Source organism: Poromitra crassiceps (assembly GCF_964638095.1).
Source record: "Poromitra crassiceps genome assembly, chromosome: 7".
Classification (NCBI taxonomy): domain Eukaryota; kingdom Metazoa; phylum Chordata; class Actinopteri; order Beryciformes; family Melamphaidae; genus Poromitra; species Poromitra crassiceps.
The window spans coordinates 23,811,642-23,883,730 of NC_139628.1; the positions used below are offsets into that span (position 1 = coordinate 23,811,642).

General features: G+C 45.4%; 2 protein-coding genes across 3 annotated transcripts; both read right to left on the reverse strand.

Annotated features, from left to right (window-relative positions):
• Nucleotides 1-19,491: 19,491 nt before the first annotated feature.
• On the reverse strand, nt 19,492-24,014 carry LOC310779334 (uncharacterized protein). Its single transcript, XM_083639872.1, has 3 exons — nt 23,912-24,014; nt 21,936-22,278; nt 19,492-19,615 (listed from the first exon to the last, which is right to left on the reverse strand). Exons 1-2 carry the CDS (start codon nt 23,943-23,945, stop codon nt 21,953-21,955), a joined length of 360 nt encoding a protein of 119 aa, XP_083495998.1. The 5' UTR covers nt 23,946-24,014; the 3' UTR covers nt 19,492-19,615; nt 21,936-21,952.
• A 1,858-nt stretch (nt 24,015-25,872) lies between these two features.
• Nucleotides 25,873-51,997, reverse strand: renbp (renin binding protein). Of its 2 annotated transcripts, none has more exons than XM_083639632.1 (12): nt 51,936-51,997; nt 49,359-49,461; nt 49,172-49,247; nt 47,318-47,393; nt 40,416-40,600; nt 35,975-36,150; nt 34,912-34,963; nt 33,096-33,177; nt 31,805-31,980; nt 30,612-30,743; nt 28,433-28,520; nt 25,873-28,319 (listed from the first exon to the last, which is right to left on the reverse strand). In XM_083639632.1, exons 2-12 carry the CDS (start codon nt 49,457-49,459, stop codon nt 28,243-28,245), a joined length of 1,221 nt encoding a protein of 406 aa, XP_083495758.1. In that variant the 5' UTR covers nt 49,460-49,461; nt 51,936-51,997; the 3' UTR covers nt 25,873-28,242. The 2 variants fall into 2 exon arrangements, with proteins under 2 accessions (XP_083495758.1, XP_083495759.1); XM_083639633.1 differs by having other exon boundaries at nt 49,359-49,464; nt 51,936-51,994.
• Nucleotides 51,998-72,089: the final 20,092 nt, after the last annotated feature.

A 72,089-nucleotide genomic window follows, 5' to 3' on the forward strand; every position in this document is an offset into this window, starting at 1 on the left:
ACATTCCTCCAAAGTGGGGAGCATTTGGGGGGTTAAACCTGAACTTGATCCTCCTCCTTCCCAGCTGCTCCTTCAGTTCTGGGTTCAAAGCCGTGAAAGCATTACTGAGCTCCTTTGCCCCCCCCCTTAAAGTTCATCCCACAATCCGATAGGAGCTTGAAGGGTTGACCTCGGCGTGCTGTGAAACGTCGTAAGGCCATCAGGAAGCTATCTGTGTCCAGGCTGGTAAGGATTTCTATATGCACACAGTGCGTGGTGAGGCATTTGAACAGGAGGCCCCATCTCTTATCAGTCTTGCGGCCCAACCTTATGAGTAAGGGGCCAAAACAGTCCATTCCTGTTGACCAGAATGGGGGCTGAGTTAAGCGAACTCGGGAAGGGGGCAAATCCGCCATTTTGGGAACAATGGGTTTAGCTCTCCATTTCCTGCATTCGATACAAGTCCATTGGTGCCGCTTAATGGCCTGGCGGCCACGAAGAATCCAGTATAAACGTCTGATCTCTGCAAAGACCCTCCCTGGGCCTGGGTGAAGGAGCCGTGCATCATAGACCAGAACTGCGTCGCGTCTTCAAGCGCCCAGCTCCAAGGCCGCGCCCCTTTTTAGGGGAAACCCACCATAGTAAACGACGGTACAAGAAGCCGAAACCACTTCAAACAAACTATTTAAAACGGTTTAATTTGATAGAGATATGCCGAAGAGTTGCTGTGTTGTTATAGTTTCACTAACAATAAAAAAAAAAAAAAAAAAAAAGTCTGCGATAGGGTAGGCGCATAGGCGTGACACCGTCAATGTGGACGATGCATGTAACCTGGTGGAAACTGGATACAGTGTTCATATAAGGCAAGTACCTCGTGTCGATGTATCTTGCGCATTCGATGGCCAGCCGAGTTGAAATATATTGTCATGTCATGGTGTCTTTGGGTCATTTATAAAGGAAATGAATTCTGTTATTTTTCTATAGATGTTTTGGGTACTGCTATTTTACATTGAAGTCAACGCGAGTGGCTTGTGTTATCCCCCAAAAAGGGGCGCGGCCTTCAAGTTTTGCAAATTACCCGGATGTGCTGTTCTGGTCTATAGTCCTTTATTATCAGAAGTGTTACTGGGTGCTTGGGGTCAAGAATGATGGGGTGCATGGCTCCTGGTTCAAGTTCCTCAGCCAATCTAAGTCTGCCTCCCACTCTAATAAGATTTAGTTTGGCCTCAAACTGTGGGGAAAGGGATAAGAGACGACTATGGGCGGGAAGTTCCCTACCAGATTTAAGTGACTGGAAATCCTCAGGGAAACTTTCCGTTTGGGCTTGTGAGATCAGAATTATTTCAGCTGTAGCCCGGTCAGGTGAAGGGGTCCCAGCAGGGGAGTGTTTGATAGCATCCTGAAGCTGTTGGTATGTTGCCTCAACCAGATCTTGCCAGGTACCAAACCGGCTCGGGTCAGGTAGATCTGGGTGCTCATTTGTTTGGGTGAGGCCACAGAACAGGGGTTTCCTCAAATCTGGAAGTGGGTTGTTAGTAGGTGGTGGCTGAATGGGCCATTGCTTGGGGGCCAGACCCAGAAATGCCGGGCCTCTGTTCCATCTGTGAGGTTCTGCCAGTTCCATTACTCTCTTACCCCTTGTAATGTCATCAGCAGGGTTGTTACATGTATCAACATAACGCCACTGGTCAGGAGAGGTTAGGTCCAGGATCGCTGTGATGCAGTTGGCAACAAAAACTTGGTATCTACATGACTCTGACTGTAACCATGTCAGAACAACAGTAGAATCTGACCAGAGCACGGTTTTGTCGATAGGGGTTGTTAACTCATTCTTAAGCAACTGGGCCAGCTGGGCTCCTGTCAGGGCTGCGGACAACTCAAGGCGGGGAATGGTGAGCTGTTTTTTGGGAGCTACCCGGGATCGAGCCATAACAAATGAAACATAAGTGCCTCCTTCTTCATCCTCCATCCTCAAATAAGCTACAGAGCCATAAGCTCTTTCTGAAGCATCACAAAATATATGCAATTGTCTCTGTTTTATGGGCCCAGGGGCATTGGACTCATACCATCTCGGGTATTGGACTTTGGCCAGGTCAGGCAGTTCACTCTCCCACTCCATCCATGCCTGCTGAAGTTTGCCCGGGGGTATGGGATCATCCCATTCTCTTTTCTCCATCCATAGCTGCTGGAGAAGGACTTTAGCTCTGGTGGTAAAAGGTGTCACATATCCCAGGGGGTCATATTGAGTGGCAAGTACTTTGTATACGTTCCTCATGGTTAAAGCATTATACACCACTGGCCTATGTTTGTAGCCTAGCGTGTCTGATGCAAAATTCCAGCTCAGTCCGAGTGCCCTCTGTAGGCTCTGTTCGGTCCTGACCCAGCCATCTCTCTGTACTGTCGGCTTGGGCCTCTGGTGGTAGATGGTCTACAACAGACTGAATGTTACTGGCCCACTGCCTGATGTCAAAGCCTCCAGAGGACAGTGTATCTCTCAGCTTGATAATCAATTCCTTGGCCTCTAGAGGACAAGGTAGAGAATGCAAACAATTATCTACATAAAAGGACTGGAGGACTATATTTGCAACATTACCAGGCTCTTGGTGGGCTTGTGCATGTCTTTGTACAGCATAGATGGCACAGCAAGGGCTGCAGGTTGTGCCAAATGGGAGGACTTGCCACTCATATACATCCGGAGGGTCTTCTCGCTTCATCTCTCGCCACAAGAATCTCAGCAGCGGTCTGTCTTCTGGTAGTAGTCTTATTTGATGGAACATGGACTTAATGTCTCCACTGATTGCCACTTAGTGCTGTCGGAAGCGGAGCAGCAATCCTAGCATCGACGGACCTAGTATTGGTCCTGGGAGGAGTTGGTCATTCAAAATTTGGCCTTGGTAGGGGAATGAACAATTAAAGACTATACAGAATTTTCCATTGTGTTCCACAATGTGGTGGGGGATGTACCAGGACTCTAGTGACTCGGATATCTGCTCACTAGTTAGTTTAGCAACATAACCCGCCTGCACCAACTTTTCGATCTCCTTTACATAGGTCTGAGCCAACTCCGGTTTCTTTCCTAGGTGGCGTTCAGTCTGGCGTAGGAGAGGCATCACTGACTCCTTAGGTGCATGTAGGGTTGGGACATCACGCCGGCGAAGGAGAGGTGTAGCATAGCGTCCAATTCCATCCATTTGTACTCTTGTTGTTTTGGCCTCCAGGAGTTTCATGGCCTCCACGTCCAGCTTGGACCTTGTTATCATTTTGAAATGGGAGAACATCTACTTGCCAGAGCCTCTCCACATGGCGACTGAGTTCGGCACTGGGAGACCCAGTGGAGATAAAGAGAGCTTGGGCTACCTCTGAATGTCCCTGGAGGGAGGTGGGCCCTTGAAGTGTCCAACCCAACTGGGTGTGGAGGGCTGCTGGTGCCCCTGGAGGACCTAAGCAGACTGGTTTTGTGGGAGTTATTAAGTGAGAATTGTCTGCTCCTATGAGAAGAAGGGGCTGCACCTTCTGGAAGGAGGGGAGGGGAAGGCCCTGTAGGTGGCGATATCGCTTTTTCAGTTTATCTACCGGATAGCTCTGTTCTACAAGGGACAGTTTCTCAGAGGTGAATGCATCTTTGATAAGGAAGGTTACCTGTGGATTGAGGGCAGGTGATATTTCAAAAGTGACTGAAGTTCCGTTCAGTGCTTCGGTTTTCTGCCTGATTGTGCGTACAGCTAGATGTTCCGCAGGCCCTTTAAGCCCTAGCTGTTTACGGGCTGCTGGCAGGAGCATTGTACGCTGCGAGCCATCATCCAGAATGGCATAGGTCTCCAGTGACCGGTGTTGGTTCCATATAATTACTTTGACCACCTTTAGCAGGACTTTGGGAGAATTGGACTGGGGGTTCAAGTACAGGACCTTGCTGTCGGTCTCTCTCTGATTGACACGGTGGAGAATACCAAGGTGCTTCCCATTGCAGTGGGGGCATGGCTTCCTGAGATTACAGTCAATAGCCATGTGTGGCCCTGCACACCTCCAGCACAACCTCTACCTCTTAATCCACGCCATCACCTTCTCCGTGGGCTGATCCTTCAGCTCTTTGCACTTGATTATTGGATGCCCAGGTGAATTGCAGAATGAGCAGGGCTTAGGTTTCCTCTCCTCTCTTACCAGGCGAGTTGAGGGAGGGAGGTTGAAGTCGGTACCATGCAGTATCGTGGCGGTTGTAGGGGTAGGCCTCGAAGTTGACCTCCTGCTCTGCATAGAGCTGTCCGTATTCAAGTACCTAACCTGTGCTGCCACAGATTGGCACTCTGCCTCACCCTGCAGCCACGCTGCAAAGTGCACCAGGGTGTAGTGGACCCCTGGCAGGGTTGATCGGGCATACCGTACAAAGTTGGCTACGGAATCCGCTGGCAACTTGCTCAAAAGGTGGTGCACGTGGGAGGGACAGTTCAGCTCTGCTGCCCCTGCACTCTGCCCCATGGCCTGCAACATCCCCACTAGGGATTGGACTCTCACTGCAAAAGTATGAAATGCTCTTGAGTCACCAGGTTGAACTTTTGGGAGGTTGATTATATTGGTGATCTCCCTGGTGGCCAGATGGTGGGGCTGTCCATACTGTTGGTCTAAGGCAGCCAAGGACCTAGTGTAAGGCTGTGGATCATGGGCATATGCTAATGCAATATGTCGAGCAGAGGGCAGCTTAAGGTGGTCTAATAGGATGTGGTACTTATAAATTTCTGTTTCCCAGGGAGGTAGCAGATTAATAAGGGCCATCTTCAGCATGGTATAGTCATGTGGGTCTTCCCTATAAAGACTAGGAAGGTGGGTCCCTCTACCCGTGACCTATACCCGGGCGGGGGGCCTGCATATGGTTGGGAGTTATGCACTGGAGGTAAGGGGGCCAACTGAGGGAGGTAATTACCATATTGGTAAGCCTGGTGGTCATAATATTGTTGGGGTTGCCTTACTTGGGCTGGCCAACCTAGGGGTGCTGGGCCTACCTGCATAGGATCAGTTGCCGGGGCCCACTGGAATTGAATAGGTACAGGGCCCGCCTGGAGCGGAGGAGGCACAGGGAGCACCTGGAATAAGGGGGGCACCTGGAGTGGAGGAGGTGCGGGGGCCGCCTGGAACTGGGGAGGCGCAGGGAGCACCTGAGGCGGAGGAGGTGCAGGGAACACCTGAGGTGGAGGAGGTGCAGGGAGCACCTGGAGAGGAGGTGCAGGGAGCACCTGAGGTGGAGGAGGTGCAGGGAACACCTGAGGTGGAGGAGGTGCAGGGAGCACCTGAGGTGGAGGAGGTGCAGGGAACACCTGAGGTGGAGGAGGTGCAGGGAGCACCTGTAGAGGAGGAGGTGCAGGGAGCACCTGGAGAGGAGGAGGTGCAGGGAGCACCTGTAGAGGAGGAGGTGCAGGGAGCACCTGGAGAGGAGGAGGTGCAGGGAGCACCTGTAGAGGAGGAGGTGCAGGGAGCACCTGGAGAGGAGGAGGTGCAGGGAGCACCTGTAGAGGAGGAGGTGCAGGGAGCACCTGTAGAGGAGGAGGTGCAGGGAGCACCTGTAGAGGAGGAGGTGCAGGGAGCACCTGGAGAGGAGGAGGTGCAGGGAGCACCTGGAGAGGAGGAGGTGCAGGGAGCACCTGAGGCGGAGGAGGTGCAGGGAACACCTGAGGCGGAGGAGGTGCAGGGAGCACCTGAGGTGGAGGAGATGCCAGCCTGGGGGTGGGCGCTTGGGCCACCTGCTGAGACAACGGCTGGTAGAGGTGAGTGGGACTTAGGCCCGCCCGAATAGCAGGGTCCGAATATGCTTTCATAGGAAGCCTTAGTGTCTCTTTGTCGGGCGGGTGCAGTGGGCATGCACTCTGGGGCCGGGTTTGGGTGTACTTGCTCCCAGGTAGAGTGAACATGCCCAAATCCCTGTCTGATTCATACTCACTTCCCCCATAGCTTGAGGCATTAGATCTGCTTGAGGCCAGGTATCCCTCCACAGCTTCAAGCCTCCTGTCAAGCCTCCTGACCACCTGCAATATAATGTCTCTGGTGTCATTGTCACTTGGTGCAGGTTGGCCAGGATGCCGTTCAGGAGTGGGGCCCACTACTTGTTCATGGTAGTGCAGTGGGGGAGGGGGTTGAAAGGCCTCGTCCAGGGGGGCTGATTGGATGGCTTGACATGGATAGTCAAAATCCTGGAGGTATAACGGTGGTCCTCTGATCCGTGTCCCCCTCCTGAGTTCCTCCTCTTGCTGGTTCCTCTGAGTCATTCCCACCCGCTGAGGCCAATCCGGGTTCGAAGGACCATGTATTAAACTGTATAGGTGGAAGTTACAGGTATGGCCTCAGCAAGTGGGACATCATGGTGGAATGAGGAGGACTCAGAGGAACCAATTGTAAGGGTTTTTATTCAAGCAAATCCCTTTGTAGATGGATAATCATCAGACAGATGTAGACAAGTTTGAACAGATGATTGAACCTAAAAGACAAACAAGATATTAACAAATTATTCGAACAAACAAGAGAAAACAAATTCATCTGTAAACTAATATAATAAAACTAATTCAAATCAAATACTTAATCAATATACAAAGGAAATAACACTAACTATAACAAACTTAACACTTACTTTAAATTATGCATCTGTACATTTGCAGACAAAGGGATTTGGCAGGAAAGGCCAAACCAACAGCCTTCCCCCAGCAGCGTAGATGGCAAACTGAGCCTGGTCTAATCAGTGTCCTCTTATGGTGTACAGGTGTGGCTGGTTAGAGTGCATCTAAGGCCTGCCCCCCCCCCCCCCTCCTCTTGAGAAGAGGGATAGGCTTTTGCACAATACGTATGCAGTGAGGTTTCAGAGGTGAGTGGAGTTCAGAAACCTGATGGCAGTGCGGAAAAAACTGTTTTTGAATCGTGTTGTTTTGGTGGAAATTGATCTGTAGCGCCGTCCAGAGGGCAAAAGTTGGAACAGGTGATTGGCTGGGTGAGATGGGTCAGAAACTATTTTTTGTGCTTGTGTGATTGTCCGTTTATGGTGGAGAGTGTCTAGTGATGGGAGTGGGGTACCTATAATTTTTGAAGCTTTTTTTATTATTCGTTGGAGTTTGTTGCGTGAGTTACTGTCCAGGTTGCCGTACCAGATGGTTATGGATGAGGTGAGGATGCTTTCTAGTATGGCTGTATAGAACTGGAGGAGCAGATTGGATTTTACTTTGAATTTTTTGAGCTGCCGGAGGTGAAAAAGTCTTTGATTGGCCTTTTTGATTATGTGACCGGTGTTATTGTCCCATTTCAGTGTGTTGCTGATGTGGGTGCCCAGGAATTTGTATGTGTCTGTGGTGGTTATGGGTTGTCCGGAGATGTGGAGGGGTGTCTTGGGGGGTGGATTCCGTCGGAAGTCTGTGATGAGTTCTTTGGTTTTGGAGGTGTTGAGTTGTAGGTTGTTGTCCTGGCACCAAGTGACCGCTTGGGCCACTTGGTTCCGGTAGTGATCTTCATTATTGTTGGTGATGAGTCCAGTTATGGTGGTGTCATCTGCATATTTGAAAAATTAAACTGAGCTGTGGCTGAGCTCAATAATATAATCATGTTGATATGAGAGAGCAGAGTTAAAGAATTTGGTTTGAAAAGGATAAATAATGAGAAGGGAGAGATGCATGAAATAATGCAGTGTGTACTCTGCTTGCTTTGTTCACTTTGTGGTCACGTTGCTGGCTGTTGAGTGAAGCGTGAAAACGGAAATAGATCAATGCTCATCACAGAGTTGTGTGAAAGGCACTATGTGACACCTAGATGATCCAAACACCATTAGTATTAAGTTCAACCATACACACAGCACACACTGATGTTAGTACATCATGGTGAACTGGTAGTTTTACCATACACACAGCACACACTGATGTTACTACATCATGGTGAACTGGTAGTTTAAACATACACACAGCACACACTGATGTTAGTACATCATGGTGAACTGGTAGTTTAAACATACACACAGCACACACTGATGTTAGTACATCATGGTGAACTGGTAGTTTAAACATACACACAGCACACACACTGATGTTAGAACATCATGGTGAACTGGTAGTTTAAACATACACACAGCACACACTGATGTTAGTACATCATGTACACGACCGTAATTTATGTTACGTCCCTTAAATGTGTGTCTAGGGTCAAAAGATGCAAGATAAGAAGTCCAGGAAAAAGGGAAATAGGCTGAATTAAAGTGTACCAAAACAATGATTTATTTTAACAAAGGTTGATTCAAATAAGGAAGCATGACATCAGGGTGGCCAAAGCCCAATCAGTTTACCTATAAATAAAATAAACTAGACTATAAACAAAAAGACAAACTACTCCTTCTTAAACCTATAAAAACAGGAGAAAAGGGGGAGTAAAGAAAAGGGCGACACACCCCTACAGGGCTTCCTTAATATTAACAATAAACAGGAATCAAACAAAAAGGCAAGTGAGATACAAAGCAGCTAAGTAGACTGAGTGTGTGCATGAAAAATAGTTAGGCTACATCTAACAAAAGGCCAAGAAGCATAGGCTAAGGCAAGGCCAATGAGTAACTTAAGACAAAGTTACAGAGGGCAAATAGGCTGACAGCTAATAGAAATAGCTACAGCTTCAAAGCACACAAACAAGTGTTGGCTGTCAAGTGACCAAGGGCCACAAAAAGAGCTACCCAAAAACAATTAAAGTTTGCTGAAAGTAGAAAAAAGCTAATACAAAAGAGCTAATGCAAAAAGGGCTTGAGGAGAGAGCAAGGAGGGTGGCGGGCCAGTGTTAAGCACGCAGAACGCTCCGCTAACACTGACCCACAGTGCTATCTTGGAACACTGGAGATTATGTAGGACATGCAGGTCTGAAGTAGCCAATCAGCAGCGACGACTCAGCCAATCGGCGTTGATTGCCAACCAGCTCCAGGTGAGGGCTCCTCACCTCAATCACTGCAGCAGAGGGGCATGTCTGGGACAGAGATAGTGAGGCAGGAAAAGAAACAGAGCCACACAGTGGGGCCACCACCACTTCTGACTTGCTTAAGGTAAGCAGGCATGTTTGCCTTAGTGCCACAAATTTTGAAGTGTGTGTGAAACTTTGTCCATTTTCATATTTTGATGTTTCACCGTCTTGTGTTTTTTAGCATAGACTTTAGCATCTTTTTGGAGGAGATGTTTCTTTTTAAGGGGTAAGGGGCTTTTCTGTGGTAGTGGCCCCTCTAACCCAACTGAGCAGCCCAAAGCCACCGTTTGTGTGGGACAGTGAATGTCAATATGCTTTCCGCTATGCCAAATTTCTCTTCTGCAGTGCTCCAGTGTTGGCAGCCCCGGACTTCTCCCGGCCTTTTCAGTTGGAGGTGGATGCGAGTGCCTCTGGAGCGGTGTTGCTACAGGATGGTACCGATGAGCTCAGCCATCCTGTCTGCTACTACTCCGCCAAGTTCAAGCGTCACCAGCTCGGGTACTCCACCATTGAGAAAGAGACCCTCGCCATGCTCCTGGCTCTGCAGTACTTTGATGTTTACGTTGGTTCCAGCCCAATTCCAGTGGTGGTGTACACCGATCACAACCCATTGGTGTTCCTGGCCAGGATGTACAACCACAACCACCGACTGATGCGCTGGGCCCTGATGGCACAAGACTACAACCTGGACATCCGACACAAGATGGGGTCCGAGAACATAGTAGCGGATGCTCTGTCCCGACAGGGGGCGTGACAGTTAAGTTACGTAACCTTTGTAAATTAAACGTGCAATATTAATTATGCTTTTTATTTTTGATCTATTTACTATATGTAAATTCTTATGGGAGGGGGTGTTACGGCCTTGGTCAGAGCCTGGCTTTGGGTTTGGTCTGTGTGTTGCATTCTCTCACCTCTGTCTCTATTCCAGACACGCCCGCCCCCCCCTGATTGACTGATTACTTTGAGGAGCCCTCACCTGGAGCTGGTTCCAATCAAGCCAGCATAAGGCTACGTTCACACAGACAATCTATGCCTTGCCTTGCCTCAACCCACGCCTACGCCGAGCTGGGCGTGAACCTGTAACACGCTTTTGCGATCACACCGCACGCCTTTTGCACGCCGAACCTGGAGCCGAGTCACAAGCGCCTCTCCTCTCTCCCGACTGTATTTTTTCACGTGTTGTCCAGAATTGTCATGGGTAGCCTCTAGGTAAAATAAATCTGATATATTTAATGTTCTATTGATGCTGGATATGTATAACCAGGTCTGACTATAGTCTGACATTTTAGAGAGGTAATCTTGCAAGAATATGTGCTGGCACAACAACATTGTCCATCTTGCTTCTTCGGTCGCTATTCTCTCTCATGAAGATTTGTTTGCCGACGGGGAGAAAGCCCCACGTGATAGCCACCCGTCAATCTCTCTCTCTCTTTCTCTCTCTCTGCTCAACACTGTTGTAACTCAATTTTATTTTGAAATTCAGTTGAATTTGCCATTTCCCACGGATATTGTCGCGTTTTTCTTTCATGGCTTGACAGAAAAGCCTGCCTGCACGCGCCTTGTCGGCTTCAAAATAGAACTCACGCCTATTCGATAAAATCGGCAAGGCACAGGCAAGGCGTGGGTACACGCAGGGTTCACGCTCAGGCGGCCGGTGTACACAGCCTCGTTGACTAAAACGGACGCCTATTAAAAAGCCTGGGTAAAGGCAAGGCATAGGCAAGGCTTGGGTCGTCGGTGTGAACCCAGCCTAAGAAGCCAGGGAGACTCTAGTGCTGGGCCTTCTGCCACTTCGACAGCCAGCACTTGCTCCGTGTGCACTCTTTGAGACTGCAGCTCTTTGTTAGCTGTTAGCTCATCTGCTGTCTCTCTTCTTTTTGCTCTCTCTACTTGATGATTATCATTACCTTTATTGGCCTTTCTTGTTGATGCCTGGGTTCTTAGTGGCCTGTTGATAGACCTGGTATTGACACTGTAGCTGGTTTTCTGGCCTATTCCCACTAGCTACTGTTTCTGTATTTCATGACCCTGGGTTCGATTTCAGTTTTGTTTTCTTATTTGTTGTGTTGAATGCTAACTCAGGAAGCCCTGTAGGGGTGTGCTGCCCTTTTATTTTTATCCCCCCTTTTCTCCTGTTTTTTGTAGGCTAGGGAGGATATAATTGTGTTTTTGTTTCAGTGTAGGTTGCTTTATTTTCTATGTAAATTTGTTGGGCTTTTGGCCACCCTGAAGCTACTGGCTTCCTGTGATTCAAATCTCTTGTTTAAAATAAATCCTTGTTTGATCATTTTCAACTCAGTTCATCTCTTTTTGTTCCTAGACCTTTTATGTTACACCTGTTGCCCTAGACTTTTTCATGGTCGTAACATAAGAAGGGGTCCGCTTGAGCTTCCGCTTCAGCTTGAACATGCTGAAGAAGGCCGTTAGGCTGAAACGTCCGTGTGTTGTACCTGGTGAAAACTGGACGAAAGGACATTTTTGTGTGCTGGCTCTCCTTCTACTAAGTACATCATGGTGAACTGGTAGTTACTAACTGGTAGACTAAAAACTCACCTTTTCAGGCTTCACCTGGGCCCTTCTTGAACTAAGATTTTTTAATAAAAAAATAAATAATAATAATAATACTAATGTTACATGTTAGTTATTCCTTCTCTAACTCATTCCTACATGGTGCTAGTCTATCAAAAATATCATAGCTGTCATGGATGGTGTTGCATAGTTGTTTTCTGTACTGTTGACAAATTGTGATATTGTAAGTCGCTTTGGACAAAAGCGTCTGCTAAATGACGTAATGTAATGTAATGGTGAACTGGTACTTTGGTACAGATGTTTGATGAGAAAATAATAATGTTGACAGAGTAAAATTTGGCAAAATGAAAAGTCTGTCATGATAAATTAAGAGATTCTTACATAACAAAACACATGGAACTTTTAAAAAGAAAGTATGCCTACTTGTGAATATCAAAGTAATAACAGTGGCTGCCTGCTGGATTCTCTCTATTTTAGAGCTTATTGATTGATGGATTTATTTATTTCTCCTCAACATGGACAGGAAGCCATTTGGAAATTAACTTGGGCTCAGTGGTTAGTAGGTTATCTGTCTGCCTCACAGCAAATACAAAAAAAGTTGTGGGTGGGAAATGTACTGTATATGATGCTATGTTAAACCCTGTGGGACATGGTTGTGATAAAGGGCTATAATAAATGTAAATTTGCAATAGCTGCGACCACAAACACAACTAGGGTGAAAACTGTGGTCACCAAAGGGTGGGGAATTTTTTGTGGACCAACCGATAGTGTGAGAGCTGCTGTTCACAGCTAACACATTTAGATTAGACCAGACTTCAGATGCAGAAGCGTCCTTATACGGGCAAATAATAAGGTGAATAGGGTAACGTCACTTGAAGTGCACTCCTTCCTCAATTTGACAAGCAAAAGATTGAAATATACTATGCCAATAAAGAGCAGACATTTACATTAATACAGGCTTAACCGGGCCCGGCGCCACGAGGGGGCGCCAGGGGGCTTTGCACCCTCAGTTCAATTTTCTGCCCCCTCACTTAAAAAAAATAAAAAATAAAATAGAATAGAATAGTTCATCTATAAAGGCCAGTTAGGCAATGTTTGTACCTGACATGTTTCGGCTGCTGTTTCTGCAGTCTTCATCAAATTTGATCAGTTTAAGTTGATGTAGGCTACCCCCTATAAACAAACACATATACAGCCATACTAGAAAGCATCCTCACCTCATCCATAACCATCTGGTACGGCAACCTGGACAGTAACTCACGCAACAAACTCCAACGAATAATAAAAAAAGCTTAAAAAATTATAGGTACCCCACTCCCATCACTAGACACTCTCCACCATAAACGGACAATCACACGAGCACAAAAAATAGTTTCTGACCCATCTCACCCAGCCAATCACCTGTTCCAACTGTTGCCCTCTGGACGGCGCTACAGATCAATTTCCACCAAAACAACATGATTCAAAAACAGTTTTTTCCCCACTGCCATCAGGTTTCTGAACTCCACTCACCTCTGAAACCTCACTGCATACCTCTTTAGCAAACACAATAGAAGCTACAAATTTGATGTCTTGACTCGAGCTGAGAGGTGTAAGATCAGAAAAATAATTATTTTTGGGGAAAGTACCTGGGAGTCAAAAATGTTTTTTTTTTTTTTGCAAAATTAACATTGAAACCAATGGGAAAACTATGCAATGGATTTTGAAGGCTTGTAACTCCACCAAATGTTCAACCAACTCCAAGGTTAGATATTAACTCATTGAGTGCCAGCCACTTTTGGAGAACGGACGCTCCCAGTGCCAGAGTTTCAGAGCTTTTTTCAGTGATTTCTCGAGGCCCACAGAATATTGTGTGATATTACTATGTAAACAATGAACACGCAAAAAGAACAATGAGACTCTTTTCTATCATCAGCAAAAACAGGTTTATTGATATCATTTTCCGTTCTTTAGTTATCAGCCGGAGAAGATAGCTTGATTTAACAAAAAAGAGCAGTTTTTTTCTAGAAGCTGAGATAATGGCCCTTTTGTGAAATTAAACATTTCAAACACATCACTGACTCTGAAGCTAATTTTCTGATGTAGTCACACCTCAAAAATAATTTCCTTCAATAAAACAGTGAAGGCCAGGGAATTTTGTTTGGCAGAATAATATTTTTAGCTGCAACCAGCAGCGCTGGCCCCTGCGTGCGCTGCTGGTTGCAGCTTCTTGCTGATCTTGATTTGCTGCTGGTGGGCATCGGATATTCTGGCTTGCGTTTGCCAACCCTGTCCTGCTGCCTGGGTCTGTCTGGGTCAGTGTTGTGTGCTGCTCTGCGTGCCCCCCCCCCCCCCCCCCCCTGCCCCGCCTCAACTGCACACTCCTCCTGTATGGGAGGTGGCTCTCTGCTGAGTTTGCTCTGTCTGCACTGTGAAGGGTGCGCGTCGGCGACATCCAGCTTTTTCCGCGTGTGTTTGTCACCGGCTACTACTGTATGCTTCCAGTTGAGAATAATAACGGCTGATCATGCGAATGGGCTGTGCAGCGGACATGGAGGAGCTCAATTGTGGGAGCAGATTGGCTGCTGCCTGCTGCAGGCACATCTAACGTTAAAACGCTTCATGCATATCGATGCATACGGATGCGATGCGATTTCCGTTTCCCCAACGACTTATTCTCTGTTTTTCTCTGCCTTTCTGTTAACCTGGAGAGCACTGTCGCCACCTAAGGGTTCTGTAAAATAGGTTATAGACCTCCAATAGCTATAATATTTGTACAGGAGAGGCAGAAGGCTTTGATCGACGCCCCACCGTCAAAAAACGCAATTGACGAACATGTCCATCCTTGGCACTCTACGTTACTATTTGAAATGACGAACATGTCCGTCCATGGCACTCAATGAGTTAAGGTCACATTTAAAGGTATTTGGTCCAGGATGCCTGCTGAAAAAAAAAAAAAAAAAAAAAAAATCCTGGAGAGCTCAAAAATATGGTTTTAATGCTTTTAATAGTCCAGCTGCTGGACCTTAGGGGGTGCAACGTGATGATAGCACTTACTGGGTGCCAGGAGGACTTTTTTAGGGTGGTGGAAGGGTGAATTACCATAATAAACCAAAAAAGAATGATGGGGAACATTTCAGGCCTGAATTCCCAAGACTTAACAGAAAAGGGAAAAAAAACCACACACACTAAACCCCTTAAAATCCAGCTGCTGGACCAGGGGGGTACAAGGGTTAAATCTGAAGGCAACTCATATCAAAGACACTGTGCTATGTTTCCATCATAATTTCTCAAAGGCCTGAATGAAGACTAAATGCCAAACCATTACAGACAAACAAACATTTACACAGAGATCTAATGCACCCTGCCCCACAGACAGGGCTCCATTCCACTAAAGGGAAGCTCAATAACTACAGCAAGCAGTGACTTCAGGTGAGTTGATGTGACTGAAGGTGAAAGCAGCAGCACATTGAGTCAATGGGATGAGTTTAGTCCAGACCAGCCCACCACAATCAGCCGGACAGCAGCCATCCTTGTTGATTATTTCACAACACACTCTGTCAGCTCCATGGCTCACACTAACCTATACCTTGCTTGCCCATTGGGTGGGCCTGGTGTTTTAAAGCACTGTGATTGGCTCGAAGGTCCGAACACCACCAGCAAAGTTGCTGTAAAAACGAACCAACTTTCAGACCATCATCAGATAGCGCGGCCCTCTGAACATATCGCAATGCGTAGTAGGCTATTTGTAATTATGGTTGTTATAAGCGTCATAAACCGCACGTCCAGTTCAAAGAGAAAAACATTTCCGCAAGCATCAAGTCGACCAGTTCGTTCTAAATTATTTTAAGTTGTGAAAATAATCTCTCACCCTTAGTCTACAGTTAGTGACTGGGTGAGACATCTCTCACCCACAGATACCAGGCAGCGTTAAGAAAAGCCTGACTGTGGTGAGCACACTTGGGGAAGTAGTTTTCAGCCTAGCTTTTCTTAGCAGTTCCTCCAGTGAGCAGGTTTTCTCTGACCACACAAAATGCTTGAACTGGACACATTTGAATGTGATGGAGGAGGGGCGGCACCTACACACCAATCATGATTCTCTCATTATGCATACCGGTATATTCTGTTAGTATTAAATATTCATTTTGGCTGCAGAGTAGGCCTCATATATAAAGAAAATATGACAAAGCTTATAAAGAATTTAATTTGAATGTGTGGTGCTTCCCCAACAAGGCAAATTGACTGGTGCCCCCGGGCACTCTCCTGATGTGTTATATGGATAATCCGGTGCAGAGTCTTAGTTATTATTCTGCTCTTAAGTGTTCACATGCTGTGATGCTCTTTGCCCTCCTTAGTATTGATGCTTTAAGCAGCATAATCACTAGTGCAATCTAGACAGCTAGAAAATAGGAATACAGCCTATATGCATATTCTCTATTACAGCCTCTGTATTTTGTGCTTATTATGCCAAATGCCTCAAATAAAAATGTAAATGTACAAGATTCAACATTCACTTTATAGCCAGCCACAGTAAGTAATCAGATTACAAATGAAATGAGGAACTTGTCTTACAGTAGTGCATATGCAATGCAGAGGTCACATAGTGGAAGACAAACCAGAACAAAAAACAATCATGAATTATAAAGTGCAAAATATAAAGTCCTTTAAAGTGACGGTCGAAGAGGGGGGGGTCATCTCTGTGGAGAGGAGCCCAGGCTGTGTTACTGTGCCGGCTGTGCCCAGCAGGGGGCATCGGGGTGCAGGGGGTGGTTGGCGCGGTGATAAAGTCCTTATTTGTGGAGGCTTTTGGGTCTGGTTGAAGAGGCGGATGGCAGTTGGGTATAACTGTCTCTGTGACGAGAGGTTCTGGTACCACCAGACATCAGTGTTCTGCCAAGGTGGAGACCCTCAAACAGTTTATGACCTGGGTGGGAGGAGTCACCACAGACACAAGGAAGACAAATCCCGAATGCTCGGCTACATTGGTGGCAGCGCTGGGATAGCCGCAGTTTTTATTTTATTTGTAAAGTTGTAACAGCTGAAAGCTGGAGCCCGAGCTAACGTTAGCGCTTGGCTGTCTGAGCTCGTGCGGTGGCCGTGGTGGAACACGCCTGGATATGAACGGAGGGGAAAGACAGTTGAAAGTAACTCCAGAGCACAGCTCGTTGTCTGCCGACTTGGAGAAGATGGAAGCCCGTTTGTTACAGGAGGTGAGACGGCTATTTGGAGGCTACGCCTGCCTGGGCAGAGAAGCTGATGAAGCTGGTGCGGGAGGCCACACTGCATGGTGAGCAGCGGCCGGAGCCAGCACATGTGGTGGGCATGGTCACCTTGCGAGGGTGTGCCGCAACGGTCGCGGGGGAGGGACCGGAACCAGGGAGCAGCGGTTCTGGGCGCGTCCGGGAGTATGCTGGACATGTGGGAAATTTGGGCACTTGGCGAGAGAGTGCTATGATGCTTTCAGAGACCAGTCAACAGCGCGAGCAGAGAGAGGTGCGGGCGGCTGGCAGGTGAGACTCGCAGCTCCAATATATTTAATAAGACAGCTACTGCAAGCTTTCATCAGGCAAATAAAAATGTAAATGTACAAGATTCAAGATTGTAAATAGTGTAATAGCCAGCCACCGTAAGTAATCAGATTACAAACGAGGAACTTGTCTTACAATAGTGCAAGTATGCAGTGCAGAGGTCACATAGTGGAAGACAAAGCAATAAAAAAAACAATCATGAATTATAAAGTGCAAAATATAAAGTAATTTAATGTAAGACCCGCTGTTGCAGAATTACAAAATGTTTATTTGATCTAAAAAAAGGGATAAATGTTTGTTTTTTGTGTTCCCCCCTCATAAACATAGTCATTGGGTCCTATTGTTCAGTCTAACAATGCTATTGGATAGGACATTTGTATATAAGTCCCGCCCACAAGGTCATGATGTATCACAACTTCCAGAACTTGTCTGAGAATTAACCACCCTTTGTTTCATTGGACTGGGTTTATCAATTCTAAGTAAGTCAAATGCCATTAATTTTTTTTTGTGATCAGTAAAACGACTAGAACATGTACATATGTTGTTATTGTGAAATACATTCCCCAAATATTATATAAATATTATATTATTATTATTATTTCCTTAAAACCTTACAAAAACATAATCTTTTTGCAAACACTTCATTATCATCTCCAAAAGCCTCCTACAACACCATCTGAAAAGTTTAAACACTTTTTTTTATGTTTTACTATGTCTGCTTCTCAAACTTGTTCACGTCAAGGATCCCTTAACTGACACAAACCACAGACCTCCATTTGAGAAGATGTTGTCCCAGGGCCTCCTATCTGATAAGATTTCTCCTTTTAGATGTTTTAGTACAGAAAGTGTCTGAAAGCCATGACCAAAATAGTCATACATTCTGCCATTGTGTTACTTATGGATAGAAGTGTAGTGAAAATAAATGATTCCCTTTTTTGCTGGGGATCCCCTGGAACTCCCTTGAGAACCACTGGTCTAACTCACCGATGGCCCACAGCAGCAGGTACACCTTCAACATCGTCTGCCCCTGCCATCCTGTGTTTCAGATATGTGTGTGGTCGCAGCTATTCCGAATTTGCGCTTGTGTGGGGGTCCGTCAGGCTTAACCCAAAGGCAGTACTGTGCTAAAAGACGAAACCCCCACCCACCTGGCACTTCAGGTTGAATGAAACAAACTCTGAGAAGTATTTCAAGTTTCATACATTACTCTATAGAACACACAAGAAAGAAACATCTTTCCAGACTTGAACTCGACCTGGAGATCATCAAATTAATCTTCCAGATGTTTCCCAGGTAACAACTGATCATGTGTGTGTGTGTGTGTGTGTGCGTGTGTGTGTGTGTGTGTGTGTGTGTGTGTGTGTGTGTGTGTGTGTGAACACAGTAAACCACAGTGGGCTCTCTAACTCACCGACGGCCCACAGCAGAAGGTATGTTGGTACACCTTCATCAACATCACTTCCTCTTCTCCCTCTTCTCCTCCTCCTCCTCTGAACCTGTGGCTGCTGTGAAAAAGGCCCCTCACTAGCCATTTTGTCAGTCCTCGCTCACAGAGTTAGCATGCAGCCTCCCCTCTCTCTCCCCAGAGGGTTTTGAAGGTTCCTCCACTCAGGTGAGCTCTATCAGTAGCTAACAAATGCAGCCCTCCATGGTGCTGAACCTGTGTTCACTCATTTATTTGCCACTAATTAGCCATTTTTACCCATTTAGTTGGCCCTAATTACCTAATTAAAAAAACAGGCTCCATTAGATCAGGGGAGACTCTCAGAGAACCACAGTATACAAATTACATCTTTTTTAATCAAATTCTTTATCCCCGATTCGTGCTAATTTTTTTTTTTTTTATCCTGGTTGCTGCTCCACCCTCTGCCGATCTGGGGAGAGCCGAAACTGGCCCTGCTTCCTCCGAGACATGGGCAGTTAGCCAGCCGCTTCTTTTCACCTGACAGGGGAAGCTTCACCGGTAGGACATAGCACGTATAGGAGGATGTCGCTATTCCAACGAGTTCCCCTCCCTCCGAACAGGCGCCCCAAACGACCAGAGGAGGCACCACTTCAGCGACCAGTATTGGGTTCCTATATGGAGGAAACCCCCAGGGGGCACGGGGAGAACATAAAAACTCCACACAGAAAGGCCGTTTTGACGACCCCACCTGGGCGGTGCACACTCGAGGACATGCGGACGGGCATGCACTCTCACAGCGTCCCAGGTGGGAATCGAACCCAGGACCTTGTAGCTACCTGTGCCACCGTGCCCCCTGTTACAAATGATCTTTAAGCTCTGCAGACAACAATCCTTAAAGTTGTGGTTCTCAACATGGGGTCCTTGAGGTGGTTCCAGGAGGTCCTCAGCAACAGATGGGTTGGTAAACCTCACCATTATTTAATCCACAAGAAGTTACCACAGTTAGATGATGTAGAAGAATGACTACAAGTCCTTTTTTATTTTATTATTATTATTTTTACATGTTCCATCCTTTACTGCTGATCATGACTGTTTTCACAAACAGATTATAGATATTCTTTAAATCGGTGTCACTTCTGCTTTCTGCTTCTCGGATTCACACGGTTCCGCCTCCTCAAACAAAAGCCAGTCAAGCTGCAGAGCGACAAAGCCACAGCCAGACTCCTCCTCCAGCCGCCGTCTGCAACAAGAGACAAACTCTACATGCTTAACAGGAAGGGAACCCAGGAGCAGAAACTAACACTTTACATTAGAGAACACATATCAACAATTAATATTTTGCTTATTAACTCATTCACTGCCAACAACGTATGAACACGTTTTCAGAATCCAGCTGTTCCCTGCCAACAACGTGTTTACACGTTTTTGGCATCGATTTTTTTTTTTTGACGGTGGGTTGTGCATCTAAGCCTTTTACATCTCTTATATAATTATTGGAGCCACCGAACGTTTACAACCCATTCCACCGACCCACTAAGTGGCAACAGTGCTCCTGGCTAGAGAAAGGAAAGCATTTTTTTAACTTGTCAAGCCATTCTCAGCCCAGCCATTCTCCTTTTCGCGCTGATTGCTGGCGATGCGGGATTGCAAATTTACATAATAGATTCAGCCGATCTACTATGATCGGGTGATAGATTACAGTTGGAGGAACACACTTTGAAACACGCAGCATAAATATGACCAGAATCGCAAAAACTTCTCTCAACCAAAACTCCAAACGAGCGAGTCCTTCCCGACTTCCTCAAACAGCGGCCCAGACATGCACGCACAGGAGAGCAGCAAAGCACTGACTGGTGACAAGCTTGTCCGCCCACGGAGGGCGGAGTTGAAGCAACTCGAGAGGGAGGGAGAGAGAGAGAGAGAGAGAGAGAGAGAGAGAGAGAGGGAGGGAGAGCGAGAGGGAGGGAGAGAGAGAGAGAGAGCGAGAGGGGGAGGGAGAGAGAGAGAGAGAGAGCCAAAAATGAATGGTTAAAGTGACAGTTCCATCCAATTTCACAAAAAGCCGTTTATCTCTGAATATTCTTTTTCACGCTAAAACCATGCTGTATTCAACTGCTAATGCTTACATAACTACTAACTCTACAAACTAACTCTTTTAGACAGAGAAAGTACACATTCTATTAGTACTTTTGAGATATTGTATGTTCACAAACTCCAAGCTGAAACGAATCCTCGGCTCTTATAAAATGAGCCATAATCCTCAAAAAACGGCTTGGCAGAAGCTACCTACAGCAAAAAAAAACGTCTGGCAGTCAATGTGTTAACATGCATATTAGTTATTACAAACATGTAATAGCCCATTATAGGTTTTCCCTCAATAGCCAGTCAGTAAGGAAGTTGTTGCACATGAATTAGGCTCCTATAGGATACATTTCCATTCAGTACACGCTTTGCTCAGTAGGGGGCTTATAAGGTGCTAGTATCACAAGAATACATTCTCTTAATTGGGCTTTATGAATCATTTTATTTCATATGAATCAGATGTCTATTTGTTGACACTATTCTAATACACATTGCTTTCCTACCTAAATTGTAGGCTTACACCAGTGATCCTCACTATTTTCTCCATGAGAGCCGCACTGGCAGGACAAAGTCAAGAGGAGAGCCACTTTTAGTGGAAAACACCAGAATTCCATGTTTTACCGTTTGCATTATTTTTAATCATCAGAGAGAGTGTCTACTAATGTGATGAATGTATAATAAATAAATAAACAAAGAAGATATAACAGTATATTTACAATAGTGCAACACAACATTGCACTTTTTTTTATCAAATACATCAAAAACAATACAGCCACAAAGTCCTAAATAAATGATGCAATATTTCAAGTTGAATGAAGTGTGCTGCGAGCCGCCAATCAAAGCTTAACGAGCTGTGCAATGAATAAGGGGCAGTAGACTAAGGCCATGTTCACATTACAGGCAAATCTGATTTGCTGATGAAGTCATTAATCATCATTATCTTGATTGGTTTCCCAAATCTGATTTGGGAGTGTGTCCGCACTGCCACAAATCTAATTTTCAAGTCGGATCTGTGTGTCCGGACCTAAACAGCCTATCTGCATGGGTGCTATGGTAATGACGTGGGCGTCAGATACGTACGTTGGTGACGTGGTTTTCCTGCGCAGAAGCATTTGATGACGAGTTGCGAGTGACATTCAAATCAGATTTGGTGGATCTGCGCGTCCGCACTCAAGTCACATCAGTCGAAAGCAGATTGGAAACTACCTCCATATGTGGTTTGGGACAAGTGACACAAATCAGACTTGGAGCATCCAGACTCATAAAACCAATCTGGATAAAGTCATTCATAGGTCACTAAAGTTCACAAATCAGATTTGGCCTCCGTCTGAAGATGGCCTAAGAGCCCAATGAATGTGCAATAACTTCCTCACTGATTGCTTAATAGCTTATGTGTTCCCTAATCTAAAGTGTTACCACAGAGTTTTTTTAAACATTTGTACATCATGAGGCTGTAAATTAAGACCAAATCAACAAACCTGATGTAACGTGCAGTTTAATAAGCCAACACACAGGAGACTGAGAGAGCACAGAGCAGACAGAGGTGGCTGGAGGAAGAGGAGGGAGAGGAGGTGTCAAAGGTGGAGGAGGTGGGAGAGGAGGTGTCAAAGGTGGAGGAAGAGGAGGGAGAGGAGGTGTCAAAGGTCCTGTTGCCAGGTAGCAACGCAAAGTCTGTGTAGTCCAATGTGACGTTATCCCCATCATCATAATCAAAGTCCATGTAGTCCAATGTGGAGTTATCTCCATCATCCCAATACTCATAGTCATCAAGTAGGACTTCATATTCATCCGATTCAACAGAGTCTCCCCTCGATAGAATGACTATAGAGAGAGAAAGAGAGAACGAGAGACAGAGGGAGAGAGAGATCATCACTGATAATCTATTGATTTATGCAGTTAGATGCTATGAGCACCCAGGTTTCCATAACCAACAATGCTAATGTGGATAGCCAATATGGCTATTTACACCCAGGTAAATAGCCCATGTGACTATTTGCACCCAGGGTGGACACAGCCCATCTGGCATTTTTTTTTCAACATAACACAACATAACTGATTGGCTGAGTAATATCACGTGCGATGATTTACAATGCATGGAATTAGTCTGAGTTCATTTACACACACACACACACACACACGCAAGCCTGCACGCGTGCACGCACACACACACACACACACACACACACGCACACACACACACATATATATATATATATATATATATATATATATATATATATATATATATATATATATATAAATTACTACAGTACATCATATCATGGTTGTCTCCAAGCGTCATCAAAATCCCCCCTGTGCTTGGAGAGGAAGAGAAACCTGCTCTGTGGTTGATTACTTTTAAGACTGCAAGTCTACAAACATACAAATATACTTGCATACGCTGCAAGTCTAAGTATATTATGTTCTCTAGATACAACAATATGATGATGATTGTATTGTACAGTATGTAGTGTAGTAATATTGATCATGCTGCTGCACTCTGAATGCTTTGGCAACACATAACATTGATTGAAATGAGAGGTAGGATGTAATGATTTGAGGACAATATTTATTGCGCGTTCCATTTGTATTGACCGCATTCCAGCCAGGGTTAGCTCTAGCCACACTAGCCATTGTGAGCAATCACAGTTGACAACAACACATTTCGCGGTATTTTGCGCAAACACCGTAGCAACATGTCCACAGATAGAAGTTGGACAGTAGTGTGTATGACAAATAATGCAAGACCGAAGTGCTAATATAATAAACAGTGCATCACTACAACTTTCAGCTACTGCTGCAGGACCCTCCATCTTGGATTTAGAGGTCGGGGTTGGTGAGGTTCACCGGAGTTTCGACATAGGAAATCCCAGTTCATGTGACTGTGCAACTGGAACGTGACATTATACTGGAACTTCAAACAGAATGAAGTGTGAAGTCAAGACAGAAGGGAAATGTCTTTAAAGACTTTTTCACACCTGGAAAGGATCAAATTAATGTCCCAGATTTTCCCAGGTGATAACTGATCAGTGATCAAGTGACTCATGTTATCTGTGTGTGTGTGTGTGTGTGTGTGTGTGTGTGTGTGTGTGTGTGTGTGTGCGTGCGTGCGTGCGTGCGTGCGTGTGATAGAAACAGTGAGCCTGAGATTGCAAAACAAACACAGTCTAGTCTGTCTAACTCAGTGCTTCTCAAACTTGTTCATGTCAAGGATCCCTTAACTGACACATACCACAGACCCCCATTTGAGAAGATGTTGTCCCAGGTTCCCCTATCTGATAAGATTTCTCCTTTTAGATGTTTTAGTACAGAAAGGGTCTGAAAGCCATGACCAAAGTAGTCATACATTCTGCCATTGTGTTACTTATGGATAGAAGTGTAGTGAAAATAAATTATTCCCCTTTTTTGCTGGGGATCCCCTGGAACTCCCTTGAGAACCACTGGTCTAACTCACCGATGGCCCACAGCAGCAGGTACACCTTCAACATCGTCGCTCTCTTCTTCTGCTTCTTCTTCTCCTCTGAGCCTGTGATCTCCTCACTAGCTGCTGTCCTCTGAGCTTTTGGTGGGACAATAAACTCCAGTGGAAATGTTCTCCAGCTCAACGTCACACTGAAGATTTGACATCAGTTTTACTTCTGCTTCCTGCTTCTGTAATATTGCCTTTTTCCTTTCCTCTCATCTGTGAAACCCCCCGCCCCCCCCCCCCATTCATTGTTTTTTGCTGAAATGATGTAACTGTATACCAGGTGGAGGGGAAGGGGAACAACTCATCCACCACAGATGAAAGAAATAGAAAGGAAAAAGTGCTAAAGCAGAAGCGAAGGTATAGCAAGGGAGGTGGGGGGGCTCCCTCCTTGGAGGAAAGATTTTTGTCAAATCAGTGGTGCAATAGACAGAGTTGTTTCTATGCGATTTGTGTACATGACATTTAGTATGACCAAAGGAGACTAGTAGTATCTATTGGGGGGGCACGGTGGCGCAGTGGCTGTCGCCTCACAGGTCCTGGGTTCGATTCCCGCCTGTAATGCTGTGGGCCTGCTGCCTAGGAGGGCTGTCTCATCAAAAGAGCCTTTCTGTGGGGGAGTTTGCATGTTCTCCCCGTGCTCCCCTTCCTCCATACAACATCGGTATGGACCCCTACTAAAAACATGCTTGTTCGTCATCTGACCAGTGACAACGTTTGAAGACAGTCCCCATGCGCTGTACACTGCTCCTGGCCTGCCCCCCAAAGGAAGGACAAGCCTGGATGGGTTAAAAACAGAGACTATTTCACCGGCCACCATCAGCATGTGTGTGTGTGTGTGTGTGTCTGGCAGCATGTGTGTGTTGGGTTGTCATGTGATAATAAAGATGGGTTTGTCTGTCCAACTTTGACTTATTTTTGTATTCCAGTGTATGATAATGTGTGTTACATTTTAATGTATTCATTGTCGTGAATAAAAAAATTGTGATAAGTGCTACAGGACTACCATCTCCATGTCTGCTTACCAGGAAGCCTTAATGGCTTCCTTCCTGGTCAGCAGAAATGTAGTTCTAACGTAAGTTCAAGCCAGGAAGACTATAATATGCATTTTACACCTTAATTCACTTTTCTATCTCCACTCTTCAATCTACTCACATGCTCATAAGCTGTCAATTTCCGGGTTTCCGGGTAGTCTCTTTTAACCAATAGCATAGTGTCACATCACTTCTCACCCCACACACCTCCAGTGTAAGCCTATCACATTGCTTCGCACCCCCGTCGTAAGCCAATCGCTTGGCGGCGGTTTCCTTAAATATGCTTTTTCTGTCCCATTCAGCCTCTCAACACTGCTGCTGTCAGTCTCGCACCCTCCTCCTCCCCCTCTCCTCCCGGTCATCGCAGACCTATCCGATTCTTCAGTCGGAAGAGTCTCATCATGAGTCTCAGAAGGAGATCACCAGCACCACCAGTATCTAGACTCCACAGGGGGATATATCTGGATGCTGATCTGGGCTGATGCAGCTCTCTCAAGATCTCCCTGCGGTGTCTAACCGCCAAAGACTAATAACAATACCTTATTCTCATCATTCTTTCTGTAAAGCATCATTCACGTTATTGTAATAAATATAATTTTATTCATTGGTCTCTAGTCTCTCCTGATTGAAATGGAGATGGCAGTAGTAGTAGCCTATAATACGTGTGACCAAAAGGAGAGATTCTGAGATCTAAACTTGTAAATTAACCTTGTAAATTGTACTCATTAACGTGAGCTAGATAGCTTGTTAGCTTGACAATCGCGGCCACGGGTGATGTTAAGTACGGATTTTCACTAAAATGATTGACATTTGCAATGTTGCAAATGTTTCCCCTAATGATCTCTTAATTCATATCAGAGGCAGAGGAGCACCCTGGTCTGTAAGTAAGAAAAAGAACAGAGAGAACACACAAAATAGACATAATAAAATGTTTGTTTTTATTATTATATAGTAGTATTATACAGTATAGTATGCATACTATACTATAATGGTAGTATTATACAGTACATGTATACAGTACATATTTTCCCTGTACCATACATCAGTGGTTCTCAACGTGGGGTCCGGGGTCCACCAGGGGTCCTTGAGTGGGTTCCAGGGGGTCCGCAGCAAACTCATGAATTGTTCAAATTCAGCATTATTTAATTGACAAGAAGTTAGCATAATTAGACAATATAGAAGAGTGATAGTTTCTCGTTATCTCTCTGCCTACAATACAGACAGTCATGGAATTCTGGACAAAATCAAAATCGGACAATAACAAATATTCTCAGGTTCGGATCTGAGACAAAATCTCATCAAATCGGGGTCTGTGGCCTAATGTGGACTCAATTAGTCATGCTACCGTATAAAAGGGTTGAGAACCATTGCCATACATCATCTTACGACTCCCCGGTGAGTCCCGACCACCCAGATTGAGAACCATTGAAAATGATCTGAATTGACACAGAGACTCAAAGAAACAACTAGTAAACAAAACAACATCACATACTGGAATGACGCAAATAAACAACACTAATGATTATTTTCTCAGTCTGGTCCCTTTTCCCCACAAAACAAACCGCTTTACAATCTGCGTACAAACATCATCTGTAACAGCTTGTGTGATTTGCTGCAGTGGCGATGCAAACTGGGACGAAAAGTCTAAAAAGCGTAAAAAGTTTGACCGAAGCAGCCGACTCCAGATGGACACAGAAGGCACATTTTAAAGTGATTCGTTTTCAATTAACCAACACATTTCAGGGCAATTGTATCTAGTGTAGTAAAACAGTGCAACTTTGCTTCAAGAACCTGATTATCGAGACTTCAATAGTCAAACATACGATGAAAATATGAGCTGCCGAGTGGGAAAAAGCGTTAACGTCCGCCTCCTAGTGGTGAGTACAAGCAGGGCCGGCGCGTGCCATTCTGCCGCTCTAGGCGAGAACAAATTATGCCGCCCCCAATTGGCAACACCATCATCAAAGTAGGCTATGCATGATGCAATATGCAGGCATTTTGCACATCCATATAGCCTACCAAAAATAACGCACCACAGGTCTGCATAATAACTCCAATAACCACAGTAGTCATGATACAGCACAGCTATTTTCCAAATAATCACATTTTTCAGATCCTCAAACTATGCAAATCTCTCTTATCTACCACTTTCTCATGTGCTTAAAACATGTGCGCACGGCGGTGCAAGCACATTAATGTGAGACTCAACTTTCATGTACCTTTCACATGTATTTAGGCTATATACAAAGGTGAGTTGTTGTTACAAGTTGTTGGCAAATAAAGCTTGTTTACCTTTCAGAAGTGGACACCAGCATCAGCAAAGGTCTTTAAATAAATCCAATCATCCTCTATTAGGATTCTCTCTGCCAGTTAATTTTATATGGAGATTGTTGCCAGTCTGTCTGGTTTCATTGTAGGCTACTACTGCAGAGGTAGTTTCAACTTTGAGAAACTTCACATATTGTATATTGGAATTTTGGTCTCTCCAATGAATGGGCAGGCAAAGTGCGCACTGCGCACTGCACAGGGAAACAGATTGTTTTGGAACCCAGAAACAACGTTAGAATATCGCGCTAATTTACTGACTACACTAATAGGCCTACTGGTACACACATATGAGCACATGTCCTAGGCTACCTTAACCGAAAGTTAATGATGGAAATTAGTCTACTTGTGTGTCCCTTTTTCTCAATCAAGCGGGATGGAGAAGGCATGATGACCCGCCCTCCTTTGCCTCTGATTGGCTAGTAGTAGTGCTTGTTTAGGCATGAGGAGTGATGATTGGTTGGGTTAGGGTAAGCATATCAGGGTAAGCCAATCAGAGGCATAGTAGGGCGGGCGGTTCGTGCCGTGGACAGCGGGGAGAGCATGGATCTAGTAGGGGGGTAGAGGAAGAGCATGGAAGAGGCAGAGCGCTGGAGAATATTTGGAGAGCTGCTGCAAGTGAAGGCGCACAATTTGCCGCCCCTCCAAGTGCCGCCCTAGGCGCTCGCCTATGTCGCCTATATGTACGAACCGGCCCTGAGTACAAGTCAGAGAAATTGGAATTTTCTGTCAACACAGGCAGTGAACAATTCAACGACGTCGGCAGTCAAAGAAAAACGATCAAGTCTGCTCCTGAAAAAAGAGGAATGACAGCCGCTGCTCCTTTATGGCTGATTTTAACTCGATTAGTGAAACTCATTTTGGACGCAGAAACTTGTGAACACTTCATTCATCCCTGATCTTCCGCTTCTTTCCCTCGTCTTCTCGTACGACGAATCAGTCCGATAAATGTCGGAAAGCTTAGTGGTCCTTCTTCTCCAGCAGGTCGTCCAGGATCCGCTCGCACATGTACAGGCAGCGAGGAACGTGGAAGAAACCTGAAGCAGGCAGGAAGTAAGAGAAAGCTAGTCACCTTCAAAGTGTGTGACAGCTGATTTTTGAATTTTGCAGTTGTGTTTTTGAGTTTTTTGTTGTTTCGTTTTGTTCCGACCTTTGAACGGGCCACCTTTAAAATCCAGAGCCACTTTCCCTTCTTGTGTCAAATAGCCGAACCACTCGCCGCTCTCTGCATCCGAAAACTGCACAGAATCACAAACACATGATTAGCTGACCGAGTCCCAAGTCAGTCTCGAGTCTTGATGCACAAGTCTGATGCCAAGTCCCAACAAGTCACCAGAACCCAGGTCAATTCTCAAGTCTTCTCTTCAAGCTTCAATTCAAGTCAACATTGAAATAAAAAAAATGACTTTTACCTTGTTAGCTAATTTCCATACATTTCCTTGTATTTTTATATCCAGTAAACAACATTACAATTACATGAATTCACCCCTTGATTCATGCAAAATCCTCTTAAAGATAGTTTAAAAATAAGATTAAATACAATCGTTAAATACATTATAGATTAGCTTATCAATCAGGAATAAATCCTGTATGACGGTGTTTATGAATGACTTACTAATGCTTAGTAATGTATGAACAATGCTTTATAAATGATGAATTAATTATGAATACTTAACTAATGCTTATTAGTGTGCAGTTATTATAAAGTGTTACCAAATAGTTAAAACACTTATTAATTAAAGCGATCCCATCAAAACATCATTAAACTCCCCTTAAAGCAGCTACGAGCAACTTTTTCGATTGTTATTAAACAGTATAAATTTAATATCAATGCATCACATCTTACCTATAATAGTAGCTGAGACCATAGCTGTGTGAATCAGAGATTGCTCCCTTGGATGATTATTAAGTCTGTGTCTGTGTAAACTCGCGTCAACAGGGGGCTCTCTCTCTCTCTCTCCTTACCGCCGGCCCGGCTACCCGGAAGTGAAACGCGGAAGTGAAACCCGGAAGTGAAACGGAGCTGCCTGCCTGCCGCGTTCGCGCTGCCTAGCAACATAACATAAACAATGTGAAAGCCACGCATACTCTCGCGAACATCTCTCGTTATATTCTAACAGGTTTTTTGGAAGTTATTTTGTGGTTATGGCCGAAGTGGCTGCTGCAAACCGTTTCATTTCACTTCCTGATCTTCCCTGGCCACAGACAGACTACACTGGCCGATTCACTCGGGGTTCAAGCGAGACTACTCTGCATTGGTCTCGTCGACTATTACGCTGGGGACATACCAGAGGCGAAAATTGCGCGCATGCGCCGCGCAGCGCACCTCCGCGCAGAAGTGGCTTAAAGTGTCCACACAGAGAGCGCAGCTCTCTTTGCGCGCTCTGCTCGTCCGCTATATATTTTGCCCCAGATCTCCTGTCTTCCTTATCATGGCCAAGTAAATGATGACATAAATATCTAAAGTAATATGTTTGGGATAACAGTTAATGGCTACCTTCTTTATAAAATGCAATTGCATCATTTGTCTGTTCTCCTCCCGTTTTCCCAGTGCGTGCTCTTGTAGAGAGAAGGCGAGTCCTAGCTCTCTACTTGTTGCTCCGCAGGCAACGAGCCCCTAGAAGCCGCTCCCCCTCTCCCACTGCTCTTTCTCTCTTTTCACACTTCCAAAGGGGCAATCAACAACGTAAATAAACATTATTTCACTTTGAAATTGGTTTTATTTGACGAATGTCCGGTTTCGGAGTTCCTGTCTGCCCTTATCTGATCTGTTCAACTTGACAGAGTCGCTCACAGGCGCAGACGGCCGCGCAGGAAAATAGAACTCCAGGCTGAGCTGAGCGGCCCTGAGCGTCCGCGGAGCTGAGCTGAGCGGCGCGCTGCGCGCTGCGCGCAATTCGGTGTGGACTGACAGATCTGATAACATGGTGTCCTAATGAAAACTGGCTGCGCACAAGGTCGCAAATGGTCGCGCTGCGCAGCTTACGTGCAGGAGACGCGTGCGGTGTGTTTTCACCGTTAGAGGTAAGATGTGATGCATTGATATTAAATTTATACTGTTTAATAACAATCGAAAAAGTTGCTCGTAGCTGCTTTAATGTTTGACTCCTTACTTTCTAATGTAATGTACATTTCAGCTCCACTTCAATAACTCATTCATAAACTGTAAACGTACACAAAAGACATGGAAAATCCCGTATTTCAGTCTCAGTGTGAACCAACCCACGAGTAAATCCCTTAGAAACCCATGATACAAACCTTCCTCTTCTAAAGCCATGCTATGGATACTTAAAAGACAGTAAGGGGTAAAGTGAAGGGTTTTCTCTCACATGGCTGAAGCTGTACTGGTAGACCTGGCTGAATCTGTGCAGCAGCTGTGGCTCCCTCAGCTGCTTGTAGGCCATCAGGAAGGCAACCAGAGCCTCACAGTGTGGCCACCACAGCTTCATATTCCACTCCAGCTACACAGACAGACAGACAGACAGACACACAGACAGACAGACAGACAGACAGACAGACAGACAGACAGAAACACACACACACACACACACACACACACACACACACACACACACACACACACACACACACGACATGTTTTACTTTACTGAAGGAGATTTTTACACCAGTACCTATACTCCAACTTAAGTAAAATATTAGCAAACTAACAGTACTTCTACTGGAGCTGGACATTTGGGAAACTATTTGTAATTAGAAACATGAACACCAAAGTAATTGCAAAGTAATTACACATCAAACTACAGTTGAATTGATTCACTTCAATTTACAGGTCCGGTAGCATGTGACTACATATGAATGCAAGAATGTGATTGTATAACTATCGGTGCAATTACTGTGTAATTACTTTGGTGTTTATGTCTAATTACAAATAGTTCATACTTTGTTAGGGACCTGTAAAATGAAGGGTTACCACTTTTTCCACTACTGCTAAAGTATGATAATCATACAAGTGAATATGCTTTTAGATTATATTTTTGATACTTCTTTTGAAACAGAGAGACATAACAGTAGTTCTTCTTTGTGGACTCCCATTTTGAAACCATTCGGTTTGGCATTTTGATGGTCGCCATCTTGTTTTTGTGTGTGTCAGAAGTGACCATATTTGCACGAGAAGCACAGCCTGCTAATTGGTCCGTAATTGACGAGCTGCACGATCACTGGACAATCACGCCTGAAAGCATAGCTGCTTATCATCTATTTGACTCTAAATTAAACCATAATTTAGACAATGAACATCAAGCTGTTATTGAAGAAGACTTGAAACTAGAGATTGAGACATAAACTCATTAGGAAAATGTTTAATGAGGCCATAAATCAAGTGAGACTTCCATACAGTCAGACATCTTTGTGCAGCCAGTGGCGTTGCCCCTCTGCTGGCCATTAGGAAGAATGCAAGTTTAAGGCACTTCCACATTGACTTCCTTTTTCATCCCCAGAGGTTGCCCCTTGGTCACACCGCCGCCTACCTGAGTGGGACAAAAGACAGCCTGGTGTAGCCTACCTGAGTGGGACAGAATTCGTCCACATCCAGGAAGTAGAACAGTCCCCCGTGCTGCGTGTCCCAGCCCCGCTGGAAGGGCAGCTCCATGAACTTGTCCACGGCGGTGCGCTGGAGCGTCTGGTCGCCGCGCGCTGTGGCATGCTGCAAGAGGAACCAGCCTGCCTCCAGAGCATGACCTGACCACCACAGGAGACAAGTCATCAAGTCAATGATGCTCCAGTCCAAGTCAGTCTCAAGTCTAAATGTAGAACAGCAAGTCAAGTCAGAACAAATCAAGAGTCCAGTGTCAATTTAATACCTTAAAGAAAACTAAATATCAATACTTTTCAATGCAATGTGGTTTTAACAGATTAGAAACTTGGTAAGAGCATCAGGAGTTTTGATTTATATAAACAACTTCAATAAATCCAATCATTCCATACAGATCAGAATTTAAATTCAGTCGTCTGCTGGAACAATATCTCATCACTTTCAATCTGAGTCATTTACACAAACACAAGATCTCAAATACTTTAGAAACCTTTTCAAGTAATCTAAGTACAAGTCAGAGTCAAGTCGCAAACATAATCAAATGATTAAATATTACAATAAACATTGTCTAAAACACGTTTTGATGGGATCTCCTCTCTTAATAACTCTCTTAATTAATTTTTGCATGGACTAAGGTGTGAATTAATGTAAGTTAATGAATAAAAGAAATACAATTTTATTTTAAAGGGGTTAAATGACTGGTTCATAGAGTGTAGCATGGTCAGCATATCTGCGCGATCTGCTCCACTCTCACGTTCCCAGCAGGTCACTGAGGTCTGCTGACCAGAGCTTATTAGTTGTTCCCCGCACCAGGCTCAAAACCAAAGGTGAGGTTAGGTTGTGGAACGCTCTTCCTCATGACCTGATAGCTGCGTCCTCTGTGGGCATTTTTAAACAGCAGCTAAAAACGCTTCTGCTTAGACAGGCTTTTGTCTAGCCTTTCATTGCCTGTAGTCCTGTGTGTTGTTGCCTTTTTTTTTTGTATTTTACTGTTACCTGTATTTATTGATCGATTGGTTGTTTTTGTATTCTAATCCTGTGAAGCACTTTGTGAGTTTTCTCTGTGAGAAGTGCTATACAAATCAAATTTACTTATTTACTTACTTAGTGTAGGAAGGTCTTTATGGATGTCTGTGCATCACATCATACCACTGTATCAGTTTACATTACATACAACAAGTTTGTTTGGAGTTATTTTGTTTATTAATTGACTTTTTAAGAGTATTTAAGCTGTCAGGTAGAGGAGTTTGGACGGACTCACCTGGGTTCTGGAGGCGACCCTGGCAGCCCGGCAGCTCCGCCCCGTCCGGTGACACGCTCTCTAACACAGCCGTGCCGTCTCTCTGCAGAACCACAACACAAGTCAGGCTCTACTGAGCACAAGTCCCAAGTCCAAAATGTACAATATCAAGTCAAGCCAGTTTTCAGTTGGCTCTTGAAAGATGATACAGTTAGAATGGGGTGGCCAAACTATGGCCTGTGGGCCAAATGCGGCCGATTGCCCGCCATGGATTTTTAATATTATTATTATTAGTGGAGTTGATTTATAATAATAATAATTATTATTATTATTATTATTACTAGTAGTAGTAGTAGTAGAAGTAGTAGTAGTAGTACTACAACATTGGATATAGATACATTAGATACATTTGACCCACAATATTTTTTATATATTAACATTTCTCTTCTCTAGTCTTTAATGTAGAGTTTAATCTCAAGTTTAAGAGTTCAATCTACTGATTTAGGACTTATAGAAGCCCTGAGAGGCAAGTGAGGGGAAACAATCTGGTGATCCATTTTCTAAGTCTGTTGATCTAGATTGTTAGCAAGTTAAGTAACATTACAGTACACGATGGTAATGTGACAACTTGCTAACACATTATCTACCTTGTGTTTAGAGTGCATGGAGACATTTAAACTCACCTGGAAGAGAAAAACGTAGTCCTATTTAGAACATGAGATAGTGGTGCACTCTTGTGGACGAAATGAGTATTACAACAAACACTTGTAGATTAAAAGAAAAAGTAACTTTATAGAAAGATGATCCTGGCCAGACTTAGACAAGGGAACACCAGATCCCCCTCCTCACTTGCCTCTCAGGGCTTCAGTAGACTTGACTTCTGCACATGAAGAGCTAAGAGCTGTGTGAACAAGGTTCCCACACCTTCTTAAACATCAAATTCAAGGTCTTTTCAAGGACTTCCCAGGCCCAATTCCCTCACATTCAAGGACCCAATATGGCATCGTTTGATCAGGGTCAATGACTGTTGCAACACTGAGAATTGTTACAATGAGAAGGAAGTAGCAGCTTTACAGAAGCTCACAGGCAACAATTAAAAAGAGAGAGGCTTGAATGTGTGAACGCTTCTCTACTGTGCTTTGATACACGTTAAAGCCCCAATCAGTAAAATTTTTTACATTTTTTACATTAGTATAAGAGCTTTTTAGTCACCGGACATGGTAGATTGACTTGTAATAGGGAGACCCTCGTCTTTATTTATCCCACACCGCCCTCCATTGGCCAGCACTGGGACTAAGCAAGTTGTCTGCAACGTCCCGGAGCAAGAAAAAAGAAAAAAAAACAGGACGCGCGCATGCGCTGTACAGCGGAAGCGCTGTCTGAATGAATACAAGGAAGTAACTCGATTCGGATTTGCTACGAAAATGATGTTTCACGGGACTATGGATTATTATTTCGTCACGTGGTGAGTACCCGATGTCACAACATGTACATAGAGCTTCTGGCGCTGTGTTTTGTTGACTTTGAACGGCGATATCGTTAACGATACTAATGCACGCAGATGGCGCAGTGGAAAACTTACTGAGTGGGGCTTTAAGTAAAAAAAAAAAAAAAAAAAAAAATCAAATTTCTAATGTTTCTATTCTTGCACAAAATATATGAATTCAAACACTTTCTACCACCCATGTCTATTCATGTCTACTTTCAAAAACCTTCAAGGCATTTTCATCTCAAATTCACAATCTTTCATTGATGTCAAGGGCCGGTGTGAAATGTACAGCGGAGGAAAACAGTGTGTAGCTGTGGTACAGGCCAGGGCCCACTGGTCTTCAGTTACCTGGAGGTGCTGCAGGATCTGCTGGACGCACCAGGCTGCCAGCTCCTCGTACCTGAAACCATCAAGCAGGTATCTTCATACAAATAACTTGGGTGTAATGATAGATGATCTGTTATCCTGGAAAGACCTTATCAAAACTGTCTGTAAAAAAAACTACACAGAGGATTTGGCTTCTCCGCCGACTTCGGTCTTTTGGATCGAGTATACAAATATTATTATTATTAATTTATTTAAAAAAAAAAAAAAAAAAAAAAAAAAATTGGGCCAGGTGACGCGTTTCGCGTCGAAACGCGTCACCTGGCCCTTTTTTTTTTTTTTTTTTTTTTCATTTTTTTTTTCTCTGGCTGTGAACAAGCAATTTCAAAAATTTCAACGGATTCGAAATTTAAGATTTTTTAAGAATTAATATATATTCATATTCCCCACGGTAAAGCCGGCCTTTAAACAGCAATATCAGGCTATCTTGGATCAATTGTTATCAAATAACATAATGATCCCATAGGCATCCAGGAATTGAACGAGGGGGGCTCCTTTTTCCAAGCTTCGTCTGGGGGGAGGCCCACAGTCACAGACTTTGAAAACCCCCTGGTCACCTCTGACCCCAACCACATCCTGAACAGTGAATACAACAGTACTGTGAGCAGTTTCATGTAGGAACTATTTTCTTTTGCAGTCTCATTTAGGAACTGGCAAGCAGCTAGCGGGTGTAGTTCGGTCAAAAGAAAATAGTTCCTCCATGAAACTGCTCATAACAAGGTCTGTGGATTATCTTGAGTAACGGGGTCATGATTTCTGGAAAGAGACATTATTGCTGTTGAGTTTATCAAATGTATTTCTTTGGCACTTTGAGCACCACAAGCCGAGTGCCATCCGGTTCCATTGTATTGGAGAGAAGGCAGAAACTCATGGATAAATTGCACTACAGGTGAGAGGGAATATATTTTGGATTTTATGGTGAGCTGTCCCTTTAAATCTTTATATCGTGTTACTTCCTGCATTTTCGACACAAAATGGCTGCTTTGGGTGAAACAGGCGTATTCAGTACTACTGTATCGCATCATACCTCTGCTCGGCCTCGTGGCCCCGCCCCTCGCTCAGCTGCTGCACCAGGCACAGGAGCATCATGGGAACAGCCATGGCGCTGGCGGGGCTGTCTCCGGGCATGCTGGGACGTCCCAGGCCCGACGGGTCCACCCGCACCCACAGCACCAGCTGCTCCATCATCTGCTCCGCCTCCGCCTGCACAGGACACAGTCCAGCCAAAGAGCTTACATTGATAAGAACTGAAGGCTAACGGGTCCATCCATTGCAACATGGGGAGCAGCACACTTCTTAGCAAGACCTACCCTACTCTGCCTGATGGGGTGTGAATCACCAGAGTCTCCACGATACGATATTATTACGGAACCAGTGACGTCATTTGTGCATGAATGACATCACTGCTGCACAACTTAACTCAAATCAACTCTCAATAACTGTCAAACTAAATGAATGCCGGCAAAAGTGTTTACAGTTTTCTGATATGTGTGAGATCATGTGCAAAGTAAGTCAGCATTGTTTTTTGGGGGAGTGTCCCTGTCACAATACAATATTATTGCGATGTTAAAAGCAAAACAAAAAGCGATATATTGTGATTTATTACCTTTTTTCAAGTGCAAATGTCCCCAAAGGGGAAAAAAACATTGTTAACATCTGTTTTACCTAATGGGATAAAGTTTCCAGTCTGTTCATCTCACTTCAATCTTTTTTTTTTTGCAGCAAAAGACTGAGCAACACTGTCATAAACACGTCATAAATGTTGCATGCATTTGACAATTTGTATAATATAATTTTGTGATACAATATATTGCCACACACAATTACACGACACTACTGTATGCTGTATCGACTCCCGACTCCCCCCCCCCGCACCTCTACTGGCTGTCACGGTTCTGTGCTGTTGTCCCATTGGTGCAAGGAGGCGTTTTCAGGCCAAAATGGCGGCAGCACTGTTGTCAAAAAAGCGCTGTTTCATCTCTTGCCTTCTACTCTTTGACAGAGCTGAGGTCAGAGGATGGACTCCAGACTCTGCTCATCTCCTGTTCTCCTTCCTGTCTCCGTCACTGCACACGCAGCATGTCAGCTTTCGTCATGTCAGCAGATTGTTGTGGAAACTCTAACTTCACTCTGATCCTTCTGACCCTTTCACAGTCAGTTTGACTGGTGCAGTTACAACACCAACGCCTAGCTTAAAGGAGGACTTACCACCAAAACACTTTTTTTCAGCTTTTAACCAATATATATGACTTTGGGGGTGATGTGTGAAGAATTCTGGTCAGAATTTCCACATTTGACACCAAACTGTTGCCATTTTACCATTTGTATCATTTTTCAGCAGCATAACTGGCATAAGCGCCCTCTAAGGGTCGAACACTGCTTTTTTTTCTCAAATGAATGGGAGATTAGGGGCACACTGACGTCACAGTGCCCCCAAAGACTATGGGATTTCAAGATAATTACTCCCCTACCCCCCCTGTACCCTTTCGGCTCCTCAGAACTCCAAGCCTATTCCTATTGAAGTTTGCTCTTAAAATACTGAACCACCAAACGTCGTCAAAGTTGGCACATGTCTTAATTATAGTTAGTTTCCCGCTGAATGTGTCACTACTTTATTAATATATTACCTGGATAAGCTCGAATGATGATGTTTATATTATCAGTCCGAGTTGTAAGCACTGTCTCCAGCCCAGGCAGGCGGGAGAGAGTCGTACTGTAAAACCTCATGCGCGCGCAGCAGCAGCTGGGCTCTCTGTGCACAGTCTGACATTTCCGCGGCTATCAGTCCGACTTGGAAGCACTTTCTCTCGGCCAGTCAAACGGGAGAGTCTGCTCGCTCATGCACCCGCAGCAGCAGCAGCACACAGCAGCAGTGAGAGGCGGGGGCTTTCAACAGTCTGACATTTCAGCAAACAAATCTCGTCGCAGTTTAGCGGGAATGTAAGGTATAACGCTATACTACGACGTGACAACGTGACAAAGCTTCTCTAAACATATCGGCTAATATAATATCATCACTGTGTACAAGCAACGCCAACTTCTCAGGAAATGAAAGTCAGCAGAGCAGAGCAACTGGCTCTGTCTGTGTGTGTGTGCTCCAAGGAGGAGAAGAGCTCTGTCCTGCTCTGCCTGCGCCCTGAGAGGAAAAATCAGAGGTGTTGTAACTTTCAACAAGAATCACGAAAAGCCCCAAAACGCAAATTAAAAACGGATTTCATTGCGCGGTTTATCTCTAGTTAGATGAGGGAATTACGTGGAGAAATCTCGCATTGTGTTACCCCAGAGCGAGAGGTTTGTCCTATTGTGGGTGTGCTGCTGTTAACGAGCCCATGTCACTTTGCTCTCGTAACGTAATTTGACACCCTGCCATAGAGATACATGCAGAAAAATAATTAAATTTCTAGTTCGCCACTGAATTACCAAATTGATATAACTTTCAACCATTTTCAGATTTTCTGTTTCCATACAGACCAACAGCGTTGGCTAGTTGTTGATATTTATAAAGATATTGCCCCTCTCAAATAAATTATTTTTGAGGCAGTAGGCAAACTGTAATGGCGTCGATTTCCGAAAAATAATCTTGACTTGAACACAGCCAAAGAGTCCAGTATAGACAAGAGCATATGTCATTTCTTGGTTTTTTCCATAGGTATTTTCAAATCACTGTTCTAATACATATCTAGGGGGTAAGTCCTCCTTTAAACCTGACACACACCACTGCCATGGGAAGTCCATCTAACTAACACCACCGCTGATGGTACTGTATGTCAATCTTTGCAAGCGTTATCTCAACCTTGACTGAGGGCACAACTCCCTTCGCCAGCACTGCCCAAGATGATACAACACTCACCAAGCCAAGATGATACAACACTCACCAAGCCAAGATGATACAACACCAAGCCAAGCCAAGGTCACAGCAACATGTGAGAGCACAAACCACCTCCAGCCTCTAATCTCTGTGCCTTAAAGGGACAGCTCACCCTAAAATCCAAAATACATATTTTTTTCCTCTCACCTGTAGTGCTATTTATCCATCTAGATTTTTTTGTGTGGGTTGCCTGAGTTTTGGAGGTATCAGCAGCACAAGCCGAGTGCCATCCAGTTCCATTGTATTGGAGAAAAGGCAGAAATATCTACGCCTGATATCTCCAAAACTCAGCAACTAACACAAAATGATGGATAAATAGCAGTACAGGTGAGAGTAAAAATATGTAATTTTGGATTTTAGGGTGAGCTGTCCCTTTAACTTATCTTGCCTTAACTTATCATGCCTGAGGCCTCTCTGTCAGAATGGATCCAGACTGGCCCTTTTTTTTAAATTATCTATGGAGGCTATGTTACGTACTTTTGTTCCAATATCAAGAAATGTTATCTTTCCTCCTCTTCTTTACACACAGATCCTGAACACAGCATATTTTACAGTGGACAAGTTTACAGCCTGATATTACAGTGTTCCAAAATGTGATTTGAGGGAGTCCTCCTGGCTCCTGGCCAAGACAGCAGCACACAAAGTTTCACATAAAGAACAAACGACAGACTGATAACAACACAGCAAATTACATCGAACAATGAATTCCCAGTGTTCAGTAAGAGAACATGTGTTCAGTAACAGAACATGTGTTCAGGAACAGAACATGTGTTCAGTAACAGAACATGTGTTCAGTAACAGAGCATGTGTTCAGTAACAGAACATGTGTTCAGTAACAGAACATGTGTTCAGTAACAGAACATGTGTTCAGTCACAGGACATGTGTTCAGTAACAGGGTATGTGTTCAGTAACAGGGTATGTGTTCAGTAACAGAACTTGTGTTCAGTAACAGGACATGAGTTCAGTAACAGGACATGTGTTCAGTAACAGAACATGTGTTCAGTAACAGAGCATGTGTTCAGTAACAGAGCATGTGTTCAGTAACAGGACATGTGTTCAGTAACAGAACATGTGTTCAGTAACAGAGCATGTGTTCAGTAACAGAGCATGTGTTCAGTAACAGAACATGTGTTCAGTAACAGAACATGTGTTCAGTAACAGAACATGTGTTCAGTAACAGAACATGTGCCTTCAGCGGTCAAACAGTCCTCATCCATATAATCCATGCTCACACCAAGATGAGGGTGCAGAAACTTTCACCAAAGAAATGACGAACCTGCGCTGTTTGTTAATCCTAGATCACTCTTAATATTCATAGAAGGCTACCCGAATCTCGAGTTTTTAAAAACAAATAATTCAGACTTTTTAAAACCCATCATTATTATTTTTTATCTTAATTCTGATTTTTGTGAAACTCATAATTCAGACTTTAAAGACAGAATTCGAACTATTTTCTCATCACTCCACTTTTTTCCCCTCAGAAATTGAACTTTAAATGTCTGAATTCTAACTGAAACTCGGAGCTCCTGAGATTAATGTGAGAACTCAAACAAACGCTCAGTGTGCTCCTGGTATGGTTGCCTCCATGTTTCTGTGTACCTGCATGTCGGTGTCTCCAGTGACGCGGCTCAGCTCGTCCAGGGCCAGGACGTAGAAGCACTCGCTGAAGATGGTCCTCTGGACCTTCACCGCCTTCCCATCACGAGTCAGGCAGAAGGCACACTTCCACGAGACGCTGCCGTCACTACTGGGAACACGAGCGAACTTCCTGAGGAACTCTCCTCCTGAAATACAACCCCAGAGGAAAACATTACCTCAGCGATACATGTACCAATACAAGCCAGGTGCTATTTTATACGCTTCCCGCCCCCCGTTGGTAGTACATTTTCGCCAGTTATGCGAGAGTGCAGTGTTTGCACCACCGACTGAAATGTGACTACTACAGAGCCCCCTGGGGTCACCTGAAGAAGAAGAAGAAGAGGAAGAAGAAGAAGAAGAAGAAGAAGAAAAGTTGAAATCTGTGCCCACAGATTAGCAAGCCGCACCCTCAGATTCACATGTCTGTAGGAGTTTTTTTTAAATACAACTTTTGCAGTAGCAATGAAAGCTGAACTGTGCAGTGTCCAATCTAGTCCAATCATAGTTGTAAACAACACCTATTATGGACTTTTTTTCATCATCATCATGATTATTATGATGACATCTAATATTAAGCTGCATCCTTGTTTATTGGATTTGATGATTAAATACAAATTAATTGGTTTAACACTGCATATATGAAGTTATAATAACATTATAACTAAAGTTCGGGAACAAGGCCATGCCACAACTAACCACTCAGTCAATCATTCAATCAGGCAATCCCTTGCTCCGCCCGGATTCAATCATTCGCTCCACCTATATATACGCCCCAAACCAAGATCCTTTCTCTCGTCTCAAGACCAAACTCATTCTGAGTTTCACTCCAAGACAGACAACACGAAACTTCAGCTCTTACCTGACTGTCATGGAATCCACGTTCCAGTTCCACCTCTCTGACAGCAACGACTTGCTTGGCGTCGGCGAGGACCCACACAGGTTTCATCTCACTTGCAATGCAATGCTGCCGACGAGCCTCCGGCCCGTCGTTCCGACCTGCCGCCTCGTCTTCGCTCGGAGATTCACAAGCCTTCCCAACGGTATGCCCAAACCATGGCTCAAACCTACAGCAGTGCCAACGCTACTACTAGCCATCTAGTAGCCACACAAGGCAATCATCACCGTTTAGCCGACGTGGCCAAACTCACGGTAATCCAGTCTCATCTCAATCTACACACACAAATCATGCCGACGACAAACGTCAACAACGGGACAGCTGCCATCCGTAAAAACAAGGTACCATTTCATCGCAGTGATCACTGCAAAAAGTTTGGTTGCTAACCAAACTTCATCAATCAACAACGTCATCATCCAGCACCCAAAGCCACCGGGCGCTTCCGGCAACACCACGGCGATCCCGGATGACGTCATCACGCTGACCGACGCTGCAGCGCGGTGCAGCTTCTTCTTCTTCTCATTATTATAGTTTTCCGGCAGACTTGATGCCTTACGGCACACTGCTGCCTCTCACTGGTCGGAAATATTACTGTTTATGGTGTTTTATGGTGTGAATTCAAGAACTGCCAGCACAGTCCTTGCATGATTCCCAGCAGCGTTGGGGGTAACTCATTACAAAGTAACATATTACATGTAATATATTATTTTAGGAGTAACTCAGTAATGTAACTTATTACTTATAGGATTTCAGTAATATATACCAGTTACTTCATCAGTAACTCAAGTTACAAATTGAGTTGCATTTTATTAAATCAAAGCACATAGTTTATACAATAATTTCCTAATCAAACCGTTGTCTTATGCAAATAACCAACCATTATAGATGACAATAACAATAGGAAGAATAACTTGCCCAACACTGATTCTCAGTGGATTCAGCAGGCTCTTCATTGTTAGTCTTTGTGCCCAGGCTTAGTGTGAGGGATCAGCCGAGCGGCATTTTGATGAACGGGCCGCTCACTGGGTGGCAGCGGCGTTCGAACCCTATGGAGCCCAAGTGGTGCGAGGTGCGAGTGTCTGCTCTAGCTGGCTTGACTCCGTTTGCATTTGGAGAACTGAGACAGTTCACACAATTTTGACACGACACGTATATATTATACATCAGACTCTCGGGCTAGTTCTGCTCTCACTCAGAATATCAAAATATAAGCGATGTGATGTATAGTTTCGGGATGTTAACGTTGTTGGCACAGCTCATACTATTAACTATGGGTGGCAAATGAAGTCACGTTGACTCGTCCTATACAGCAGCATACAGCCTTTTTCTTTCTCGTGCGTAACATTTACATTCCATGAATACACGTTTCACAGTTGTACACAGTTGCACACAGTCCATCTTCATGTTTTCCACTCTTTCCAAGTCCCATGCCAGTCCAGCGTAGCAGACGGCAGCCATTCCTGCAGCCATTCTGGCAGCCTCAGTCAGGAGGGCGAGAATGCCCCCCCCCCCCGTGCCTGCTCCCTCTGTTTCTGCTTTGTCTAACCTCATTGCTTCAATTCTCTCATCCCTATGTCCGCAGGCTGCACTATCACCCCATGCACATGCACCCCCTCATCCCAACATCCTTTCTTCTTCCCTTCCTTCTGCCAGTGTTAACATCAACCCACCGGCTACTGCGGTTCCTTCAGCCTCCATAACAGTTGCTCCGATCAACTCATTTCCTACTAACCTGTCCTTTTTCCCCTCCCTCCCCCAAACCCTCCCCCCTCCCCTTCCCCATCACCCAAATGTATTTAATTCTGTTTAGCTCTGCACCCTCAACCACAGCACCACCTGCAACCGGTTTTGCAACAATTCCACCATCAGCCAGCTTTCCAGCATTCTCCACAGCGCCACCTACAGCCAGCTTCCCAGCATTCTCTTCAGCCCCACCTGCAGCCAGCCTATTCACCCTTACCACCGCTCAACCTCCAGTTCAACCCACAGCACCACGCCCAATTCCAGTCTCATCCACCCTCAGGTAGCAGATAATAACTGGTAACTACATGGCCCTCGCTGAACTACTCCAACCCTCCACATTCCACCATCATGCTTCCAGAGAATTACAAAGCAACATTGGACCCATCCTACTCAAAACACCCTCACCCCACCCGCTCCAGAGAACGGACACCTACCCTTACTACCTTACCAAACATTCAGCATGAATGCCAAGCATCCCTGCACACCAATCAACATCAACACCTTATACAATGCCTTTTAACAACACCCAGACCCTAAATTCGTCAAACTTCCTCATTTTCAGTTTCTCTCACGATTTCCAGCCAGGCATCCAGGTCATCTCAGAACCTTCAGTCAGCTACCTCCTTGCTGCTACATGTACCAAATGCCAACTCCTCGCCCTGCTCAGACACCTCGTCTACGCCATCCCCATCATTCCCCAAGGATGATCCTCCCTCTCCCACCTCCTGTACATAGCCGCTTCAGCATATCACAGCTATATCTGCGACGACATCTGACCAGCCCATCTCCCGCTGTGTTGAAGCTTGTTGGGGGTGGATGGAGATCGTCCGTTATCCTGGGACACCGAGCCCAGCGGGCTCCCTCCCAGGATGCGATCTTCATCCACGACGACCTCGACGACATCTGACGAGCCATCTGCTGCTGCGTTGAAGCTCGCCGCGGGTGGATGGAGATCGTCCGTTATCCTGGGACACCGAGCCCAGCGGGCTCCCTCCCAGGATGCGATCTTCATCCACGACGACATCTGACCACATTGCCAATTTGCCATAGACAACGCTTGTAAAACGGAGACATGGCAATAGCAATACTGCCCCTCCTGGAACGGCACATCGTTTTCTACGATGATCTCACGCAACCTGGACATCCAGCTGTTCACCGATGCAAAACCATACATCGGATTCGCCGGCTACCACGGAGGGAGGTGGAGCGCATCCGACTGGCCACCTGAGTTCGCTCTACTCTCCCCCTCAGCCGCTATCCACAAGTTGGATCCCATCTTGGTTGCAGCACTTCTTTGGGGGCACAAGTGGTCATCTACATAGACAACACAGCAGTAGTCAACATCATCATCTTGCAAATCACACATTACCTTATCCCGATCTCAGCCCAGCATCAATTCATCATCCGTACCGCTCACATTTCCAGTTACAAAACTCCATCACTGATTCTCCGACCAGTGTCTCATTCCAGAAATTCAAACTCTACTTCAGTCTCCGACTAATTCCAGTTCCAATTTAGCCCCCATCTTCAACTAAAACTCGCAGCTGCAGCACCTGACCTCAGCATCCTGACAAGCCATCCTCAACAACCTAGCTCCCAGAACATCGTCATCATACCCCACAGGATGGACTTGCTTCAAGTCCGTCCTCACACGTTACAACTTATCGTTTCCTTTATCGGACGTCTTCACCATCTGAACTTCATCACCTACGCCCATTCCTCTCTTCACATCAGAACTTTCGTGATCCACATCTACTTCAATAGCATCAATTCCCCTGTCAACTACTCACTGGCGCCTACGTCCTGCCATCTCCCTTTCCCTCATCAGCCTGCGGAAAGGCAGAGCCACGATTAACTTCAACACTTAACATCAACACCCTCCGCACAGGGTACTCATCCCCGTCTCCAACGCAACCCTCAGATCCACGTTTCTTCAGACGTTCAGAATTCAACTCAACCACGTCCATCTCCAATCCACCTCGACATGCAAGTCTTTCCGACCTTACAATTCATACTTCCGACATCATCTACAAACTCAAAATCCGATCGACTCGGAACCTCACATCCCATCTTCCCGTAAGTCCTCTCAAAATCAGGAATATCGCCTGAATTATATTCTGGCCACTCTTTCCGCATCGGAGCTGCATCTTCAGCCTCCAGGCAAGGTATCCCTGATCACACCATCAAAGTCCTAGGCCGTTGGTCATCCCAAGCCTACCACAGCTACATCCATAGCAACCTCAGTGACGTCCGTAATGCCCATGCTCATCTCAGCCAATGAAGTTCTTTTGGGGATAAGATGGAGCCATCAAGACCATGAAGATTCCATCGCCGAGGCAGTTCCCCCATCCAGAGTCTCACTCCCTGGTTCCTCGAGACATCTACTCATACTTCCTCCAAGTCATCCATTCATTCCTCATCCGCTCACCCCCTCATCCCTTCATCCCTCATCCCTTCATCCCTTCATCCCTCATTCCTTCATCCCTCATCCCATCCCCTCATCCCATCACCCCCTCCCCCCATCCCTTCCCTCATCCCTCACCCCCTTATCCCTCATCCCTTCATCCCTTCATCCCTCATCCCATCCCCTCATCCCATCAACCCCTTCCCCCATCCCTTCCCCCATCCCTTCATCCCCATTCTCCCTAACAAACTATCAGTTATTTGTGGCTTGGTCATAGTTAGTGAACTGCACATTAACTTTTGCGCTTTTATTTTGAAGGCTAAACGTTCAAACCGGAAGTCTAGTTTTCCGGTTATTCTGGCCAGTGTAACGCATGTACTTTCACTACATGCTAAGCCACCATACACTGAAGCAACGCTCAAGCCACACTGAAGCTACGCTGAAGCCACGCAGTTTCATTTCGGCGACATTGTTAACAGGCGAGACCGTTCACACCAGCCGCACGCGTGCCACGCTGAAGCTGTGCTGAAGCGATCGTTCAGGATTCTGTTCTATTTTCCAAGGGTGAAGCATGAAGCTGCCAGGCATGAAGTCAATACAAGTTGTGGGCGGGGGCAAGGCAGCGTCGAGTGAGGCGCTGAGGAAAAGAGAGTGCTTCTTGAGTGACCGGTTTAGCCTGAGCTCAGCTTCTGTTCAGCTCTGCTTCTGCATAGCACCTGGTGTGAACAAAGGGTAACAGGCCCAAGCTGTTTAAGAAAGATTATGGCAGGCCCTCAAAATCAGCATTACCCAAATATTCATCTACAATGTGTAGGTCCTCCTTTGTTGGATTTGACGATTAAATAAAAAATAATTTATTTTGAAGGCTAAACGCCTAAAACAGGTTGTGGCACGTTGTGGCACGGTTTACTAATCTGTGCACACTAACTACTGAATGGAGCCAGAGATGAAAACAACATCACCAAAAACTATTTTAAAAGAGACAACTTGGCTATTATTTTATGGACTTAGAAGATTTAGAGGGTGTAAAGGTGTTTTGATGTGGATTTTTTCCATTAACAGATGGTGTTATATTAACACTGTGTCCTCATGAGGCAGCATTCTGTGAAAACAGGCCAAGTGTTGATCAGGACTAACATTAATCACCTGAGTCAACAAGGGACAAACACACAGCGGTGAAGAGCCATCTGCTGCACGGACCAAGAGACTAAAAGCTACCTTGTGCATTTTCACAACTTTTATAGAAGTATCTGGTGTCTACAAAATACAACTGAAATGATTTTCAGTAAAAATGGTAGAGTTATAGCTTTAGCTATTCATTTCCCAGTGTTTGTTTTCCACCGACAACGAAATAGGTTGTTTCACATAAGCAGCTTCGTATACTAAGGACTACTCTGATAGGACGGCCATGCTGGGAGGCCCGCCCTCCTCTAAGCGCTAATTGGTCGATTTCAGACAGTCCAGTGACTACATAGAAACTGAGACTGTGAGGAAACGGCACAGTAACAATGATTTAGTCTTTTTACTGTGATCACCACACCTCACCTCAGCAGAAATACTAGGAATAGCCAGATCATCACCCCCCATTTAAACCTCAACCAGTTTAAAACCAGTTGAACAGGATACACGCACACGCGCACACACACACACGCACACACACACGTCACACACACACACACACACACACACGTGCATGCATGCACACACACACGCACGCACACACACACACACACACACACAGGTGCATGCACACACACACACACACACACACACACACACGCACGCACGCACGCACGCACGCACACACACACACACACACACCAGCCTTTGCAGCGTGGAGGATCTGGGGCGTGTGGAAGCGCTCCATGGTGCGGTAGAGGCGACAGTACATCCAGACCTGCAGGAGACACAAGCCTGGATGTCAAACCATTCTTCATCACATTAAAGCAGATGTTATTGTGCTATAAACAATGACAATTAGGTTTTGGCACTGCATTTTACAGAAGGGAGAGAAATGTAAAGGAAAACAGAACAAGCTTTCAAGTTTCAAAACGTGTCACTGACCTAACGATTTACTATCAAAGTAAAGCTGTTTCAAGCACTTTATTCAAGATCCAAGCACTTTTCAAACCTTGAAAATACCACATTAGAATGTTATTATTTTCAGGATTTTCCAGCACCTGTATGAACCCAGTGGTTGAACAACTCTAACCCTGCTCGACGTGTCTGACCTGCTCTGACCCGACCGGCTCTACCCTTATTTGTTCCCTCGTCCACCCGCTCTGACTCTGGGACTCGGTCACACAGCATTGCTCTCCAATGTGAGGTACCGCCCTGCAGCTCGCATACGCAGCTCTCATGCAGCTCGCCCGCTGCCCGGCCTCGGCCCGCTGTGCTCTTATGACATCACTGATGATGTCACAATGCCTATGACATCATCAGTGATGTCACAATGCACAATTGCCCAAGTGGCATCACTGCATGACATCACATCCAGTTGAGTGACATCACTTATGACATCATCAGTGATGTCACAATGCAGTGACATCACTGATTACATCCAGTTGGGTGACATCACTTCCGGGACAAAATTGAAACAGAGAACAGAGCCCACATGCTCCATAGATATATAGATAATAGGGGTGGGGGAAAAAATCGATTCACCTAAGTATCGCGATTTTTAATGTCACGATTTTTTGAATCGATCTTTTATTCCAGAATCGATAATCGCAAAAAAAGAAAAAAAAAAAAGAAAAAAAAATTGGGTGCTTGCAGTCAGGCTACTGAACAGCAGGCCAGGCGCCGCCTACTGGTTTACTAGTGGTTTTATTACTTTATTAGTTAGTCTGAAGTAATAATTACACTTCAGGGTTAAAGTAGGTGCATCTCATTGTAAAATTGGACTTCAAACGGCCCAAATCTGGCTTCAAACGGCCCAAATTGGGCTTCAAACGGCCCAAATTTCACACACGTCGGCCCATATCGGCCTGGCCTGCTTGGTATCTAATGCTCGGCCTGAATTATGATCCCAGTCCGCCCCTGTTTTTAACTATATTGCCCAGCCCTACTCATGATATATAATATACAGTCTCTAGTGTATGATTCAACTTTTCCCATGTTCTAATCTAGTGTAAAAAAGCAAACAAACTGAAAAAATAAAAGAAAAAAATAAACAAAAATCGCAATAAATCGTAATATCGAATCGCAATAATCGTAGAATCGCAATACTTAAGAATCGCAATATAAATCGAATCGGCACCCAAGAATCGTGATAGTATCGAATCGGGAGATAAGTGAATCGCCACAGCCCTAATAGATAATATTCCTCTTACGGATGTCAGTAGTTTGTCTCGAGGACGAGGTGTTAAAATATTCCACTGTGAAACAACCGTTTAAATCCAGTCTTTCGACAGCCGGGTGCTGAATTTAGGAGAGAGGCATCCCAGTTCCCACAGGAAGCTTGGGAGTTTGAGTATTCATCATGTTTTTTGCTTCCCAGGTGCTTCAAATCTGTGATACGACGTCGGAAACGGGTATGGAAGCGTTTCCTCCACTTGGTACCTCCCATCACGCAGAGCTACGCTTTGTGACCCAGTCCCTGAGCCCGAGGCCACGGACGAGGGAACAAATGTGGCTAGACCGGCTCCAGACCTGCACCTGTCTGGACGGACTCACCTGTCGTCCCTGCAGCCACACATACTTCAGCTCATCATACACCTTCCCCTCCCGCCCCAGGCAGGTGAAGAAGCCTCTGCAATGAGACACACAGAGGGTTAAAGTTAAAGTCACTACCACAAACCCTCCACACACACACACACTGCATGGACTGTGAGAGTGTCATGGCCGCTGGCGGGGCTCGTACCCGTGTTGTGTGTCATGAGAGTGTTTGAGCCAGAAGTCCACGACCCGGTCCAGCTCGGTCCGGATCCGCTCCCTGTACTCCTGCAGCTTCTCCACAGACATCACTCCTCACACAACACAACGGGAAAACAATGTGAGTTCTATTTGCACAAAAGACGATTATTATTATTATTTATTTTGAACTTATTCCAGATTATTCCAAAAGATATGTGGAAAAATCACATTTGATTTGATCGATTTGATCATTTTAAAACAAGTTTAGATCATATATAATGTGATGTACCTGGTTAAAAAAAGAGAGAATAAAACATGGAAAAACCACATGTGAATGCACAGCAAATGTGCTGATGAAGAAAAGAACAACAGTTTGACTGGTCTTAAATATCTTTCTATGACAGAATGGCTGATAGTGATATGAGAAACACAAGTGCAGAACATCTATATATCTGAACGCACAGTTAAGGCAACATAGCATCCATGAGTAAATAAGATAAAAAGAGTTTACTACTATAGTGCTGAGTATTCCCACGCTGCCCACTCTTTCGTAATGATACTTTTCAAGGACTTTGAAAGCCTCGATTAGCTGTTCTTAAATCCAAGCACTTTCAACCCAACCCAACACAGTCTCACAGACAATTGTAAAATAGCAACGTTTTGGACCAACGTTGTTGCTATGTTACAATTTCGGCTGCAAAATTGTAAAATGGTAACGTTCTGAGATTTTAGGGTTGGGGTTAGGGTAGGGGGAGGGGTTAGAAATGGAAAATCTCCGTAAACCACCCCCACCCCTGTAGAAACGTACATGACCATTTTACAATTTCGGGGGCCAAAATTGTAACATAGCAACAATGTTGGTCCACAAACGTTGCTATTTTCCAATTATTTGGGAGATTGGGCAACCCTGATTTCCTAAATAGTCTCTCAGTTCAGGCACGTTGACTCCCACTATTTACAAATGCTCCCGCTTACATGTCAGCAGCTCTCAAAGTTGGTAAAAAAAAGAGAGAAGAAGACAGGATGTCCGATCAAAATGAGGCGGGATATCCGGTCATTTCCCCCAATCACCTGCCTCGGTTATGTTTCAGAGATTTTTGGTTGAGTCGAATACCAACGAACTTCCTTCTGATATGATCTTTTTTCTTCTTTGGAACATGACAACTTCCTCTGTCCAAAAAATGTGAATGGTCTGAAGTACAGACTGTCTCTGGAGCATTCCAAGATTGTGGAAGAGACAGACTGGCTTAAGAGACTATTCCCTAAGGGGATCAGAGTCAAGTTTAATTTTCTACATGTGCTTTTGGGATTTTTCATATGTGAACCAGCAGAATTACCCCATGAGTTTTTCACCTGCATTCTCTCTTTGCATGTCAAATTCAGTTATTACATGATGTAATAATAACTGTCATATATGTAATGGCAGGTGAAAATGAGGAAGAAAAAGGGTTAACCAGTGAAAAATAAAAGCACTTTCAATTAAAATGTTCACATCTAAGTAAAAAAAAAAACTACATTTGCATTGAAAAGTCCAAGATATTTAGTTTCATTTAAATTAATAGATTGATTGACACTTGTTCTGACTTGACTTGGTAATCTACATTTAGACCTGGGACTTCACTCAAACTGAGTTGGGACTTGAGCAGAGTTGACTTTGTCACACCTCTGTTGTTTGTATCATTGTGGTCTTTAAGTCTTATAGGATGTGGACCAACTTGACTGGTGAGTTGAGTTTGGTCTGTTGGGGCTGAGGTTCTCAACGTGGGGTCCGGGGGACCACCCGGGGACAAAATCATATCTGACAATAAAGATTTTCTCACATTTGGTTGGGTTCAAGAGACAAAATGTCATCAAATGGCTCCAATGAGGACTAAATGTGGGTCTTTCTTTGATATGAAAAAGGTTGAGATTCATTCACTGTGTTAGAGGATCACAGTTCAGACATTAGCGCCCCATTTGGCCATCTGGGTTCAAATCAATCAGTAGCCTACTAGCCTATCACATGAAAGGTTGGCTCAATAAATGATCGTTCAAATCAATGTCATTTCGCAATTTGAGAGAAGGCAGAGGAAGCAGAAACAGGAGGCGTATTAGGGAATAAAGTAGCACAAACACAACATAACCCCCGTGATAGGTTGCTTGCTTGGTGTGTTTACTACATAGGCTATTGAGGCTAACATAGGCTACTGCTTCAATCTGATGGTGATGAAATGTGTTCAACGATTTGTATGTGAACACTGGACGCGACTTCAACATCAACATCTGCCGTTCTCTGACCCAGACCCGTTTGACACCAGTGCGTGCACTGCCTGCTAGATGCGTTACTACATGTTTTAACATGCAGAACAGCTGCCGTCAAAACATACGGATAAACCAAAGAGGTAGCTGCGTTGCTAAACTTCATTCTAGACGAAAACAAACCATTTCTTCGACATCTTTTAAAGAGCTAAAAACAACAGAAAATTGACATTTATCGATGTGCAGTCTTGTCCCGTTTTCTCAGCGGTTTGCTAGCTGGTTTCTGATGCGATCAGCTCTGTGTTGTAATGTGCAGAGACAGGACCTGAAGAGAAGCCTAGCCTACCTGTAGATCCAGCTGTAAGGTTCAAGATGTGGATCAGGATCTGCTCTGTCTCTGTCCGCCGTTTCCTGAGTCTGGACTGAACGGTGTCTGTCAGGTTTCGATCATATGACCAGTCCACTGCTCAGCCGGGCGAGGGGCGGGGCTAAACCAAGGAAACTGGAGGGATACCAGGGGCGCTTCTAGGATCAGAGCTCCTGGAGGCTCAGCCCCTGATGAGAATGTGACAAGCAAAAGTATTTCAAACCCCTCCCCTGTTTTAAAGCACTCATTTCACTGAATACAGTTATTCTTCTATGAGGGGGGGGGGGCACCTAGGCTATAAAATCTATATAGCCTAGGTGCCCCCCCCCCCCCCCCCCAAATAAATAAATAAATAAATAAATAAATAAATAAATAAATAAATAAATAAATAAATAAATAAAAAGAAAGCTGTCTGCTGTATAAGTGCACGTATTTATAACAGATGTGGACAATTTGTGCTGTCGAATAAAAGAAGCATATTGTGTCACAATCACTGTCGCTCATTGTTGCCAGGCCATTTTCTCACGGAATTGGGCTATACAGTATTTCTGTGTGTGTGTGTGTGTGTGTGTGTGTGTGTGTGTGTGTGTGCATGTGCATGTGTGTGCGTGCTTGTGTGTGTGTGTGTGAGAGAGAGAGAGAGAGAGAGAGAGAGAGACTAAAACACTTGTGTGCAACACTTGCATGTTCATTACAAACAGTTGACCTTCAATTTAGCCTAAAGTGAAGATGTTTGTGATGTGTCTCTCTCTCCAGTTGGGGCAGTGTAACTGAATGACACACACACACACACACACACACAGACTGATGTATTGCTTAACTGTAAGACCACAGTACATTACAGTTTTGTGAAGGACACAGCCTATCGATCAGCAGAACCCAAGTCAAATCTCAGGTCTTCTCTTCACGCATCAAGTCTCAAGTAGTTAAAACTGTGATTTGAGTTCCCACCTCTGACTTTTAATGATGAAAAGTTTAATTGTTGATTTTGATTTGGTAGCCTATTACTTGGTATTGGATACTTTGGATCTCTAATAGAGTAAAACAACATAAGAAAGAAAGAAAGAAAGAAGGAAAAAGAAAGTCAGAAAAGTAATAACATACAAGTTAGTTTAATTTATTCATGTGGCACAGGATACGTCCCTTGGATTGATTTGTCAAAAATACTTTAAAGTCCCTGGAAACCAAAATCCACAAAAACGTTCTAACTATGTTATTTAGGGTCTTATGTTAGTAATTTTGTGCCTCCGAAATTATTATACATTACTTTCAACCCAAAGCCTTAAAATCGACACTTTTCTACAAGATTCTACAAAGTACTTCCTCATTGAAGACAGCAGTGCGCGAGGTGCTAAAACGCAGGAGCTTATGACGTCATAAGCTCTATATAACCTTTGTACACGCACGCAATCCCACCCACCTATGGCAAGTCCGTTCTTTGCCCCCAGTGACAGCGCTCCCTCGCTGTCCGTCTCCCTCCCTGTGTGCCGTCTGCCACCAAGCGCTGTGCTTGTGAGATTAGCAAGGTGTCGGGTTTCAGCCATGCGCTCCTCTCTCTCTCTCTCTCTCTCTCTCTCTCTCTCTCTCTCTCTCTCTCTCTCTCTCTCGACAGACACTCAGGCAAAGAACGGACACACACGGTGTGTGCACTCATCTCTCTTTCTCCGTTTCCCTCCCCCCTCTCTCTCGCGCTCTCCAAGAGACAGAAATTTCCCTGCTGTAGATGGGACACGCCCACACATTCCGCGGGAGAAAGTACACTCTAAAAAATAATGAAATCTCATGAGTTTTGCCATGGCTGTCAAACCTAAATTTATATACTTTGCGACGTTCATCATCGTTCAAATTTGGCTGGTGGCTTATTAACATAGGGTCCTGTGATGTGATTAACTCAAAATGCTAAATAATAAAGAAATATTTCTGGTTTCCAGGGACTTTAATAATTTTGTGTCATTTGGCAATAATAATCGAGTCGAAAAAAGCAGAGCTGAGAAAACTGTCATGGTGGTTCAGTGCTGGACTCCCAGCAGAGGGCAGTACAGACACACAGCTGAACACACCACAGCCATACAGAACAATGTCCTCATAAAAACAAAAAAAAAGTAGTTTACCATCTGAAAGCTGAGTGGACAGTATTTCCTGTAGTATTTACTGTCTTAAAGTTAAAGTGAACAATATTTTATTGTAATAAATAAAATAAATAAAATAAAATTGTATCTTCCTTCTTTCCCATGGGACCTGAAAGCGGCATGACGTGGCTGTTATTGAACTCTATATACAGTATGACACCAAACACATCCACAGAATTCTTACAGGAGAAACTCATAAACAAAATGTCAACAAAATTCACATTTCTAATAGTGAAATACAATACAATACAAAATCAGCACGGCATATAACAACATAGCCTATATCTGCAGAAACAGAAGATATTACAGCATTTAATCTTGGTAGATTGCCCTATAATCTTCAAAATAAGGCTTGTTCACGTGTGTGTGTGTGTGTGTGTGTGTGTGTGTGTGTGTGTGTGTGTGTGTGTGTGTGTGTGTGTGTTTGAGCGTGCGCATGTGTGTGTGTATGTGTGTGTGTGTGTGTGTGTATACATAACAGGAAGATGCATATAACATATAACACAGTTGGTCGCAGAAGCCCCGCCCCCTTCCATTTCAGGAGCTAATTTAATTAATGGCTTTTATTTTAATTATTTTTTCGTCAAAATGCCATAACATCTGGATCCACACAGTGTTGGTGTACAAATTTAACCTGAAAGTGTGTAAAAAAAACAACACAAATAAAATAATAATAATAATAATAATAATAATAATAATAATAATAATAATAATAATAATAATAATAATAATAGTAGTGGTGGTAATTAATGATAATAATAATAATAATATTAATAATAATAAATCGATGCTGTGTAAGTTCACATTATTGTTACACTTAAATGAATGCCATCAATATATTCATTTATTTAATGGGGAAGAACATTTGCTAGGAAAATTGTGAATAGTAAAAGCTTTATTAAATCAAATGAAAATCAAAATACACATTTACATGCAAAGAATCAGAATCAGAATTCTTTTATTAGCCAAGGTATGTTTGCAAACACTATAGGAAATTGTCTTGGTGTGGTTGGTGCATCAAAGGACAGTCTTGGCTCAACACTTGGGCTTTCTCCGCGAGGTCTCATTGGCTGTAACTCCGACGTAGTGTTTTCGTCTTTACAGGCAGCTGGAACACAATTAAATGAAAATGATTACGGTGGTGTGTGTGTGTGTGTGTGTGTGTGTGTGTGTGTGTGTGTCAGGAGACAGTGGGGTGTGTGTTTTGTTTGTGTCTCTTCCTCTGTGTTCCCCCTCCCCTGAGTGTTTCTGCACAGTGGCACGGCTGGCAGCAATCTCTACTGAGTACCTGGACCTCGCAGCACGGCTGGCAATCACTCCACTCATCACCAGACACCTGTATAAAGACCCTGGCTCTTCACTCACTCTTCCTCAGATTATTCCGTCATCTACAGTGGTAGCTACGCTTGACCTTAGAATAGTTTCTCTCGTGTTTTTCGTGTTTTCCCTGTGGACCTGTTTTGACTGTCATTCTCCTGTGTTCAGGTCATGCTCCAGCACCGAACCTCATCGCCAGCTGTGAGCTGAGTTGGGATTTCTCTCTCTGATGCTGCCTGTCTGCCTGCCGTTCACTCCAGTGGAATTATCTTGAAAATAAACATTATTTTTTGCGAGATCTGTTTCCGTGTCTGCTCCTGGGTCCAACCACCTTAACTTGTAACAGAATAATCTGAGCATACGATGGACCCAGCAGATGTGGAACATTTTCGCTCCGCCTTATCCAACCAAGGCATTCTTCTCGGGGAACATGACACCCAGCTCCGGAGGGTGGTGGAGGCCCTACAGGACCTGACGGTCAATGTTGGACGACTGGTCGCTCGACCTGCTCCTCCGCCTAATGTGCCTCCAGCTCCGCCGGTGTTTGTTCCTGCCGCACCCGTCCTCGCTGCTCGAGAGCCTCACTGTCCTACCCCAGAACGGTACGCAGGAGATTTAGGAGCCTGTGGCCGTTTCTTGTTTCAGTGCTCTTTGATCTTCTCGCAACAACCAGGTACCTTTTTGTCTGAACAGTCACGGATTGCTTATATTATGGGACTATTATCTGGAAGGGCCGCACAGTGGGTCACAGCCCTGTGGGAGAGTCATAGCCTGGATCCTGTATGCACTTCACTGACTGTTTTCACTGCCGAGCTCCGTAAAATTTTTGATCACCCTGTGCAGGGAAGAGAGGCCGCTGGGAGAATTCTCTCTCTCCGCCAAGGCTCCCGCTCAGTGGCAGAGTTTTCCGTGGATTTCCGAATTCTTGCTACCGAGAGTGGGTGGGATGAGACCGCTCTACGTAGTGTTTTTGTTCATGGCCTGGCCGATAATATTAAAGACGAGCTAGCGGCGCGGGATGAGACCAACAGCCTAGACTCACTCATCTCCCTGGCCATCCGCTTGGATAATCGGCTACGTGAGCGCCGTAGGGAGCGAGGTTCGCGCCCTGTGGTGGCGTCCGCTCCCATTCTCCGCACCCTACCACCTGTTCTCCGAGTAACATCTGATGTTCCGTCTTTTTCCAGTGAACCTGTCAGACTCTCCTCTCCACCACTCTCCCCAGAGGAGCCAATGCAGCTGGGAGGAGCGCGACTCACGCAAGCAGAGAGGCAGCGCCGCATGAGGGCTGGCCTCTGCCTTTATTGCGCCCAGACTGGCCATCTCATCGCCTCTTGCCCACAGCTACCAAAAGACTAGGCTCGTCAAGCCATGGAGAGGACCTGATGAGCCAAACCTCTTTTTCTCCAGCCACCACAGCCCGCATGCAATTTGATGCAGTGTTACTATGGCAACAGCACTCCCTACCCCTGGTGGCCCTCGTGGATTCAGGTGCGGATGAAAACTTTATTGACTTTTCTCTTGTGACTAAGAATAATATTCCTCTCGAGCCTCTCCCTGTGCCCAGGATTGTCAATGCCCTGGATGGAAGATTATTGGCAAAAATAACTCATTGTACAGCTCCTCTCTCTGTTACTCTCAGGAAATCACAGTGAGACCATTCAGTTCTATGTCATCATTTCCCCTAACATTCCTGTCGTATTAGGACAACCTTGGTTAAAACTACACAACCCACACATTGACTGGCCTACAAGTTCCGTTTCCAACTGGAGTATTTTTTGTCATTCCCACTGCTTGCGCTCTGCTCTACCTCCCTCATCTCAGTCTGTAGCCCCCCCTCCCAAGCCCCCAGACCTGTCTTGTGTTCCTACAGAGTATCACACGCTGGGAGAGGCTTTCAGCAAGCAACAGGCCCTTTCTCTTCCTCCACATAGGCCGTATGACTGTGCTGTGAAACTGCTTCCAGATGCTCCCCTGCCCAGCAGCCGTCTCTACAACATCTATCGGCCGGAACGGGAAGCAATGGAGAAGTACATCCACGAGTCACTCGCAGCAGGTTTGATCAGACCCTCCTCTTCACCTGTTGGAGCCGGGTTCTTTTTTGTAGGAAAGAAAGATGGCTCTCTACGCCCTTGTATTGATTATGTTAAATGACATTACGGTGAAAAACAAGTATTCTCTGCCTCTCCTGGACTCTGCTTTTGTGCCTCTCCACGCTGCAACTATTTTTTCCAAGCTGGACCTCCGTAATGCCTACCACCTCGTCCGTATTAAGGAGGGGGACGAGTGGAAAACTGCCTTTAACACTTCTATCGGTCATTTCGAATACCTCGTCATGCCCTTCGGCCTCACCAACGCCCCAGCAGTTTTTCAAGCCCTGGTCAATGATGTCCTACGGGACATGTTCAACCGCTTTGTTTTTGTGTATTTAGATGACATTCTCATAATCTCATATTTTCCCAGAACATGGAGGAACATGTCCAGCATGTTAAGATGGTGCTCCGCAGGCTGCTGGACAACAAGCTCTTCGTGAAAGCCGAGAAATGTGAGTTTCATGTGACCAGTGTGCCTTTTCTTGGATTTATTGTGGAGCAGGGACAGTTGAGGAAGGACCCGGCGAAGATCAAGGCAGTGGCAGAGTGGCCGACACCCACGTCCCTCAAGCAGCTCCAGCGTTTCCTGGGTTTCGCCAATTTTTACAGGAGATTCATCCAGAACTACAGCACTGAAGCAGCTCCCCTCACCCGGCTCACATCCACCACTGTTCCGTTCTCCTGGACTCCTGAGGCAGAGGTAACTTTTGCAAAATTCAAACGTCTGTTCACGACTGCGCCAGTGTTACACCATCCTGACCCGTCTCTGCAGTTTGTAGTGGAGGTGGATGCCTCTGAGACAGGGGTGGGGGCCATTCTCTCTCAGCAGGTCCCGAGGGACTCTAGGCTCCACCCGTGTGCGTATTTCTCGTGTTCTCTAAACCCTGCACAGCGTAATTATGACGTTGGAAATCGGGAGCTCCTGGCAGTGGTGTTGGCTCTGGAGGAGTGGAGGCACTGGCTGGAGGGGGCAGCGCATCCGTTCATTGTATGGACGGATCATAAGAACCTCTCGTACCTCCGTTCTGCAAAACGGTTGAACTCTCGTCAGGCCCGGTGGGCCTTGTTTATGGGACGTTTCAACTACACCCTCACCTACCGCCCGGCTCTCGTAACGGGAAACCAGACGCCCTCTCCCGCTTGGCTGAACCTGAGAAGCCAGCTCTGGAGCCCGAAACCATCCTTCCCTCCTCCTGTGTGGTGGGGGCTGCTACCTGGCAGGTTGAAACCCTGGTCCATGAAGCTCAGGAGGCCCAGCCGGACCCAGGTAATGGACCACCTAACTGTCTTTTTGTTCCTGATCTAGTTAGATCTCAAGTGCTGCAGTGGGGTCACACCTCGAAATTGGCTTGCCATCCCGGCTTCCGCCGCGCCCTGGACTTCATCCAGCGACGTTTTTGGTGGCCCACCATGTCGGCGGACACCAAGGCCTTCGTCGCCGCCTGCTCCGTCTGTGCCCGCAGCAAGGCCTCTCACCAGCCGCCAGCCGGCTTGTTGCAGCCACTGCCTATCCCTCACCGCCCATGGTCGCACATTGCAGTGGATTTCGTTACCGGGTTGCCGCCATCAGAAGGTAACACAGTAATACTGACTATTGTGGATCGTTTTTCTAAGAACGTGCATTTTGTTCCTCTCCCTAAACTGCCCTCCTCTGCAGAGACTGCTGACCTGCTCGTGCTACATGTGTTTAAACCCCATGGTCTTCCCCTGGACATTGTGTCAGACAGAGGTCCGCAGTTCACTTCCAGGGTGTGGAGAGCTTTCTGTGGGGCCATAGGGGCCACAGCCAGTCTCTCCTCCGGGTACCATCCCCAGTCCAATGGGCAGACGGAGCGGGCCAATCAGGACCTGGGTGCGGCATTGAGATGTATCACTGCTCGCCAATCGTCTGCTTGGAGCAAACAACTGCCCTGGGTTGAATATGCCCACAACTCCCTCTCCCTCGCCTCGTTTTGTCGGGCCATTTGAAGTGGACAAGATTATCAATCCCACGGCTGTTCGTCTTAAGTTGCCTGCCTCTCTGAAAGTTCACCCCACGTTTCATGTATCATTGTTGAAACCTGTATCATCCAGCCCTTTGTGCCCTCCAGCCGAGCCCCCTCCGCCTCCCCGGATCGTTGATGGCGGCCCAATCTACACTGTTCGGCGCATCCTGGATTCCCGCCGCCGAGGCCGGGGTTTTCAGTTTCTAGTTGATTGGGAGGGATATGGGCCTGAGGAACGGTCCTGGATAGCTCGTGGGCTAATCCTGGACGCGTCTCTGCTACGGGACTTTTTTAGGGACCATCCCCGACAAGCCTGGAAGGACGCCAGGAGGCGTCCATTAAGGGGGGGATACTGTCAGGAGACAGTGGGGTGTGTGTTTTGTTTGTGTCTCTTCCTCTGTGTTCCCCCTCCCCTGAGTGTTTCTGCACAGTGGCACGGCTGGCAGCAATCTCTCCTGAGTACCTGGACCTCGCAGCACGGCTGGCAATCACTCCACTCATCACCAGACACCTGTATAAAGACCCTGGCTAATTCACTCACTCTTCCTCAGATTATTCCGTCATCTACAGTGGTAGCTACGCTTGACCTTAGAATAGTTTATCTCGTGTTTTTCGTGTTTTCCCTGTGGACCTGTTTTGACTGTCATTCTCCTGTGTTCAGGTCGTGCTCCAGCACCGAACCTCATCGCCAGCTGTGAGCTGAGTTGGGATTTCTCTCTCTGATGCTGCCTGTTTGCCTGCCGTTCACTCCAGTGGAATAGACCCTTCTCACGGGGGCCATTTTGTGTCGAGAAGCCAGGGTAAACACAGGTGCAAGCAAAACACTAATGAGGGTTTCCAACTTCCATGATTGGGATTTGGAAACCCTCATTAGTGTTTTGCTTGCACCTGTGTTTACCCTGGCTTCTCGACACAAAATGGCCCCCGTGAGAAGGGTCTATTATCTTGAAAATAAACATTATTTTTTGCGAGATCTGTTTCCGTGTCTGCTCCTGGGTCCAACCACCTTAACTTGTAACAGTGTGCCTGAAAAACAGGCTGTTTTTCGACAGAATTTCATGCATTTAACTGAATTCCCCGTTCTCAAATCCATAGCCTAACAAACATGAAAAACGGTAGCACTTACCTATCCACATTCTGCGTCATTGTTTGGCGAGTTCATCCTGTGAAAACACAATTCATATGAGAACGTGTTTATTTAACATACTTTTAGAGAATTCCCCGTTCATTTTCCCTCATAGAAATTTTGAAAAATCCTTGTAGCCTACCTTGCTGAGCCTGGGAGTCCCCTCTGAAGATGCCGCACGTAGGCTACCGTTTCCTATATGAACAGGCGAAAAAGTTAAACACAGAATTTGATTAAATTAGTGTGCTTAAGAGGCAATACTATTACCAATAGGCTTACAAATTCTTACAGCAATCTTGGGATTATAAGGTCCGTCTCTTCCCCCTAAAATGGACCAGCAGCCATACAAGCAGAGATCCGCTGACTGTTCTTCTGAGCCTAAACACTGAAGCAATAACGCTCTCTTCCTTGCTTCTGGTGACTCATTTCGCATTTCGCATTGCCAATTTGTAGTGTTTCAGTTTAGAAAGCCGAAAATAAAGTAAACATGTAACAGGAGAGAGCACCTGAAAACGTTACCGAGCTCTGTGGCTCGCTCCAGAGATACAGAGGAGTCGCGACATCTCCATTCACTCCAATGGACCGGTTTGTTGCCTCACAAAAGTTCCCGGATGTAAGGTCCTGGATTAAGCAGCATCGGGTTGCAGCCAAATCTACCCTTTGTGATGTATTTGAAAGATGTATTTGTCAGACATTTAAAGAATACAATTGTATATTATCAGCTTTATTTTGTGCGAGCCCCCTTCCTGGCTATTCATTACATGATTCATGATTTTGGACCTCTGCTGACGCCACTCTCTTACTAGATTGCTCTGAGGCAAAACAAAACGGCAAAAACCATTAAAAAAAAATAAAATAAAATAAATAAAAAAAAAAAAAAAAAAAAAAAAAAAAAACATTGGCTCGGCTACATGGATATTTTAAACATATTTATGCCACTGGGAATTTTAATATTTTAGGAAAGTGTTTTAAACCATATTTATGATAGTTTACCCTTGATTAATTCATTACAATATGGTTTTAACATGTCACATAATCAATAAGATCAACAGCAGTTTGGGACAGTGGTCAGTGGTTCTTACTATCATGATGCCCCTGATTAGCATTTCTGTAGATCACAGCATTTTTTTGAATTTTTCAAAGGTAATATTCTTCAGAGATAATCAGATATTTTTGTTAATTTTGGTAATTTTTGTTAGATAGAGATATCGCTGTACTCGTTATGCCAATATGTAAACTTGGTAACCCATGATTTAAAGGCTCAAAGTCAAAGGTCAAAGGTAGATTTATTGTCCTCACTCTGAACCGACGCCCTGAGGGCAAGAGCTCAAACTCTGAATGGAGGGGGTGATCACTCACGAGCATCATGCCCCTGGCCCTGATTAGCATTTCTGTAGCTCACAGCATTTCATCTACATGTGAAAGCCTCCCCTAGCCCATGGGCTGGGCGAAGCTTGGGGGGGTCATCTGCTCAGCTTGTAAAATGGCCATCCACGTCCATCTCTGCCAGTTTCCTGTGCTGCCTGCAGATCACCACAAACAGTTGTTAACCTGAACTTCCACAGCCATTTACAATGGCGCTTACTGACGAAAATACCACTTTTCGGTGTGAATGGGTGAATGTACCTACTGATTGTAAAGCGCTTTGGATAAAAGCGCTATATAAATGCAGGCCATAAATGCAGGCTTTACAGTCAGTAGGTACATTCACCCATTCACACACCGATGGCGGCAGGTTACCACGCAGGGTGCTGGCACACCATCAGGAGCAATTTGGGGTTCAGTGTCTTGCCCAAGGACACTTCGACATGCAGACTGGAGGAGCTGGGAATTGAACCAAAGCGATTAGTGGACGACCCGCTCTACCTCCTGAGCTACAGCCGCCCCACTTGTTCCTGACTAGTTGGTGTTTTCATATATATATATATATATATATATATATATATATATATATATTGTAGCATTGTCAGGAAGCAGGCGAGAGTCAGGATCTAGTCACCGCACTTTATTCTGTTAACACACAGTTTCCAGGGCTACTGTCAGCCGTAGCCCACGCCAAAACAACCCCACAACACACACCAAAACCACGCTAGCTCCCTCCTAGCTCTCCGCTCTCCCCAAACACAGCCGTCTCCCTCAGGCTCCACACACCAACTCCCCGAGCTGTCCCCCGCTCTCACAGCTCCCCTCCCCCCAGCCAATCACAGGTGAACCCCTCTCTCACCCCCCCCACTGGCTAAATGTCGCTTCACAGACCCCCCGTAACTCCCCATGCACAGAACAGTACAACACACAACAGCAGCACACAAACCCAACCCGTTACAATATATATGCACATGTGTTTGTAAATCTACATTCTATCTTTACCACTGACATACAGTTATGTGTATTTGCACGTTATGACCGACCGTTTGATCCAGATAAAAAAAAAGAAAATCTGTACACTAATGTTATATATGAGGGATCAGCCGAGCAGCATTTTGATAAACAAACCGCATCACTGGGTGGCAACGGCAATGGAACCCTATGTAGCCCAAGTGGCACAAGACTTGTGTGTCTCACTCTAGCCAGCTAACTATTTTAAAATACTGCGACCTGTACTTCCGCTCTCAACAAGGGGTTATCATTTGCGCCTACTTCTACCAGCAAGGACTTTGACACCATTATTGACTTCCAGAAATTCTTTCGCACACTTAAGCTGGGCTCAGACTACAGGATTCTGACAATCTTAGCCGATTTTGAAATCTGGCTGTGACACGCACTACAGGAGAATCTTCCCAGATTATCTTCCCTAGAATCTCAAACATGCACACACTACAAGATTTGTAAATGTGGCGCACCACGCACTACAGGATATTATTAAGATTATCGGCAGGATAATCACCTTGATGCCCGGCCATACGAACCTGTTTCGTTTTTGGGGTTCCAGCAGTGACCAAAGCGCTCCGCCCCCACCTCACCTCTCTCTCTCGTTTCCTCATTTTCATGCCCGTCTCGCCAAACAAATGAATCTCACGGTAGTTAGCATGCGTGTAAACAACGCGACTCTATTGTCTGTACAAGTGAGAACACAAACACATGGCCTACCAAAATATATTTCCCTGCTGCATGTCATGAGATCGGCAAAAGTTTGGATAGACTGGATTGCTTCCTGCAGCAGCAATGCCTTTTCCCCCCACACTGCCTGGCTGATAGACAGGAGATTACAGCCTCTGACTGGCAGGGGCTCAAAACTACGATATAACAACTTTTTATTCATTGGTCATTCATTGTGATATAAATGAGTGACATTTTCCCCCAAATACTCGTGGTTCTGTGCTGTTGGTATTTGGTAGCCTATAATGCCTGCAGTGCAGCGCATCAAATGAGCCGCGTCAATTAACTCATTCACTGCCAATATCTGACTGGCATTTTTGGCACAGGCCAAGTATTTCCATAATGTTTGGTCATCTTTCAAGACCCACAGTAAATTCTGTACTAGGACTACAGTGATGTCCAATACCTCGAAATGAAGATCTAAGTCTCTACTTTCACCCCCAAAAAGAAAGTTAGCTTTTAGCATGTTCTGTACTCTACTTATAACCCTTTTTATACACCCCATGTTCACCAAAAAAGCCTGTCTAGGAAGAGAAAAGGGAGAAAAAAGCATTTTTGTAAAAGGGCACAATCTCAGGCATAACTCACTCTCAATTCTTTTATTTTGAACTGTATTGACATCAGACATGTAAATATTATTCGTTAGGACACAAATGACAAAAAATATATATATATATATATATATATATACACACATGAAGTGCTTTTTTTTTACATTCAACAATACAGTTTACTCGGTGTGAGTGTGCAGACAGACAGACAGACAGACAGACAGACAGACAGACACACCGACAGACAGACAGACAGACAGACAGACAGACAGACAGACAGACACACACACACACACACACACACACACGATCCCCCTTTTAGATTTCTAACCCAACATAGGATAAGCAATAACCACGCCCTGTGGCGCTGGGATTGGCCAGGAGCAACACTGGAGGGCACGCAGCCCAGCGATTTCATGAACCAACTGAAGAGCTCTTGAGAAGGACAGCGGGCTGCTGTGAGTGCCTTCTGCCCGCTGCTGCCTAGCTGTTCCTGTGTTTATTTTTGATTTGTTCTGGTACACCCGTCCTCGTCCATGTCTCCCTGTCATATCAACTCTGCTATTTGATCGTTCCCGTTTTCCCCTCGGCTATTCAACACGTCCTCACCGCCCTCGCAAACTGATCGATCATTTCCTCATTCCTCCGATGATCAAACACATCTCTTGATTACTTTCTCCCGTTTTCTCCTGGCTGGCACAGAGGAAGGCGACTCCAGCTCGTGCAGCGCGCCGAGGGCGTTTCAATGGCGTTTCTCCTGTCTGCACAAGGAAGCGTTACCCGTTCTCTGCTTTTCCTCTTGCTCAATTTCAAAACAACAGCTGCGGTATGTGTTTGATCGCGTGCTGTCGGCTACCCTTTGAAGGCAGGGACCTGTGTCTGTGTCACAGGCTGGGCAAGTGTTTGCTGCAGGCGCTGCACCAATAAAAACAAAAACACGTCAAACACGTCATTGGCGGGGAGGGCTATTTCTGATAACACGTCAAAGACGTCATTGGCGGTGAATGAGTTAACAACGGGAGTCTCGCGCAGCAGCAGAATGATGTATTCGCGCAGATTTTCAGTCCTAAATATCAAACATGTTTGATATTGTAACAAAGTGGGTATTCGTCCAAGGAACTGGAGACTTGAAGTTGGTACAGGCTTTTTATTCTTGTCTTCACAATACACGCTCCTAGCAGCTAGCTTCGCTGCTAGCTCTGCAACCACCCGGTCAGCTCCCTCGCATAGCCTGACTGGCCTCCGCCCCGGCCGCTGGTCACATATATCCCCTTCCCCCTAGGAACACACCCCCACATATCAGTTCCTAGCCAAGCACGGAAAAACCCCAATACACGTAATTACCCGATACGCTACATATCCCCCACACAAATTTAATGTTGCTTCCACGCGACATGCACAACCCACACACATCCCCCTGTACCAAAACACACCCAACACAATATTTTTCCCATCACCACATCAAATTATAATTCCCCAACAACAGTCTTTTCTTTTCAGCACCCCCGTCATAATGTCCAGTTTTCATTAGGTACTCCGTAATGTCTAGTTTTCCATTAGGTACCCCCATAATGTCTAGTTTCCCATTATTTCCTTCTTTTTCACACATTTCAATTCAAACACAAGCCCCCCACATTTTCCTTAGCTTTTCTTTTAAACCCCATTTCCATCCCCCCTTTTCCCAGCTTCACCAATTCTCCCTGAAGCACTCTTTTCGGTCCCCCCTTTTGTTTGTTCCAGTAGCCAAATGCTCGAACGAGCACCGGATCGACATCCTCGTCCTCCGGTCTCCACTCGCGCCCGTCGACTCTCCAGCTGACCGTGGCGTCGTCCTCCCGGCCTCGCACTCGCTCGTTTTTCCGTCCCCCTCCTCCAGGGTTGAGGACAGCAGAGCGAACACCACCGGCGTCGATCTTCCCCTCGGCTCTCCGCAGTGCAACGTTAGGGGGTGTATAGCGGTTAGGCTGGGCCGGTTCCCCCGGCGGTAACCCCTCTCGCTCACTCGGAGACACGAGCGTCGCTCTCCCGACTGTAACAACGCCGCAGACGATGTCCCTCTCTTCCCTCTGGCTGTTCACGCTCTTCCCAGCCTGCGTCTCACCTCCGGCCTCCACACTCTCAGTGCAGTCCCTGGCCAAGTGCTCCGGTGACTGGCAAGTCCAGCAGAGTCTCACCTGTCTGCCGCCTGCACGTCTCTCTTCTCCCGCTGCCCCCCGATCTCCGACAGCCTCTGGACACTCTCTGGCTAGATGTCCGATCGCGCTACATGCCCAGCAGGCTCCCTGCTGTCCATGTCGTTGTCCCGCATACCCGGTCCGTCTCCCGGAACCGCATCGGCACCACCTCGCCACGTGGCCCGGCTCTCTGCAGGTCCAACACAGTCTCTTTCGTGGCTCCTCCAGCCGCTCTCCCTGCTGCATTATCTCCGCGCTCATCAAGTCCACCCGCTGCATGACTTCTCGCAGCGCCCGCATCACCTCTACTGCCCAGGCAGGAGTCTCTTCTACCAGCCGTCCGACCTCTCTCAACACACGGGCCTCCATGCCCGCCAGCATCGAGCTGATCCCCGCCGTCAGCTCTCCTTTCCTCCCGTTCACCGATGGCCATTCTCCGGAGATACTTGATTCTCCGCGCACCATCGCACGTGGTTTTAGCAGCTAGCAGTTAGCAGTTAGCACCCCTGGTAGCTAACTTACTAGCGCTAGTTTCTAGAGCCAAAAAGCCGCACCACCCGTCTCTTTTGCCGTTCCTTCTCACCCTCTCCCCTCTCGGCCGAATCAGAGGCGTTACCGCTTTACTGTCTGGCACCAATGTAACGAAGTGGGTATTCGTCCAAGGAACTGGAGACTTGAAGTTGGTACAGGCTTTTTATTCTTGTCTTCACAATACACGCTCCTAGCAGCTAGCTTCGCTGCTAGCTCTGCAACCACCCGGTCAGCTCCCTCGCATAGCCTGACTGGCCTCCGCCCCGGCCGCTGGTCACATATATCCCCTTCCCCCTAGGAACACACCCCCACATATCAGTTCCTAGCCAAGCACGGAAAAACCCCAATACACGTAATTACCCGATACGCTACAATATGATCGGGACGGCCCCGATGAGGCTTTGAGCAGATCGGGAGGCTTAAGATTGGATCTGCAAACAGCTCACACTACAAGATAATCGGTGCCGAACGTCGGGCCCGACCAAGCTTGGCAAGCTGCCAGGCCAGATTTCTCCTCCGATTCTCGGGAGGGGTGAATCGGGCATAAATCGGCCCGAAAATCCTGTAGTGTGAGCCAGCCTTTAGACTGAGATAATTCTTTCATTCTAATGAGCACGCCCGTCCAGGAGAGGGACATGACTATATGAACACCATTGAACAGCCCAGCCCACCTGTGAACCACTCTTCAGGTAAACCCATCACGCCATTTAGAAAAAAATCTACCTTTATTCCTCCTAGATGTAGAAACGCATCCCTTGACACGTATTGTCGTCTAGTAGACCATGATGTGCGCTCTGTCCTTAAGACCAAGAAAGAATATAAGGTTTATAATAACATGACCAAAGATGAGAGACAGGCTATATCTGAGCTAAGCAATGATAAAACTGTTATTGTCCGACCAGCGGATAAGGGTGGAGCTATTGTTATTCAGAACAACTCCGATTATGAGTCTGAAATCAAGAGACAGCTAAATGAAGATACTTTCTACCGCCAACTGTCAGGTGATCCTACTAACCAGTTTAAACATACTGTGCATGACAAACTGAAATATTGGTATCAACAAGGTGAATTGACGAAGAATGAATATGAATTCATGTTGACTGATTTCCCTGTGGTCCCTGTGATATACATTCTGCCCAAGATCCATAAATCTCAAACCACGCCCCTAATTGGTAGGCCTATTGTCAGCAGCATATAGGTCCCTGACGACCAACATCTCTAAGGGCTCTATTCTCCCACAGGCCATCGGCGCTATTACGGGCCTTAACCGCAAAAAAACGTGCCTTGCGCCTGTTTCGGCAAGATAGCAATAGGCTTTAGGCTGCCAAATGCGCTTTAGGCCGAATGGGCGTGGCGCAGTCCCAAAGTGGGCGTGTCGGCGCTAAATACCAGCCTAGTGATATCTTGGGACCCTTGCCTACATTTTGCGCTTTTGAAAAGCAGGCCTATTCTTTGCCTTCACTGCTTCTTCTCTGTCACCCTTCTCTCTCTCTCTCTCTGAGTTCCCAGCATGCATTGTGTTTCTTCATTTCGCTACTAAATAGCCACCAAATGAGCCAAAATAGATATAAAAGGTAGTTCTAAATTAATGTGTAATGGTAACACAGCCTGCCATTGTCAACATTTCAATATTGGACCAAATAAAACATGAAATGAAAACACCACCCTATGTGAAACATATATGTCCTCCTGGGCATATATATACCCCTTGTCGAGTTAACGTGATTTAGAGAAGTAACAGCGGAACGCGCTTCGGAACGCGCTTCTAATGGCATCTGCTATACTGTGATGTCCCTCCAATAACTTGGCCCTATTTCACATTTAGTTTTACAATAAAAACACATTTATGCAATGACTTGACATAATGTAGGGTATATTTATGTGCATCATCCTTCCTGCAGCAGGCGAGAGAAAATGATATCTTTCTGGACAAACTTTCACCAATCTAATAGGCTATATTTTTCTAGCTGATGCATAGAACATTATTTTCACTTTGATCTTGCTATAGTGTAGCGTATTTACATGCTTGCAGTATTGAAACTGCAGTTAGATTGGTTTGAGAAGCATAATAATATGGAATAATAGCCTATAATGCAGACAGACAGGCTGGATGAAGGGAGGGGGGGGGGGCAGAGCGTTTGGCTTTCGTCTGGTTTTGCGGGATCACTGGAATTGGAGCTAAAAAGGCAAGCGTGCGATTCGTTTATTGCACTTATCCAATGAGCATGACGGTGCATAATTTTACGCCTAAAAGGCGTGGTTGTAATGCTTTGGGCTGCATCTAGCGCCAGCACGACGATATCAAGTGCGCCTTTCCACGCCCACTGCTTTGATCTGCGCCTGCCGCTCGGCCTAGAAACTGCGCCGATGCAACGATAGGGGCCTAGATATGTTGACCACTGTCTGAAACCCTGGGTTACCTCTCTATCCTCGTACACCAGGGACTCCATGGACTTTATTAATAAACTGAAGTCTGTACAATTACCGACAGAATCTATCCTGGTAACACTCGAGGGGCTCTATCGTTGCAGCGGCGCAGTTTCTAGGCCGAGCGGCAGGCGCAGATCAAAGCAGTGGGCGTGGAAAGGCGCACTTGATATCGTCGTGCTGGCGCTAGATGCAGCCCAAAGCATTACAACCACGCCTTTTAGGCGTAAAAAAATTGCTCAATGGATAAGTGCAATAAACGAATCGCACGCTTGCCTTTTTAGCTCCAATTCCAGTGATCCCGCAAAACCAGACGAAAGCCAAACGCTCTGCCCCCCCCCCCCCCCCCCCTCCCTTCATCCAGCCTGTCTGTCTGCATTATAGGCTATTATTCCATATTATACCATGGTCTGGGTGAATACTCGATTCTGATTGGCTGCAAGGTGTCCATTAAAAAGTGATATTGTACAGTGATAATGGACACCTAGCTAAATGGTCTGTTCACCGTTCATATCAATGCGCCATAGTTTCATCAGTGTTATCAGGAGAGCAGTTTGAGCTCTATACCCCCGTTAAGGGTTAATATGACAATTTTGGAACTTGAGAAAAAAATTGAGTCGGTCAAAGTAAGTATTTAAATCACCCCTGTGTGCTCAGTTTATCAAAAATAACTCTTATTTACAATTTTGATTTTCGTTTCGGAGATTTTTTAACCTTGCGTCATCAGGCTCTTCTCGGCGAGAAAGAGGAGATTTCCCTCGCTCGTGCACGAGCCCGGCCTTTGACACAGAGAGAGAGAGAGAGAGAGAGAGAGAGAGAGAGAGAGAGAGAGAGAGAGAGAGAGAGAGAGAGAGAGAGAGAGAGAGAGAGAGAGAGAGAGAGAGAGAGAGAGAGAGAGAGAGAGAGATAATTTTCGTTTCGGAGATTCCCTCTCCTGAGAGAAGCCGGCTCTGTTCTGGTCAGCTGACAGAAACCGGGCTCTCAGCTGTCAACTGTCAAACCTCCTGTTTACAACTTGCAGCAACCAGCAGCCAGGCGCTCTGGGAGAGCGCGCGCTGCCTCTTATCACTGATACAAATCAAGGGGTCCACCCGCTATGCACAAATCAAGTCAAAGAGGAAAAAGACGAGATCAACAAAAAGAAAACAACGCAATGGGCAGTTAACAGCAACACACTGAGAGACGTCCTTGTACAAAACATACCTGGACTCCAACATACTGAAAGCAGATAGTTTTCACTCTACTCCTGCCTCGCGCCATTTACGTCTTAAGACCCGCAGACGTTAACGCAGAGAGTTCTCTCTGCATGTCACCACATACAGCCCCCGCTGCTCTGTGTTACTTCCTGAAACTCGATCGCTCTTAAATGTTAATATACTTGGCCAATACGTATCTATCATACAAAATAAAGCAAGCTGCCAAACGGTAATGTCTTCATTTAATGTAGAACGCAAAACATCGTTAAACCCGCATTCCTGTGATAAAGTTAACGTTTGAGTCGGCTTTAAAACGGAGGGTGGTGGAATAGTGGGAGGGACTATTTTATTTCGTGGAAGACTGATTTACAGTATGAATAACAGACATTTAGCCATTTAGATTGCTTTATTTATTACACATGGAAATATAAATGACTGGTCTTATTGTTTTGTTGGCAAGTGACCATGGTATAAGCGGGTTAATGCACTTCGAGGTGTACATTATCACTTTTTAAGGGACTTCGCGGAGGCAACCATCCTCGGCTTCGCCTCGGACGGTTCACGCCTCTCGCGTCATCCCTTAAAAAGTGATAATGTACACCTCGTCGTACATTAACCCTTACTTATTATGCTTCTCAAACCAATCTAACTGCAGTTTCAATACTGCAAGCATGTAAATACGCTACACTATAGCAAGATCAAAGTGAAAATAATGTACTAAACGCATCAGCTAGAAAAATATAGCCTATTAGATTGGTGAAAGTTTGTCCAGAAAGATATCGTTTTCTCTCCCCTGCTGCAGGTAGAATGATGCACATAAATATACCCTACATTATGTAAAGTCATTGCATAAATGTGTTTTTATTGTAAAACTAAATGTGGAGTAGGGCGAAGTTATTGGAGCGCACATCACAGTATAGCAGATGACAGAAGCTTCCGAAGCGCGTTCCGCTGTCACTTACCTAAATCACGTTAAATCCACACAGGGTATATATAGGCTCAAGAGGACATATATGTTTCACATAGGGTGGTGTTTCATTTCATGTTTTATTTGGTCCAATATTGAAATGTTCGACAATTGCAGGTTGTCTTACCATTACACATTATTTTAGATCTACCTTTTATATCTATTTCGGCTCTATTTAGTAGCGAAATGGAGGACCCAATTGCATGCTGGGAGTGGACATTCACAGGCAGTAAACTTACAACTGCTATTTCCTATGGGAAGCTGGGTGCTGCTATGTGTTGTGTCTGTTTGAGCGAGGGAGTCAGAGAGAGAGAGAGAAGGGTGACTCAGAGGCAGAAGAGCACTGGCGCACTGAATAGGCCTGGTTTCAGAGAGAGACAGAGAAGGGTGACAGGGGAGAGGCACAAGTGCACTGGCGCAGTGAATAGGCCTGGTTTTCAAAGGCGCAAAGCGCTAAATTTAAGGCAGGTGCCAAGATATCAGTACGCCGAGATTTAAGGCCGACACGCCCACTTTGGCCCATTCTGGGACTGCGCCACGC

Excerpts from the sequence above, each read along its gene's own strand:
- LOC310779334 (XM_083639872.1), bottom strand. The coding sequence starts at position 23,945 with ATGTTGAAGGTGTACCTGCTGCTGTGGGCCATCG. Across the intron at positions 22,279-23,911 it reads CCTGCTGCTGTGGGCCATCG|TCATTCTATCGAGGGGAGAC; the intron begins GTGAGTTAGACC and ends CTCTCTCTATAG.
- renbp (XM_083639632.1), bottom strand. The coding sequence starts at position 49,459 with ATGTCTGTGGAGAAGCTGCAGGAGTACAGGGAGCGGATCCGGACCGAG. Across the intron at positions 34,964-35,974 it reads GGCCACGAGGCCGAGCAGAG|GTACGAGGAGCTGGCAGCCT; the intron begins GTATGATGCGAT and ends TGATGGTTTCAG. Across the intron at positions 28,521-30,611 it reads ACCAGTACAGCTTCAGCCAT|TTTTCGGATGCAGAGAGCGG; the intron begins GTGAGAGAAAAC and ends GATTCTGTGCAG.